The sequence below is a fragment of the Amblyomma americanum genome, chromosome 3 (genome assembly GCF_052857255.1).
Source record: "Amblyomma americanum isolate KBUSLIRL-KWMA chromosome 3, ASM5285725v1, whole genome shotgun sequence".
NCBI lineage: Eukaryota > Metazoa > Arthropoda > Arachnida > Ixodida > Ixodidae > Amblyomma > Amblyomma americanum.
The window spans coordinates 174,599,331-174,671,154 of record NC_135499.1 but is presented as its reverse complement, the minus strand read 5'-3'; the positions used below and the strand labels follow the sequence as shown (position 1 = coordinate 174,671,154).

Here is a 71,824-nt window from a genome sequence, read left to right as displayed (position 1 = left end):
GCGTCTCTCGTAGCCAACGTGTATCTTCGGGACGTTAAACATTTCACTTTTAGAAACGCAGCGAATTTAGCCCAAGACCAGAACACCAGAGAAAGACGGGAGACTTGTGCTGCACTGCGCTTTTGAAAGTCATTTCTAACAAATACGCCAAAATTGCCACGCTAGCCGCCGTACGAGACCATACCTTTATTTTGCCTGTTGTCCAACCCAGGCAATGCGTGCCTTGCTTTGGAACTACATTTCAACGGACTGTGCGCGATGTTAGACTCATCGCAGGTGTGATTCGATGTAATTATGCCGCTGCAGTGAATGTTTGCACTTCAACGATACGGAGCTGTTGCTTCTAGGGCTATTCGATCTCAGTATAGAGGCATTCGAAGTACCCGGACCTTTTTGGCACTGCGGCCACCGCTCGGTGCGCAGGGATTCCTCAATGTCAGAGTGTAGCGCTGAGATTGTTACAACTACTACTATTTCTCGTGTTCATAACAGTCATCTTACGAAGCCGTCCCTTGGTAAAGACATATTGGTCAAGCCAAACAAAAGTTTTAATTGCTAAACTTCAAAATTAATTAAAAGAAAAGAGAGAAGGACGAAGAAAAGATCCGCAAAAACCAGACATGTGAACCTGACTCAAAAATTCATGGCAGGGGGAATAGAGAGCCTTCAGGAGAATAGAGTTAATGACAGCAGCCAAAGCAAAAACTATATCGACTATAAGCAATTATGCAAAACCAAGGAACCATCTTTGCTCAGAATTCAGTCGTGCAGCCGTGTAATGAGGAAGAACACACACTAATGGCCAGTTACAGAAACCGTGGTGAAGGTGACTCTCCGTTACTTTCATTAAATCGGTCTCCACTGGTGCTTTAGTATTGACAAAGGCCAGCATTGCCTTAATCATAGCTGTTCTCAGTTGCTGACCAAAACCATGATATTCTTTACTCAATGCAGCCTGATTAAATGCCAACACACGATCCATGCGCAGCATATGTCAATAAGAGCGACAGGAACCACGCCCACATATTTTTGTTTTTGCAGTAGGCAAAAATAATCTTGCTCGAATGCATTTATGTACTACATGGATATATATATATATATATATATATATATATATATATATATATATATATATATATATATATATATATATATACCAGCCGTATGAGCTCAGAACAAGTTTTACATGAAAACTGTTCGCGTTGGTGTCAGTAATTTTGTCGTTGTCAATTACTATTTGCGTCAGCGAACTTCTGTGCATGAATTCATCACAACGGCAGGCAACAATCGTGAACAAAAAAGTAATGGAAGCATCAGTATACTACGAAGATCGAAGTTCAAAGTGTTTTTCCGACAATGATAGTATCCACAAAATAAATAATTGGACAAAATAAATAAAACATTATTATTATTATTACACACACGAGTTCACAACACTGTGAACTCTGCATTTGAACAAGAATTTAAAGGCCAAGCTGAATGACCCAAAGATGATAGTGTTAACCCACCCGTGGCCACTTCTATGGAGCAATGTAAGCATTGTATCATTGTCAGGCAACGACAGGACTCTTCTAAAGTCATGACGGTCGTGGCAGCGATAGTTATGGAATAGCATGATGTGTAACAAGTGACAAAAATGTCCGTTTCCGACAAAATTTCAACGGCATTTAAAATTGAAAGAAAGCGCACACACAGGTGACCTTTCTGGCATTAGCGAGGCATTCACGCCCCCTCTATTCTCACCTGTGACGGGTATCTCTTCGTCCAACTCCACAACAACCTTTCCCGATAAAAAGGAGCCGGGAAAGTAGAGCAGGCTTTCGTTGTCCAGTAGGACGAGGAACTTTTGAAGTTTGCGAGACATCGTCGTCGTTGTGGCGCGGCTTGATTTGGCTCGGCTGAACTCTGATGTTTGCGCACCTCACACAGACACCACTCGGGTAGCGCAGAGCACGGTCCTTAGTATCATCAACTAGTCTTGGTCCTAGCACACAACGCCTTAAAAAGCTAACTCGCACTCAGGCGGGCGCGAGATGAGGCTAGTCGCCGCGATCCCACGATGAGAACCGAAGCAAGCTGTACTTCCAGCAGTCTCTCAGACCTCCACTGCCCACGCCTTCTCCCGAGACGTCGGGCTTGCCCTAGGGAAGTTCCATATTGGACGAGGGCGTTGGCTCCTAGAACAACACTTCCCAGCAGACGGGGCTCGACAACGACCTTGAGATATATTTGCACAGGAGACAGCTTACGGGACAGACAAGACACCTCCTTTCCGAAGAAGCTCACCTGCCAGGCCACTCCGACGACCGCACAGCTGTTTGACACTCGAACGTTACGATCTGCACAATCCCGTTAGCCTGGGTTCACAACCTATGCTATCCGGGTGGCAGCAACACAAACCCACCGGAGACGTGCCCCTACGTCCACCTGCTGCAACCGTCGAGTCTCTCTGCGCACCGATCGGACGTCGAAAGGGAGAAGACAGCTACAGCGACTTTCCTGCCGAAGTCACGCTCACTGGACCTTCACCGCGGCGCGAATTCCGGGCCGTGACAGATCTCCGTGTCCAGACGCTACTCCCCGGGGTGGTTTCACTTGGAGCCGGCAGTGGCGGCAAGGATGTGGACGTCGTCGACCAGAGGGACAGACGCTCACGGCGAGCGTGCGTCGCTCAGCGGGACCAGGAACCGTGAAGCGCGGGGCATTTCTCCCTCCAGGCGCGTGCGCGCGCGCGTACACACACCGGCCCGGAATGAGGACAACTCCCGGCCAAGAGAGGAGCCAGCGCGTCGGCCACCGCCGCTGACGAGGAGGAAGGAGAGGAGGAGACCAGGTAGCAGCAGCGGCAGCAACGGCAACGTCAAGGGAAGGAGGCACGTGACAGGTACGCGCGCCGCGCGCACCTTCCGACGCAACGAGCGACCGCAGTTGCCGAACAGGTTTGGTGCTTAGGGGCCTCTCTTGGCGAGGGCGGGAACGCCGTGGCCCTTCGCAGGTCCCCCAGCGGAACTGGCCGCCAACAAGAACTGCCTCTCACCCCCTCTTCCCTCTCCTGCACCTTCACGCGCGCGCTGTTTGTTTGTGCCTTGCAACGGTCCGGCTAACTGTTCTCCTTCTTCGCCGCCGGAGGCGAGCGGTCTTCCCAACGGGCGTGCTTGCCTATAGCCATTCGGAACTGAAGGGGCCTCTCCTCTTCCTTGCGCTGTTGCTGTTGCTGCTGCTGTACGGCAGGGACCCAGTGGACGCAGTGGGCCCGTGACCTCGTAGCGCGGCGGCTCACGGGGTGAACGGCGGCCATAGGTCACTCGGCAGCGGAAGCGGGTTACTCGTGCCAACCAGACTGCTGGCACTCCTCTGCCGCTAGCTTGGAATAACCAGTCATTAAGTGCTTCGGGCCACGCGAGCGTGCTCATAAAGGGCGCCGTATAGGGGCTACGGTCTGCTTCTCCCCGATGGATGGAGCCTTCGGCTGGGATCACAAGGAAGAATGGAGAATTGGGACTGGCTTGTTCAATTCTCTCTCGCTGGACTAATCGATGCCACGACGATGTGCATTTCAACGGAGCGCTTCAATTAGACCGAGTTTGTTGAGGGCTCACCAAGGGTTACGTCTTCAATGCGCTTCTCAGTATAGAGTTACTCAGAGCTTATGCGTTGATCACTCGGAATCACCCACTGTTGTTGCAAATTATGCAGAGAGTATTGAGGCTTCCGAAAGGAGATTGTGGTGTATTCCGATTTCTCCTGTCCTGGTCGTTATCAGCACAGATTTCATCCTGTGAATGTAAGCATGGCTGGCTATAGACCGTCTCTACCGGCTGAACGCTTCGATCAGTCCTGAATCTCGTTCAACGACTTGAGGGGGAGAGCGACAACACGCGGTGTTGTCCTCCAAAAGAACGCGCTGCAGGTACTGTGGAAAGCGATTAATTAAAACCGAAAGCCTAGCATACAGTTTGCTCAGGTCTAAGAAACGGTGTCTTGAAGACACCGTTCAACTGGGAGATCGCTAGGTTGTTTTAAGCACTCTCGGACCATTCGGGCTGCTTCTAACCACGGTACAGACATAAACGTTTCAATCTGCCCCACCATTTCGCAATAAAAGTTGCGCCTATCTCATCAGGTCATTGCGTGATAGCAATAGTGATCAGTGATTTAAATGACCCTGCCACCACCCCTATCAATTGTGAAACAACGTATGCAAAATATCTGCAGCACGTCCACAGCAAGGCTTTTAGCAGAACTTGTCCCTAGGGAAAGGAGGCGAACGCACGAAATCGAAAGACCGATCATCTGCCGATCTTGTCCCACCCAGGCTGCAGCGCTCTAATGATGCGCACAAGGTGGCGAGTGTAATATCTGGCCGCGGCGGCTGCATTTTGACGGAGACAAAATGAGAAACTTCGGGGTACTCAAATATCGTAGTGCGCTAAGAAAGATAACATGGCTCATATTAACGGGAGCTCACCATTTCATCGTGCCTACTGCGTAGCTATGGAACCCTAAAGATTTATTCTAGTCCTAACCCTTCTGCACGCTATAAAGTCGAACCTCCTTATAAAGAAGTTGTAGGGGCTCGGCGATTACTTCGCTGTAGCCGTGGCTTCGTTACAGCCCGTGTTGACCCAAATTCCAAGGGGCATCGTCATTGCTTCGTTATATCTATTATTTCGTTATAAACCGCTTCGTTATATCGAGGTTCGTCTCTATATGTGCACAATTGTGTGCTCAGTGTGTGCAGCGATGGCGTAGAGGTAGAACATCCGCCTCGCGTGCAAGAGGACCGGGGTTCAAATCCTGGTGCCGCGCAATTCTCCACCGGGTTTAAAAAAAAAAATCCGCGAGTCGATGGAATTGCATAACCAGGCCTGGAGTGCGGCCTTATCTCGGTGACCAGAACCGACAACGCACTCTCTCACCAGAGCAGGATTTGGCCACCCTGGTGTAGTACTTGGCCACAACCTTCTATGAGCTTAAGTTAAGGACAACGCAGCGAGCCATGGAAAGAAAAATGATAGGTGTAACGTTAAGAGATCGGAAGCGGGCAGAGTGGGTGAGGGAACAAACACGGGTTAATGACATCCTAGTCGAAATCAAGAGAAAGAAATGGGCTTGGGCAGGGCATGTAATGCGAAGGCAAGATAACCGCTGGTCCTTAAGGGAACGGAGTGGGTTCCAAGAGAAAGTAAGCGTAGCAGGGGGCGGCAGAAGGTTAGATGGGCGGATGAGATTAAGAAGTTTGCCAGGCAAAGGGTGGATGCAGCTGGCAAAGGATAGGGTTAATTGGAGAGACATGGGAGAGGCCTTTGCCCTGCAGTGGGTGTAGTAAGGCTGATGATGATGATGATGATGATGATGATGATGATGTGTGCTCAGTGCATTCGGAGCTTTCTCTCAATGTGTTCTACGCCTGGCATTGATTTCTTCGCTTGAGGTGTATGTAGGACTTTTCACACCTGAACGGGGATGCCTTTTTGTGTAAGCTAGCAAATGAACGCGGTGACAATTATTTCTCAAAACGATGAGTTCGACACGGATTCACTAGAACAATTAGCACATTTTGCAACCTGTTTTACAAAGCCATTTTACCCCGAGTTTCAAGCATCTTGGGCGCCTTAGAAAACTAAATGGGATCCCCCAGTTGCTCCCACGCTTACTTGGCGAATGCCGGCCTTTCGGTGCTTGAGTTTTCAACAGTTGTGGTGGTTTATGCACAATTTTCCACACGCTTGCAGAAAACTAACAGCTGGTGCGCCCTGCAAAGCTAACTGGCTTTCTTGCGCCCTGTACAGACTATTCATGGATAAATAAAATCCAAGTAGAAATGGCGACTAGTGTTTGCGAGGGTGAAAAAACTTCGGCATGTCCAAGCTATGGGCTGAATCCGGGTGGAGACACCTGTCTCGAAAAAAAGCGAAGCTATTGTTCGGAAACACGGTCTCTGTGTCGGCTCTGTTACTTCGATTATGACCATGATGCCCACATCACGTTGCGGGCGCTGCACGCATTGGACCGAAGACTGTATAAAAACATGCATGGAACAAGTAAGCGAAATTGTTAAAAATGGAATTCAAATGATGTGATTTTTCTGTCAGATAGCATTATTCCATCGGTGCGAGCTTGAAGGCGAAGACGAACGCTTCTGAAACTTGTAAGGGGAAGCCACGTATTTCGGTTAAATTGAATGCATTTGGTTCCGTTTAAAAAGACCGCCAGACGGTTTTGTCAGGTTGGCGTAGCGCTGGTAGTCTTTTAGTGCGCTGGCGCTTCTAGTGGTCATTCCGCGCATTTAGCCGTTGTCTATTTGTCTCTCTGTTTGTCTGAAGTCGGTTTTGTGGCAGGCGGCAGCTCAATTAATCGTGAGAGGCTGCTCACGGAGAGCAACCTGGATTGCAACCCAACCCAAGTCCGATTTACGGCAGGATCTGCCGTAGTAGAGCAGTGGCGCACCGCTTAACCGCTGCACCACTGCGCCAGGAGTGGTAGGAAGACTCCCAGGGATCTATGAATCTAGGGAATGACCCATTCCGCATGTATGGACATTAACCTATTAACGCTACCCGAACAATTGCCATCCGTGAGCACTGGAACCAAAGTGAAAACCGAACTCCTAGCGCACCTAATCCGAATTTGGCCTATCTACGCAAATCGACCATTTTTTTCCACGGTTTTACACAATGTAGCGCACTTCCTCTATTACTAACTCATTAGCGCAGTAAGTACTTCTTCTATCTCAATAATTTAACAAGGCATCACTATTAAGCATATTCATCTGAGTAATTAATGTGGTAACAGAAATTAATTTGAACGCTTATAGTGGTCGTCCGATATTGCAGCGAGTCGCAGCGAAAAGCATGGCTAAAGAAACAAAAACCGACATGGCATAAGCCGTCAAAATTCGGGTGCTCCGAACGGGAGAATTCATTTTATTGCCCTCCTTACTGTCAATAGTCAATAGTGGACCGGTTCTTTTTAGCAGCCCATTTTCGCCAGGTAACCGCCCCTTGCCCGGCGTGCTTTATGGTCCAATAAGACGAACGAAAAGCAACTGAACATCTTCGGCAGTAGACCGTTTTCCTTTTTCACCCGCGCAGTAACGATTCCATTGCAAGGAAGAGGCACTAGTGCTAACCACCGGCTTTGCCCGTTTGGGCGGCCCCGCTAAACACAGCCGCACACGCGTTCATATGTCTCTCCGCTTCCCAACAGCAGCGAGTGAGCAGCAAGAATGGTGTTTAGGCACGTGTAAACAGGTCTTGGCTCGGCGAAGCTCAATAGGAGGCGATCTGGGCCGCTTCTCCCTGGCCGATGCTCGATGCGGCCCATAACGCGCACGTCGAGAAAGGCGGTCATCGGCGCCTCGGACGGGCCGAAGAGTGGCGCGGCGCTGAAGATTGAGGCCGTTCGATCGCCTCGGATGAACGCTTCTAGGTGGACGCGCTAGCCTACCGGCCAAGGGGGCACGCCTATACTGCCGCTGCAATAACTCCATCGATGCCTCGGATGGAGTACGTGCCGCTTGCGGACGAAATAATGCGCGAATGTTTCTTTTTTTCTGCTGAGAGGGCGTCGAATTTATAAATAGAAGCCTGAGAAAGAAAGAATAAAACTTCTTAATTTACTTTGACTCTTGTACAGTAAGTTATCGTAGTTATAATTAATATAATGTTTTAATTGTTATTTATTTATTTATTTATTTATTAATACCTCAAAGGCCCCATTGAAGGGGTATTACATGAGGGGGTGGAACTTCAGCAGTAAATTTCTTCAATTGACCATCTGAATGACGATGAGTTGATCTGATCAACGATGGCGTTTGGCAGGTCATTCCAGTCCCTTGCTCTATGAACGAAAAATGATGACAGATGCGCAGAAGTGCGGGCAGGGGGAGGGTAGACTGCCTACCCGTGGTTTGTGCGATTGGAGATGCGATGTGCGGGGCTGATAATGGAGTTGAGATGTGGATGATGATAGAAATTATGAAACAGCCACAGTCTGGAAATTTTCCTGCGGTTCGCTAAAGTTGTGAGTTGAGCATTGCGTTTTAGTTGAGTTACACTTACATGATAAGAATAGGCTGAGAAAATGAAACGAGCTGAGCGAATTCAGTCGGTCTGCGACTGGGGAGGGCCGTCGGTCTAGTCGCAGACGGCTTGCGATCGAGTTCCACCCGGTTGGAATTCAGTCGCAGCGTCGGTGTGTTCGCTCTGCGACTGACCATTGGGGAGCGCCGAGACGGCGTGCGACGTGGGGTCACGTGGGAGCTGTTGCCGCGGTGGAAGCAAAACTGTTGGTTCTAATCAAAACATGCGAAATATTGCCTTGCATCTAAAAATGCGCTGGTATTGAAATCATCAACACATTACGTGTGACATTTCTGTCGCGTTTAATAATGGGTTGCCTATGCAAACATCAAGAAACCTTGCCTGTCCCTCCGACTGAATTCGTTGTGTCGGTGTTGCATGTGAAAGCAGTGTCCGAAAATCGCACTGCGGCCTCACCGACTACACCGGATATTTTCGGTCCAGTCGCAGCACGTGAAACGGGCCTAAGCCGTCGAGCAAACCGTATACAGCTCATCGCACCCTTGATGTTAGATCTGCGCTTATTTATCCTTTTTTTTTTGGGAGGGAGGGGGGCGAGCAAGGTTCCTTTTTTTTAACGTTTAAGCGCTGCACGAAGTTTGTACTAATTGACAGCAAAAGAAACTCAAACCCGCTGTGTCATTCGCGGCAAGACCTCCTTTTACAGACGTGGCTGGCTTGGCTCACTTTGCAAAAGCCGGGCTCAGATACCATGGCATAAATTTTATAGTTCGAATGACGGAGTGTCTTTGTGGCTCAGGCGGTAACTGTCAAGACTCAAGAGGAAGGACCTTGCTCGGAAGAAAAAAATACTCTGGGCAGCAGTACTTAAATGCGTATGCTCTTAAATGGGGCTAACTGAAGTCATGTAATCAGGAGCTAGCAGACCCTGAATGTTGGAACAATCTGCTCAGGTCAAGAATAGAAGTACTAGTAAGTGGCTGTATGAGAGAACATGCACTGGCATGGGCCTGTCAAGTGGCTTCAGTGATGGGCCACTATCACTGCCAGGTGACAATATAAGGTAGCTATAAGAGAGATGCGCTTCTTGCGAACTACATCAACAAGAAGCACTTATGCCTAACCTCCGCATTTCGCTGTGTCTCCAATAAAGGCGAGTGTTGCAAATGACGACACGCGTGTTAACAAAGTGATGAATTATTGATTTTTTTTTTGCAACGATTAGCTTTAAAATAGAATCAATCACTCCCACACGGATACAGAAAAAAACATATAAATATTTTTTCTGTTTTTTTGTAGGCTACGGCAAAGTTTTCTAGTCTTTAAGCTGTGATATCGACTGTGCGGTGACACTCTTATTCTTTTTAATGAAGAGTTGCATCCTATGACTTCTACGAGAATTTTTTGCGAATTATTTCTTGTGTGCGCCCTCCAGGGTTCGCCTGCAGATAACAGCCCACGTCTAAGCTCTTTTGTATAACAGTAAGCGCTACCCGGTGTGTACATGGTCATGTCTAGCGCGCACTGTACACATGGCCGCGTACAAGTAGGATGAGTACATGTTATTCGTGTTATTCAGGTGAGCTCGGAAGCAGAAGAAGAGGAAGAATAGCATGACGTAGTATACGGAAAAAAGTAAAGAGCCCCGATAGAATACCAAGCGGAGTTTCTGGCGGTGGTGCTTGCTCTTCGAAAATTAGAACCAGCTTTCTCTTCAGTGGCTGTCATTACAGACTGTCTTTCTTTGTGTTGGTCCCTTGCTTCGGCTGTGGATTCGCCTCAAACACCTTTCATTCATTACTCCCTCCGCATTTGAGCCTTGTTCACATGATATGGGTGCCAGGTCTTAGCGGTGTGACAGCCAATGAAGTTGCGGACTGCCTGGCAAAGGCGTCGCTGAATGGCCCCGTGCTGCCTATCGTTCCGGCTACAGCGTACATCACAGCAGCGAGGTTTCGAAGACAGAATTTGTTAAGAATGACAACTGTATCTCTTTTAAGATCTGATGATCACCTGCACCTGAAGTATTCGTGCAGCAGGAAATCATGCCATTCACGGCAGCTTGAGGTATCTTTATCAAGGCACCGCTGCCGGAACCCACCCTTAAATTTTTATTTGCACAGGTCTGGGTTGGCGCTTAATCCCGTCTGCGTATTCTGTGGTGAGCACGAAACCATTGACCATTTTTTGTTGTTTTGTCGCCGGTACAACATGATGAGAAGACGGTTTTTAGAGAAACCACTACAACAGCTTGGCCTTTGTTTGAGCAGCCCAGTCATAATGTCGTTTGGAGCCACCATACTTGGGTACAGCCACAAGTCTGTTTTTGCCGCCGTCCAAAATTTTTTAATGGAATCAAATCGGCTACCTTGATAACTTTGTTTTTTAAATATTATTTCTATTCTTACTATTACCATTATCATTTAATGTGCGTTATGCATTTCCCGTTTCATTTCGCTATTCCTTTCTGTTTACTTCTTCCTTCCTCAGCATTCATTTTATTTTCGTCCAGGAAATATTTATCTAAAAAACTTTGTGCCCCCCCCCCCCCCCCCCAATTCTTGGCCAATCCACCTATGTGGGCATGTGCCATTGTATGAGGGTAACAACAACAACAACATGGGCGCTTACGGACAATCGACAGGAATGCATTGCCACAGTAGTTATATCCAGCCGTACACATTTTTATCTGCATTTTTGTTTCCGACACAAACGCGTTTTCGAGAGCCCATCACAGAAGATGGTTATCATGGAACGAGAGTTGGAACCAATGCAGCCGGCGCATCATTACCAGTATCGTATTGCACCTGCCCTTCGACGCTGCGGGAGGGCGCCGGACAGCGGTCAAGCAACAACGCATGCAAAGTACCCGCGGTGGCTCCGAAGAAGGAGGCAGCCAAGATCAGACCGCGCGTCTTTCGGACAACTCGGCTCGTTGTTCACCTTGGAACGTCGTCGGCAGCGCCAGACGGGGAAGAAAAACAGGCAGGCTGCGGGGATTTTCTCTCTCTTCTCTATTTTCCTTCCCTGGGTGCTAATCCTGGCGCCGTCGAAGAGGACTGACCAGTTCTCGAGCAGGAACAAACGTGCCTCGCAGCTTAGTGGACGAACGATTCACAGCGAGCGGCTGATATGTACGTGCCCTGAAACACGTGTCGATGCTTTCTTGTGTTGCTGCCTGCAGTGTCGAAAGAAAGAAAACAATCTCCCCCTGCGGGGTACCGGTTTTAGTTAAAACGAGTTAGAACGATTTAAAGTGACACTCTTTAACTGCGCCTCTAGATACGGAGTATCCAAAGGCGATATTAGCGAACGAAATGGAACGAGAAGCTTTTGTGCAGAGGATCTTCATGAGAAAATTCTGGGATGAGAGAGGGAGAGAGCCGCATTTTAATGACCTCTTTCTCTCTTTCTTCTTTCACTCCCCTCGCCCTTATATGCCTAACGGCGCAGTTGAGGTGTCCACACCGAGAAGTGAGACAGTTACTGCGCTGTTTCGTTTCCTCAAGAACCACTAACCCAGAGAGTTACTCGACCCTTTCTTCGCCTCAAAAACAATTGCCTTTTTCATTTTCCAACCCCAGCAAAATCGATAATGGCAAAGTTAATTAACTGGTTTTGATGAAAGGAAACGCGCATATTTCTTCAATCCTGTTTCCCTGCTGTAAGAAGGCGGGGTCGTCCGCCATTCTTTTCCTGACTATAAGGGCGCGCTCATGACCACGACTAATATCGGGTAATTAACAGGAAACGACTTCCGGATGTGAGACCCTCTTTCGTGTCACTTTCGTCTTTTATTATTTCCAATAAAAGGATAAACGCGTACTCGCCTGGCGAACTGCGTCCGGAAGAGCACAGCAAATGAAGACAATCAGCTGCCAAAAGTCCCGAGCTCATGAGCTGTATACGCTGTGGTCATATCCTTTATTACCGAGAAAAAAAGTGGTAAAGGTTTAAAGTACTTAAACTGAGTACACGTGCGAAAACGTGTCTTCGTACTTCAATTGGAGGAGATACTTAAGCCCTCTCTTAATGTTATGACGCGCGACAGCTTTAGTGGGTTAATGCCCATATATGCAGAATTGTTAACCCTCCGCGGTGGCTCAGTGGTTATGGTGCGCGGCTACTGACCCGAAAGACGCGGGTTCGATCCCGGCCGTAGCTACAGAATTTCGATGGAGGCGAAATTTTAGAGTCCCGTGTACTGTGCGATGTCAGTGCAGGGTAAAGAACCCCAAGTGGCCGAAATTGCTGGAGCCCTTCACTACGCTGTCCCTCATGGCCTAAGTCACTTTGGGACGTTAAATCCCCATAAACTAAGCAGAATTGGTGATTCTCTACTTAACATTCATAAATCGCGGCCAGTCTTCGTACCACTACCAGCGCAATGGCGCCACCTGCCAAGGCAGATTAATTGTCGACAGTGCAGGAACCTACCCCAGCTTCCTCCCATTGACTGCATGTAGGGCGGGACGAAGCGGCGCTGTGTCTCGTCGTTTCTCACCTTCTGTCCTTGTCCATTGTGCGCTGCTCAATCCTGGCTCCTCCGAACTTATCGGGACATCCTCCAATTGACTGCAGCTTGCGCGACGCTCCCCAGAGATTACCCGAGATTACCCATATATAATTACCCACATATATATGAGATTACCCGAGCTTACCCGAGTAAGCTCCGGTTATTTCGGAGTACAAGACAAGATGAGAAGATTCTAGGTCAAGGTTGGTACGTATTGAGCAGTGGCTTCGCACTAAAATGCTTATGAGGAAATGAAAGGGCGCACAACAGTCTCACTGCCCGGTGGACATCTCAACAGCGAGATGAGGTAAGGGAAGAAGGAGGGACTGGAAGAAGAGAAAGCGGTTCTCTTCGCAGTCGTCTTGTCAGCTGTCTAGCTTGGTGTGATGAGTTGCTATCCCTTGGCTTGAAGAGTGACATTTAAGCCGTCAAACCCCAGTGCCTTGCGCAGCGGGCGGAGGGAGACCTGCGACACACAAACACGAAAAAAAAACAGAGCCTGCTCTATCTTACACTGGTCTTAGCTGGTCTCTACGAGCCCATCCCTGAAGATCATTTCCTCCGTTTCACTCATTCGTAGCGCCAGCTCCAGATGATCTCCTTACCGAACCTCCACCACCAGCATACCTTCTTCCCCTCAAAATACTACTCTCCATGCCTGTCATGTCATGCAACCGCGCTTAACCGATTCTATACCACTCCCCATGCGAGCGCCAAAATCCCCCCCCCCCCCCCCTCACCCTGGCAATCACCTAAACATCAACCCAGTACCTCCTCATGAAAAGCTGCTCTGTCCAGCTCTAGTCTGGAGTGTCAGCATTGGCTGATTGCGCAGGCTCGCAGGATAGCAGCCGCTACCGGAGCCCTGGACTGTGGACCCCGCCTACGAGTACCCGTATGCCAGTCTCCGTATGTAAATAAACTTTTTCACTGCCACCGCCACCTGTCCCTGAAACACATAACGAGGCGTGAAATGTCAGACAGATAGAAAAGTGAGCGGCTTGCGTCAGTTGAATGCTGCACTTTGCGCTTTGTGAATGAAGGAGTTGAGCTGATTCCCATCAATGACTGCATCTTCCTATTCCACGTTGCACCATCACTTGTTATCAAATCGAGAAATAATCCTGCATTTTCTGCCAGGATAACTGCTTCCGTCATAATTTTCGTCAGCAGGCTTCCTTTCACATTTCCGTGAGTAGGAAATACTGCGGGAATCTGCATCCACTTCCCGACAAACGGCACGAAACAAATGACTGTCTCATGGTAGCACACAGTGTGTTTGTAAGTGTTTGGTGCAAAGCATCCCAGATCAACAAATCTTTTAATGAATGCAGCAGATGTAAAAGCAAGGCTTCCTGAAAGTTTCATTTCGTCTACAAGCAGTCCTCCGTGTCGTTTGAAATAATTCATGATGTTTGTTTTTCACCATAAGCACTTAAAATTTCGGCATTAAAGGCAATTTCTGTCCAATAAGACTTTAAATAATTGTTCTGCGTTGATTCTGTTGGGAGAACAAGAAAATTTTATTAGCGCATGTTCTTGTAGAGTTCACGGTATTCATGGGGAAGGCTGATACTTATTAGGAGTTCTAAGGCGTCTCAAGTTTGGAGATACATGATGTCTCATGAAAGCCGCCCTACCAGCGAAGCTGATATTGCCTTTCTTCGTGTCTTAAACCATGTTTTATCCCACAGAAAAAGAAATTGTAATTGCACACTGCAGCAGTACAAGTTGGGTGCTTATTACTGAACTATTGCTTACCTCTTGTGCTTACTATTTCTGATGAATATCCGCTGAGAACACTGCCTTGTGCAATGTCAACAGAGGTGGCCTGTGCTGCCCTTGCTGTAGTCTTTGCCAAACTCTTCTCAGCGCATTGCGCCCTTACTGGGAGCAGCAGTTTACTCATATGAAATATCTTACAGGCCTTAAGGGCATTTTGTAAGGGGGGGCGTCAAATTTAGTATAGCACGTTTCAAGGAGAACAAGCAGAATAGAATAAAAAAGTGCAATACACAGCAAAAATACTTGTAAACATGGAAAAAACTATATCTGTGTCTTTAAAAATTTATTCCGCGTGTTTTAACAATCTTACTGTAACTTCCTTTCTCTCTGTTCCGCGAAAGTAAAAACGGCCAGTAACACTGTCTACGCAGTCATTTGTGAACATGCTCACTCTTTCCTGCGAAAGGTCACGTGGATTCCTTCTCACACTTGTCGTGCCAAGCAGAACTCAACCGAAGTCTGCCGCATCAAGTCTTGCCCACCTATTCGGGAAAACTGTTCGTCCTGTCTGGCATCGCCATCCGCATTCATACCTAGCCATGACGACGTAGGGATATCGCGACGAGAAAACCACGGGTTTTTCGTGCGTGCATTTGGGCGCGCAACAACGCTATTCCTCTCGGGTCTTTTTTTTTTTCGCAATTTCTCTTCCTTTGAGAGGCAGGACGATAAACCGGCCAGGAGCGGGGGCACCCCGTCGTCGGTCAGCGCCGCTTCATCTCGAAGTAACCTTACTTCCTAATCACTGATCAAATGCACATAGTCACGCTAAATATGATGCGATTGCAAGTTTCTCTCTCGGAAGGTGGCTTCTCTATGTTGAAGATTCCGTTGGGGAAACACCGAGAGAGATCTTGCGATGTTTCTGGGTTTGTGCTAAGTGAAATAAATAAAATAAATACCCGCCACAGGGACCCGAACCCGCGATGGCGCGAACAGAACAGCTTTGCTGGCTAATGAGCCATAGCACTAGGCTTGACGAGCGTGCTTCCATAGAATTTTTCGTTCGCTTTGTGATGAAGGGGCTGGCGCGGATGCCAAGCCCCACTACCAAAAATTAATGCTCCATCCGCCCCTACTTGGGGAAGTGGCGCGCTTCAGCCTACAACAGGCCTCAGCACGGAGCCCCGATTATCCTGAGCGTCGGAGACTCAGCATCTAGTAACTATGACAAAAAAAAAACGGCATACCTCATTGAGAACGTGACAGGGTGTGTGCTTAATAAATTTTCCAGCCAGCCCAGGAATTGAGCGACCAGAAAGCTAAACGTGCACACCAGAGACTTAATTTACATCAAAGCTTTTAAATAAATTAAGAAAATTAAGGCAAAGTATAGGCCATGACTGCTACTTTACTGACACGATGCGAGTGTCAACGGCAAGGAGTACTTCTTCTTTCTGTTACTTTAACTGCTCGTTTCGGGTCAGATCAGGGCCGTGGTTCGCGTGCTCTGGTATAATAGTTTCATGAACGCGAAACGCAAAAGGAGCCCGTTTGCTGTGCGATGCAAGTACACTTTAAAGATCCCTATGGAGTCGAAATTGTTCCAGGGTATTCCGCTACGGTACCTCTTTCTCGCTTTCCTCTTTCACTCCCACCTTCCTTTCTCCCTTCCCTCAGGGTGCTGTCCCCATGCCCGCCGAGATGTGGGAGACAGTTACTGCGTCATTTCGTTTCCTCAAAACCACAAAGTGAAAGTGAAGTGATTACACGGATCGCTTGCGCCCGTATCCTGGGCCGGTCTTACGAGGTGGCGTTGTGGTAGACAGGCGTGCGCCAGCCGTGGATGGTTCCACTGTTGGAACACTGCGAGAGCTCGACCTTGGAGCCCCACTAACTTCCTGTAGTTCTTTACAGGAATGCTAGATCTAATATTTATATTTCTTCGCTCCCGTTCCTCTTCTGTAAGCAGTCGGCGTCACCTCCCATTAGCTTCTTGACTTGAAGGGCGCGCTCATGAGTCAGAACCGCGGCTAACTACGGGTAACAACTTCGGGCTGTGAAGCTATCTTTCATGTCGCTTTCATTTTTGAGTAGTTTTTCCTATATGGTGATAAACGCATCCTCGTCGGGGGAACTGCGTCAGGAAGGGCACAGCACACAAAAACACTCAGCTGCCGGAAGTCACGAGCTTCGTCAGCACTATACGTGACGCGATATCTTTAGTAGGTTATTGCCCATATAGGCAAAACTGGTGTTCTACTTAACATTCATAGATCGTGGCGCTTCCTCATAGCAGTACGAGCGCAATGGCGCAGCGGTTAAGAGGTGCCCCACAGCACTGGCAGGTGGCTGTCGCTATCACTGCCACCGGTAGGGATTCTGCGACCCATGACGCGCTCCTCTAGCAACCTCTCGCCACCTGCCAGGGCAGGTGGGAGGCACCACTGGTGGACAGGTGGCAGGTAGGCGCAGACTGCAAACACACACTCTCCCCTCGCCCCTTACCGTATCCCACCATCATCCTTCCTTCCTCCCCCCCCCCCCCCGGCCTGCACCCTATGCCCAGATTCCTTCGCCTCTTCCCTCCACATTTTCTCCCTCTGCCAGGCGGACCCTACCGCGTGGGGACTAGATGACCTCAAGACCTGGGAGGACTGGGAGATGCTGCTTTACTCGTAGGACCAGGCCGTGTAGACCATCGCCACCGGCCGGTCCGCCAGTGTTATTGATCTTAGGAACATGAACTCTCGGTTGCAGTGGTGTTGCGCGGGGTCCTGCGTGCCCCGAATTCTTTCATTAGAATAAAGTTTTTCTCTCTCTCTCGACAGAGCCTTATGGTGTTCCTTTGTTTGGCATTTCATCACGCCTATTTTTTTTCAGCGTGGCTATGATAGGATTGGCAAGAAAACTAGAAGAGATGCAAGATATCAGGCACACCATGTTTGCCGATGATATCACTATCTGGAACAACAAGGGCTCCCTGGGAGAGAAGTTATTAGAAACTCCAGGTAACGGCCACCTCCGTCGAGGAGTACGTCAGAGCGAGAAGCCTGGCGTCCTCTACCGAGAAGTCGGAGCTGCTGAGAGTGCAGAAGGGCAAATGCAATCAGATCGGGCCATCCAAAGAAAGCTTACTTACAAGGGACTGAGAGACTGAGAAGTATTCTGCCCAGAATCTTTGTAGTGTTTGTTCATTCTTCAAAGCTGCCGGCACACCGCTTTATCGCTTTGTTTGTGATGCAAGACGTGACCAGATTTATCTAGATTGTTGACACCCAGTTGGAGCCGACTCTACGCTGTTCCACAATGTGGTAGTCACTTTTGCACGCCGTATCTCGGAAGTTCACTATCAGCTTTAAATTGAGCACAGCCGAGAGCGGCGGGCATTCTGTTCGACGACCGTCGAGCACGCTTGTTGCTTTCGCCGCCGCCGAGTAATTCAGTCCATTCTGGGCGCAGGTCAGCCCAATAAACGGTTTTCTTTTCGACTGACGGTTTTGCTTCGACTGTCGTCACCACTACGTAACAATATGATTGCGCTCCTTGGGATGTGTATCCAGTTGAATCAGTGAAGCACACAGACCTCCGCCCGAGTCAAATAGACGACGATGCTGGTTGCCCGAATGGTGACCCGCTTCACCAAATGCAGACACGGAATGCGAGAGGAAGACACGTTGAAACATATGAGACACTTGATGGTAAGCACTCAGATACAGCTTGCGATACCGTTCTGTGAACCAGGATGAAGAACAACAAGCAGATATCATTTTTAGCAAAACATACAAGACGCCGCTAAAACTACCACAGAACACATCACATGAGGGGCTTCTGGCTCTGGCGATCCAGAACAGTTTCGGGAAATTGAAAGAGGCATATCTCGGCTTGCAAATACAGTCTGATCCAGACAATGACAGGGCGAGTGGTTTTGAAGAGACTCGACTACAATGAGCTGGCGCGGGAGATGGCAATAGTGGAAGCCATATGAGACGACCAGTCCAGACAGTTGAAGGTAGCACCAATCCCCCAAGACATGGATCCCAATCTTCATAAGGGTAGAAGAAAGGCACGAGCGGAATCAATACAGAGGACGTGTGCAAACAAGAACAACATGGCGCAACTGGATGCAGCCACCTACGGCTACAGCAGTGTGCAGAAAGTGGCTACGTCGATGGGCTCAGAACGGAGGAGTTCCCAGCGGGACACTGAGGAACTGCACGGTGACTGAGACCGAGGAGCTAGCTGTGGCTCTAGCGGTGGCGGAAGGCTACAGAACCGGGTGGTTGGTAGCTATCCTCACTGACACTCAAACGGCATGCCGTAACTTTATGAATTGCAGAATCGGTCGTACCGCACTCCGCCTACTCCTCGGAGCAGTAGGCGGGATTAGAAAAACAGAAAAGGAATGATTACAGATCCAGCATAGGATCGTATGGGTACCGGGACACGCAAGGATAGCAGGGAACCAGAAGGCGGGTAGGGTAGCTAGAGGTTATAATACGAGCCGAGCACCCAGTGAATACGGCCTCGAGGAACTCGCGCGGGTCCTCCGCGAGTGCTCGGCCATACTAGAATATTAGAAGGTTATCAGGAGGACCAATCTTCCACCGCATAAATCAATCATCACGGAAGAGGCTGTTGCATGGAGGGAGCTACAGACAGGCTCATATCCTATTCTGCTCACAGCCCAACAAGAACGGGACACGAGACGAAAGGCTAACACAAACAAACGCTGACTTGTTAATAACTTGTTAATTACTTGAAAGTTAATGGAGGCCTTCTGTATTCACCACAAGGGTACGATGTGTATCAGCTGCCCTTCCACTGCATTATCCGAGAGGGACTTGAGTTATTTGACCTCCCATTGTATGTATATGTACACACACACACACACACACACACACACACACACACACACACACACACACACACACACACACACACACACACACACACACACACACACACACACACACACACACACACACACACACACACACACACACACACACACACACACATATATATATATATATATATATATATATATATGGGGGTCCCATTTTGCTGACCTGAGATTTCCGGCCGCCATCTTGAAATCTCGGACGGAAAAGGAACATTATAATGCGAGTAGTAAGAAATAACACACTCAAGCGCTTCGCCAGATGTGGTCATGTGATTATGCACGTCACTCGGTGTTTGCTTAAGGAGGCGACGCCGCTCTCGAAAGCAGTTTCGCCATGGATGAGAGCGTGGCTGACACTGTGCCTGAAACGCCTGCGAGACGTTTCAAGCGCCTAACCAAGCGTATCCAAGTGTAATGAGCTTTCGCTCTAACTGCTTTAGAAGAGTTAAACCACTGTCATTTTTATTTTTATTCAAATAAAACTTATCCTCCTCCCTCTCTCTCTCTCTCTCTCCAGTTTAGGTCTGTACTGAGAGTGAGAGTTACGGCGCTTTTTTTTACTTATAGTGAATTTATTTTTTTCAGTTAGAAAAAATTTGTTTTTGTGGAAATTACAGGCGCAGCAACCGTCTCACTTCTCGGTGGACACCTCAACGACGCCGTCAAGGAAGAGAGGAGGGTGGCATATATAATTGTATATAATTGGTTTTTTTGGGGAAAGGAAATGGCGCAGTATCTGTCTCATATATCTTTGGACACCTGAACCGCGCCGTAAGGGAAGGAATAAAGGAGGGAGTGAAAGAAGAAAGGAAGAATAGGTGCCGTAGTGGAGGGCTCCGGAATAATTTCGACCACCTGGGGATCTTTAACGTGCGCTGACATCGCACAGCACACGGGCGCCTTAGCGTTTTTCCTCCATAAAAACGCAGCCGCCGTTTTTCCTCCATAAAAACGCAGATTCAAAGGCAGCCTTAGCTTTGAATCTCTCCAAAGCTTTTGATCGCATCGAACATCAGGCGATCATGACTGCCCTATCTCCATTGAATGTGGGTGCGCGCACGTACGCCTACATTCAAGCATTCCTCACTGACCTCACGGCTGAGATACATTTTGGACCTCTCTCTTCCCCCCCCCCCCTACACGCTTCAGAGTATCGGAACCCCTCAAGGGTCCGTCCTCTCCCCCTTCCTCTTTAGCATCAACCTCATCCCCCTCTCCCGAAAATTGGCAACTATTCCCCACCTTGAGCACACTCTTTACGCCGACGACATCACACTGTGGACCACCCACGGCAGTGACGGCGACATAGAGAACACCTTACAGGAAGCAGCCACCCTCACCCAAACTTATGCACAGAACATCGGACTGTCTTGTTCCCCAGAGAAGTCCGAACTGCTCCTCATCCGGCCTAAGAACCAACGCTCCCCCTGCTCTCCCATTGCCATCGAACTGAATGGGGACCCGGTACCGGAGGTTGACACCCTCCGCGTATTGGGCCTGCATATCCAGAACGATGGCAAAAACACGACCACCCTCAAGAAACTCAAGCAGGTTGCAGGCGCGATATCGCACCTCATCCGCAGAGTTTCGGGCCATCATAGAGGCATGAAGGAACGCGACCTCTGTCGCCTCATTCATGCCTTTGTCCTCAGCCGTGTGCTCTACACTACCCCATACCTAGAACTATCCAAACACGACATAAATACTTTGAATGCCTTGATCCGCAAGGCATTCAAAGTCGCACTTCATCTTCCACTCAACACCCCCACAGACAGATTACTAGGCCTGGGCCTCCACAACACGATCGGGGAACTCGTGGAGACCCATCGACAGGCCAAATACATAAGGCTTACACAAACCTCCACAGGCCGGTATATCCTGGAGTCCCTCGGAATCCGAATACCGGCCAACGACCCAACCCTCCTCACCATTCCTCGATCCCTTCACCGAGAGCTGGTCATCAAGCCACTGTAAAAAAATATGCACCCCTCCCACCATGAGCAGCGCCGCAAAGCCCGTGCGAAGGCACACCACCGAGTGTACGGCTCCGAGCCGGACGCCGTATGGGTGGACGCCGCCTGCACGGGTGACGAAGCAACCGCAGCCGTGGTGGACTGCTCTTCATCCGCCCTCCTCACACGACCTCTCCCCCCTGACACCACCCCAGAGGCTGCAGAGGAAGCCGCCATCGCAATTGCCGTCACCCGCACGGAAGCCCAGTACATTTTAATAGACTCTAAAACTGCAATTCTAAATTTTGCGCGAGGCCGAGTCCACGTCCCTGCTTTTGGCATACTGGACTCGCCCGATGCACCCCCACCCCGCCATGTAGAGCTTATATGGTGTGATGCGCCACCAGCGCCCTCAGCTCTAGCGGCGGCCTGACGCTCGCTCAGGCGGGAGAAGCAAGGTGAAGAAAAGGAAGTGAGACGCGGGGCGCGGCGCGAACGGCACGAGGAGACGAGCTCGAGCAACGGAGCAGGCGAGGTCACGGCTGAACGGCTTCCTGAACCCGGGTGACCAGGCTTGGGGAAGCCGTCCTCGCCCAGTTCTGCTCAACCAGGAGCCTGCTGTCTCGTGTCTCCTGCCTGTCGCTCGCTGCCTCGGAGTGCGGGCGCCGTGCCGGGAACAGGCAGGTACTGCCTGCCCGGAGATCCTGCCGGCCTTGCTGTGGGATCGTGCCTGCCGTCCCGTGGCTGGGACCCCCTGCCGTGAAAGGGTGCCTTCCTGGCCGTGCCCGGGTGCCCAGACCTGGGCGGCCGTCACCTTTCTGGTGCGTCGTCAGCGCCACCGGTGCTGGTGCTCCGCGCCCGGCTTCCGGCCGCAGGAAGAACAACCCTGCGGAGGTACCTGGCCCCGGCGCCTTTCCGGCGACGGGCCGCGGAACCTCACACCGGAGCCACTCCTCGACCCTCGGCCGCACAGCTCCATACTCATCAGTGACTGCTCTCCTATATTAAGTAAACCATTTTTGTTACATCTACGGACGTGCACGGTCTGGGACGACTTTTCTGGATCCTCCGGGGCCCCACCTCGGAGGACGCTCGAACCTGCTGGGGGCCTTTTCCCCTCACATATGGGTGCCTGCGCACTCCGGGAATCCCGGAAATGAGGCCGCCAACCTTTTAGCCCGAGGTTCTTTAAACCGGGTTCAGGTGGCCTCGGATCGGGGATTCGCGAGGGAGCGAATGCACTCGTTCAGCGAGATGACGCAGGCCTACAGAGCCTCGCGCGAACTCTACCCCACGCCCCACCCCTCCCCTCCCTAGATAACAAACAGCGGGAAATTCGCTCGCGCATCGAGCGCCTCGCGCAGAGGTTGTGCCGTGCGTGCACAGTGGGTGCCCGGTCACTGCGGCATCGCCGGCAACGAAGAAGCTGACGACCTCGCGACCGCAGATGAAGAGGATCACCGCCGCCGTGCACAAGCTCACCGCTCGAGGCCAGGGCATCTCCCAGCAAGCCGCGCTGCGTCTATACAAACCGCAGCTTTGGGGGCGGTGCTCTATGCGCTGCCGCTCGTCACGGTGCGCAAGCCGTGGTGGAAGAAGCTCGAGCTTCAGCACCGCAAGTCCCTGCGCGTGTGCCTAGGCCTGCCCAAAAACTCGCAGTGCGCCGCAACGTTGGCCGAGGCAGGAGCGTGGCCCCTTGAGCTCCAAGCAGCGCGCAGGGCACTGAATCACATCGACCGGCTTCACCGCGCACCGGACGGCGGCTCGCTGCTGCAGCGTATGCGCTCGCACCCGCGCTCACGAATGGGCGCGGAGCTGCTCGAGTATGAGCAATTGACCCAAGGCCCACCCCCCTACGGCTCCTGCGCGCCCTGGCCTGCTGCCTCGGAGGTACAGCGAGAGATCGTCGGCATCGCGGGAAAGCGGAGCACACCCCTCTGCGCTGTGCAGCAGCTGGCCAGAGCCGTCATACACGAGGAGCTCCAGGACCATCTCCTCGTGTACACCGACGGCTCAGTGGCCCGCGACCGCTGCTCCCTTGCTGCGGCGGCCACCATCCCCGCCCTGCGACTGCACAGCCAGCAACACGCAACCTTCCTGGGCTCCTCCACCACGGCGGAGTTGATGGGGATCCGGCTCGGGCTTGACCTGCTGCTCACCCTCGGCCCTACGCCGCCCAGGAGTGCTCTGCTGTGCGACTCCCGCGCCGCCCTCAGCCGCCTACAATCTAACGGCCGCGGTACCCCACTAGTGCGGGAAATTCGCTCGCGTATCGAGCGCCTCGCGCAGAGAGGTTGTGCCGTGTGTGCACAGTGGGTGCCCGGTCACTGCGGCATCGCCGGCAACGAAGAAGCTGACGACCTCGCGACCGCTGCACACCAACTACCTGCCAGCGATCTGCCCCTTGCGCTGGAGGACGTGCGTGCGGCCATTCACGACCATCTCCGAAAGCAGCACCCCGACCCACGCATCGCGGGAGGTGAGCGCATCGACAGTGTCACCGGCTGTCGCGCACTTACACGGTCGCAACGTGCAATGATCCTCCGCGCGCGTATTGGCTGCGTGTGGCCCGGGGAACGACGGGTGCGGCACGGAATCGCGATGAGTGATGTGTGTGACGGATGCGGTGCAGTGGAAACACTAGAACATCTGCTCCTTCGCTGCTCCGCGTTCGCCGATGCTCGTCGCGATATGCTCGCGGCCTATAGGGCGCAGGGCATACTACCCGACTCCATCAAGACGCTATTGTGGCCACAGGGCAGTGCGCGCACTCGTGAGCGCACTTTGGTGAGCCTCTGTGCATTCCTCGAACACACGGGCTTGACGTCCCGTCTGTTCTCCGTCAGGTAGTTACACGCAGTGACCGAACGCTCCGCGAGTTCTACCTTGAACGATTAATAACTGGACGCCCCACTCCAGTTGTAACCTACACAGTGCTGTGCGCGTGTGTGATTTAATTCCTCCAAACTGAACTAATCACGCGCACAACCTGGACATGTTACTTATTGTGTAAATAGTTTGTACATATTACTTCTCCCCCTGTCCTCTATTCCTATCCCCTCACCTCTTTCATTTCATTTCTCCATTCTGCCTGCTGTCCTTTATTTCCGCTGCCCCAGCTCAGTTGCTTCAGTATCGATGGCAGATGCCGGGGCTAGCAAAAATCTTTTCCTTCCTTTCTACTATTATTTTTTTAATAAAACCACTACCACCACCACCACCTCTTTCATTTCATTTCTCCATTCTGCCTGCTGTCCTTTATTTCCGCTGCCCCAGCTCAGGTGCTTCAGTACCGATGGCAGATGCCGGGGCTAGCAAAAATCTTTTCCTTCCTTTTTACTATTATTTTTAATAAAACCACTACTACTACTACTACTACTCTGGCGCAATCTACAAACACACACACTCCCCTCACCCCTCACACACTCCCCTGACCCTGCCTACACATTGTGCCCAGAACCATTCGCCTCTTCCCTCCACATCCTCTCCCTCTGCCCGGCGGATGTGGTGGTGAAAAACATTTATAAGCAATAAATTTTTTACAGAAAGGTGATTGGGGTAGGACCCTATTGGCCCTTTCCCCTCACAGTACTAGGTGGAGCCCCTATTCCGGGGCCCCATTGGCAAGCAACGCCGCCCGCGTCCGTTGAACCAAGGCCTTTTGGCTCTTCAGGTCTTGACAGCCGAGCAGGGCCGCCTCCCAGTCCTCTCTGGTGGGGTTGGGGTTGGGGGGGATAGATGGGTTAGATTGACACGCCCAAACCATGTGGAAGGTGTCAGACACCTCCCCACAGAACTGGCACGTGCCATCAAAGGATGTATTGAAGTGTTTAAGCACCGCCGGGCACAGTACAGTGTTAGTGAGAATTTTTCCGGCGGACCCTCCCCCGCGCGGCCTAGAGGACCTCAAGACCTGGGAGACCCTGTTGCGCTCGGAGGACCCGTCCGTGCAGACAATCGCCACCGGCCGGGCTGCCAGTTTTATGGACCTTAGGGACAAAAATACTTGAGTGCAGTGGGGTCGTGCGGAGACCCAGGGGCGTGCCCCGACTTCCTCTCCAACAATAAAGTTTTTCTCTATTTTTGGATTGAAATAAGGCAGGGGCAGGCGCGTACGCCTAGCCCCACTACCAAAAATTAAATGCTCCAAGCTTCCCCGTTTTGGGGAAGTGGCATGCTTCAGCAAACCGCAGTGCAATGGTAGGCCTCAGCACGGGGCTCCAACCTTATTGATCATTGGAAACCCAGCACCAAGTAAGTATGCTGCGGACCCCATCTCCAGGGGTAGTCATGCTAGTGAGCGCCCCTCATGACACCGGTGGCTGCTATGGCTTCCTAAAATGATGCGCGTCTACTGAGTACAGAAAACTCCCATAAGCCCACTGCCTTAAGCATGAGTAAGACACTGCAAAATTTTGTAATTCGTACCTGCCAAACAGACAATTCGTTGTTCACATTAAGGAGTAAATTAAGGAATTCATATTAAGTGGAACAGGGGCATCAGGAGGACCAATCTTCCGCCGCATAAATTAATCATCACGGAAGGTGCTGTTGCATGGAGGCAGCTACAGAAAGGCTCATATCCTATCTTGCTCACGGCGCAATAAGAACGGGACACGAGACGAAAGGCTAACACAAACAAGCGCTGACTTGCTAATAACTTGTTAATTACTTGTAAGTTAATGAAGGCCTTCTATATTGCCACACTACTGACTCCTATAGTGGCGCCGTATGGCGGCTAAACTGTATTACCGGGCAGTTGGCAAGCCTTGAACCATCTCAGGGCTTGATGTCTCCTCGCCTTCATCTCTCGAGCTGCCTGCTACCTTGCGCTTTCTTCTTCTTCTGTTGTTGCCAGGAAAAAATGAACAGGAAAGTGCACAGGCCTGCCCACTGGCTCAAGCTGAGCCACAATCGCCACTACGTGCAGAAAGTAGGAGAGTTTAAAGATAGGATAGAAAAGACGCGCGCTATAATGTCCCAGGCCGATCCTTGAGGCAGTGCAATGCCGGGCCAACCGGTGGCGGAAGTGAAGCAACCTTCAAGCACTCCGCCACATTTCCAAAAATATGTTGGGTTCAAATGGGACCCGTATCAGATATTCCATAACCGAAAACGGCCCACGGGGGCCAGTGCCTTGCACGTACAAGTAAACGAGCCCTGCGTACGTCAACCATTTCTCGGTGACATATTTGGTGGAGCCGCTGGGTAACGGTACATGTACGCTGACCTCGAGGACACTCTTGACGTCAGTTCTCAACGCGTGGCTATAACACCAGTCCACAAGGCGAAACGCCGCCTGCGAGGCCTACAACCAGAGTTCAGCCAACTCACAAGATCAGCAAGCGACATGACGTCCGCTACGGCTAGCCAGACAAGTCAGCTCTCCAGGAATGCCCCGCCGTTCGTCTTTCACACACCTCGGTTGCACCCATCATTCCACGGTGAGAGGTTGAGGACGACGAAGACTGGTTGGCCAGCTTTAACCGTGTGGCGGGCTTCAACGAGTGGGACAGCGAGCGCAAATTGCGGAACGTGTACTTCGCACTACAGGACTCGGCCAAGGCGTGGTATGAGAACCACGAAGCTTCCTTCACTAATTGGGAGATCTTTCGCCGAGAGCTCTTAGCCACGTTCAATACCAGCTAACGAAAGGAGAAGGCTGAAATCGCCTTGCAATCGAGGTCGCAGCAGCCGAACGAGAGCGTCGCCATGTTCATCGAGGACATGACGCGACTCTTCAATCGCGCCGACCCTGCTATGCCCGAGGACAAGAAGGTACGCCACCTAATGCGCGGCGTCAACGAGCAATTGTTTGTCGGACTGGTACGTGACCCGCCAAGAACGGTGGCCAACTTTGCCAAGGAGGCAACAAGCATGGAGCGTTCTCTGCAAGAACGACGCGCGCACTACGGCCGTCAGGCTAGTGTAGCAGCCGCTAGCCACTGTACGCCCACGTCGCCCCCCACTGAGCAGCTTGGAGAGCTTGTGAGGAGCCTGTTGCGCGAAGAACTCGAGAAACTTAGCTTCGAAGCTCCACAGGCCAGCGTCGCTGCCGTACCGGACGTGGTCTGAGATGAAGTCCGGCGAGCTGTTCAGTCGCCACCAGCTCCGCAGCCAGCGTCCTATGTGATAGCATACAGTCAAGCACTACAAAGTTGTCCTGGGCCAGTGAGACAAGCCTTTTTCCCGTCACTCCTGTGCCTTCACTGCGGTACCCGACTGCAGCTGTACCCGTCGTACCGCAGCAGCCCCTGTCCACCATGAGAAAAGTGCGCGTTTGGCGTACTCCAAACAATAGGCCGCTCTGCTACCACTGCGGGGAGCCCGGCCACATCCTCCGCCACTGCCCCTACCGCAGAATGGGCTTAAGGGGGTTTTCACCTGACGCACCTCGACCACGCTACGGAGAACGGCCGCGGGACATCGAGCAGTATCTGTCCGATAACGTGCAGCCAACGACCTCGCGGCGACGCCAGTCCCGGTCGCCATCCCCAAGGCGGTTTTCTTCGAAATGCACCCCGACCCACGCATCGCGGGAGGTGAGCGCATCGACAGTGTCACCGGCTGTCGCGCACTTACACGGTCGCAACGTGCAATGATCCTCCGCGCGCGCATTGGCTGCGTGTGGCCCGGGGAACGACGGGTGCGCCACGGAATCGCGACGAGTGATGTGTGTGACGGCTGCGGTGCAGTGGAAACACTAGAACATCTGCTCCTTCGCTGCTCCGCGTTCGCCGAGGCTCGTCACGATATGCTCGCGGTCTATAGGGCGCAGGGCATACTACCAGACTCCATCAAGACGCTATTGTGGCCGCAGGGCAGTGCGCGCACTCGTGAGCGAACTTTGGTGAGCCTCTGTGCATTCCTCGAACACACGGGCTTGACGTCCCGTCTGTTCTCCGTCAGGTAGTTACACGCAGTGACCGAACGCTCCGCGAGTTCTACCTTGAACGATTAATAACTGGACGCCCCACTCCAGTTGTAACCTACACAGTGCTGTGCGCGTGTGTGCTTTAATTCCTCTAAAATGAACTAATCAAGCGCACAACCTGGACACATTTCTTACTGTGTAAATAGTTTGTACATATTACTTCTCCCCCTGTCCTCTCTTCCTGTCCCCTCACCTCTTTCATTTCATTTCTCCATTCTGCCTGCTGTCCTTTATTTCCGCTGCCCCAGCTCAGGTGCTTCAGTATCGATGGCAGATGCCGGGGCTAGCAAAATCTTTTCCTTCCTTTTCACTATTATTTTTAATAAAACCACTACCACCACCACCACCGCCAAGCCACCCGTCTTTTTCTAGCCAGTTCAGAGGCGCGTCCCCACATCGGGAAAACTGAAGACGGCGTCCCCCGGGGGTAGGGCCGCCGCTATTGGATCACGTCAAGAGCCTCCACCCGACGATTCGCGGCTACGATCCGACCGACGACGACCTCACCCGGAGACCTCAACGACGTGCTGTGACCGACTGGTGTCTGCCGAAATCCCAGTAATCGCTGATAATCGCGATGTGACCGCACTTGTGGATACCGGCGCTGATTTTTCTGTAATGAGCAGTCGGTTAGCTACGGCCCTCAGAGAGGTGCAGACCCCTTGGTCTGGACCACAGATCCGCACCGCTGGCGGCCATGTGGTTACGCCAATTGGCGTCTGCACGTCACGAATCCAGATCCGCGGTGCTACTTTCCCTGGTTGCTTTGCTGTGCTGCCCGAGTGCTCCAAAGACCTGATACTTGGTTTGGGTTTCCTTCGGGAGTACGGTGCTGTCGTCAACCTTCAGGAAATGGTCGTGTCATTTGCCACTCAACCCCCTGTTGACGGCGATCCCGAGCCACGCGGGACTAAGTTACGCGTCTTTGACGACCACGTTTTAATCCCGTCAAGAGCTAGCATGTTACCGTAGATTGCGACATCACTGGAACTCGTGGCATTGCTGAAACCAACATGTCGCTGCTCCTTGGTCGTCAAGTCTGTGTTTCTCGCGGAATTGTTGAGCTGACCAATGGCCGAACCGAGCTCTTGGTAACCAATTTTGTCTGTGAACCTCAGTGCTTGCCTGGCAGAACAGTTATTGCGTATTTCGAAGAACTCAGCGAATTCGCGGGACAGCACGCTTTGTTCGAAGCCTCGGCATCAGTGGGGGCACCGACCACTCCCATAAAAACTGACGTGAACCCGAACCTCCCGTCTAATCAGAAACGCTGCCTGGAAAACGTTATCCAGTCTTTCTGTGACTGCTTCGCATCGACCTCTAAGGTGAGGCAAGACACCGCTCACAAAGCACCGAATTATAGTCGACGCCAACCAGCGGCCGTTATGTCAGCCGCCTTACCGGATCTCTTCAAAGGAGCGTGATGACATTCGCCGCCAAGTTCAAGAAATGCTCCAGGATGACGTGATACAGCCGTCGACGAGCCCGTGGGCGTCGCCCGTTGTTCTAGTAGCAAAGAAAGATGGAACCCTACGGATCTGCGTTCATTACCGACGTTTAAACAAAGTCACAAAAAAGAATGTTTATCCTCTACCGCGCAATGATGACTCCCCGGATCGGCTGCGCCACGCCAAGTACTTTTCATCGCTAGATTTACGCAGCGGCAGTGACATCGCACAACACTCGGGCGTTTTGGAGCGATTCACTACGCTAGGTAAAGCCGATTTCGCCGTGCGTTACCGGTTGATCTTCAAGTAAGCCACAGGTCAAGAGTGGCTATAGGCCTTACGCTATGTGGCCCATCATGGTGTCGCACAATTTGACTTTTGACCCTTCGATTCGTTAATACTAAGGGCAGTAGGCTAGTCACGTGACAATCACGTGATTTCGCACGATAGAAACTGCCGTTGTGACGCCACTCTGGGGGAATATAGAGGCCACAGCGTTCATTGGGTGACCAACGTGAGATGGCTTCCTGGCCTTACAGGACTGGGATCTAGGGGCTCTCGCACATGTGGTGAGGGCTCCCTGTCACCGTTGGTACCTGCTGCTAAACTGTCTTCGTCGCTGCAGATGACGCGGGTGTTGCGACACGCGTCCTTTCTTTCAACCTTTCCTGTCGTAACATTTAACACTCTTACTGTCTGCACGTACCAGCGACTGTGGCTCAGCTTGAGCCAGCGGGCAGGCCCGTGCACTTTCCTTCTCGTTCTTATTGCAGTCGCAACAACAACCAACCTGTCGCGATCCAGACTTCTATCCTGTCCGTCATAGACTGACACGATAGAAGTCTGGATCTCGAGTGGTTGGTTGTTGTTGTTGTTGTTGTTATTCAGCGCCACGTGGCGACAATTACAGACGGGCTGCTTTATTTCACCCTACCGTTTCATGCTTTCACCCCACCTTTCCTCCTCATTGTAACACCTGTGGCGTGCCAAGATCCACACTTTTCCACTACCTTTGGGAATGTCCTTCCCCACATGCAGTACCCCTCATCCCCAATCCGACTCATTCTTCCTAGGAGGCTGCTTTACAGACCGATCAGCCCGCCGGCCAGAAAAGGCTGGTGGATCGGGCCTTATGTGAGGCAAGAGCCCGTGGACTCCTGGACCAGTAGGAGACCACCCTGGAAGATTTTTTTCTTTCCTTTTTTTCTAATAAAAGTTGCTTCCATCCATCGATCTATCCTCTCGCGATCAACCATTTAATTGCCACCTGCCATGGTGGCAGGGTGGCCGCACTGCCTATCCAGTGTGCGGAACGCACTGAACGTTGCAGGCGCTAAGCCGCATCTAGTTTCCCGATGCACCACAGCTTTCGCTCTCCAACCAGGTTCAGCAGTAGTTAAACCGCAGGTAATGGTAATTTTTTCGCATTCTGTTCACCTGCCACAGTGGCTCAGTGTGCTAGGGCACTTGGCTACCGATGCAGCGTACCCGGGTTTGAAATTGGTTTTTGAGGAAAGGAAATGGCACAGCAGTTGTCTCAGATCTCGAAGCACCCCCGTTCTACAGGCTGTCTAAATCATTGCGCTCTCAACTACGGCACTTCCTTCTCTCTTTCTTTTCACTTCCCTCATAGTCCGCGGTCTACAGAGAAGTGAAGGTTGCCGTTTCCTTCCATCAAAAACGAATTTTTCTCGACGGCAGTCTATACATTCGTGTTTGGACACTCAACGGTCAACCTTATTGTTTCGCCGCACTTCGATGGAGGCGAAACGCTAAGACGCCCGTCTGCTGTGCGATGTCAGTGCACGTTAAAGACCCCACCTAGTCCCTTTTTTATCCCTTTACGGCTCTTTTTAGGTGTCCGCCGATGGTCGCGTTTTGATGGAGGCGAAATTCTAGAGGCCTGTGTATGGTTTCGCCTTTACGGCTCTTTTTAGGTGTCCGCCAATGGTCGCGTTTTAATGGAGGCGAAATTCTAGAGGCCTGTGTAATGTTCCGCGAACTGTTCTGTTTTTGGATTGAAATAAGGCAGGGGCTGGCGCGTACGCCTAGCCCCACTACCAAAAATTAAATGCTCCCAGCTTCCCCGCTTTGGGGAAGTGGCATGCTTCAGCGAACCGTAGTGCAATGGTAGGCCTCAGCACGGGGCTCCAACCTTTGTGATCATTGGAAACCCAGCACCAAGTAAGTATGCTACAGACCCCATCTCCATTGGAAGCCATGCTAGCGAGCTCCCCTCATGACACCGGTGGCTGCTATGGCTTCCTAAAATGATGCGTGTCTACTGAGTACTGAAAGCTCTCATAAGTCCACTGCCCTAAGCATGAGCAAGACATTGCAAAATTTGTAATTCGTACGTGCCAAACAGACAATTTGTTGTTCATATTAAGTTGGTAAATTGGTCTGAATAAGGGCAGAACCGCAGGACATTGCGCAACACACGTGCTCTTCTCACGAGCCGATTGACAGTTCACGCGCTCACGCACTCACATCCTGTGAGCTCGAAAGAATAATAATAATAAAATAAATTGGTTTTGGGGGAAAGGAAATGACGCAGTATCTGTCTCGCATATCGGTGGACACCTGAACCGCGCCGTAAGGGAAGGGATAAAGGAGGGTGTGAAAAAGAAAGAGGTGCCGGCGGCGGCGACGGCTGCGGCAGCAGCGACCACCTGCGCTCCGCGTGACGTCACTCGGTTTCGCGCATGCGCAGCTGTGGCAAATCTGTAGTGTGACTCACGCGAAGCCCGACGAGCCTAGTGAAGCTTTTCGCTTCAAAAGTGACGCGTTCCCAGCAGTGCCGTTACTTGTAACGCGTTACTGCCAACACTGGCGACAAGTGACACGAAACGCGTTGCCCGAGGGTAGGGTCGTCAGTAACGCCGCGCGCCTAGTGTGGCGAACTGGAGAGGACATCTAGAGAGAGGAAAAGGGAGTACGAGAGAGAAACCTATAAACAGCGCTCTAGAACGTACAGATATGAACTCGCTTTCGCACCCTTTACCTCAACATATCGTAGCATATAAATACCATAACTGACGCTGAATCCGCGTTACACAGTCGTAACAGTCTTGTCAATTTTTTATTTGTTCCCAATAGGCATAAGTTAAGAAACTACAAATAAGACCCTGCCACAGTCATTATGCTTGCATTCAAAAAGTTCTACAAAAGCCCGGCACCCGTAATCAGTTCAATTCTACTCTTTATAAATCAAGAACATTTTACGTAGCTTGTAAAGTTTTTTTACATTTGGAATGTTGCTCATCGATGAAAACCGAGCCTCAGCGCCTTTTTGTTTTTCGCATACTCTTTTTCTCAGAGCAACCACTATATTCCCCCTCAGCAGTTTGATGACGACGGCGTTCAACACAGTGCTAGGACTGTAATTCACAGTATTTGTTTTCCTTCAATTCTAGTCTATTCTCAGTATCCCCGTGCCCGAGTTTGTCATCCCACAGATAGTGAAGGCTTGGGCTGCGCTCTTGAAATGGTCTACAATACGCTGAACGGTTTGCAAATAAAGAGCATCAGGTGTTTATTTAGGCTCATCGAGCACCGCCAGCACGAATAACCTTCCATTGAATATGCTTGATGCCTGACAACAATTTCCCGGTCATCGTTGCTGCCACTAGAAATTTATATTTTTGTAGCGAAAGCTACACTAGGCTAGTAGAAGCGAGTTTGGCCGTGCCTGTCCAACACCCTCTAGGCTAGCTAAGGCCTCTCCATATCCTCCTTTCTGTTGTGGCTACGTCATCACACTACGACGGACCAGCTCTCGGCGCTTTCGAGGAGCACCCGTCGTGCCCTCACTTTCTCCAACCGGTCTCCGTGATCTTGGTGCAACAACGCGTGCGCGGAGCAGTACCAGCCGAAGTATCGAATTTAAGAAAACATCTTTATGCTTTTATTACTGCTTTGCTGCAAAAATTAAAAATGTTATTTTGTAAAAATGTATACTTTTTGTTGAACCGCTTATTTTGGAAGGTAATATTGTTTTTTTTGTACGTAATTTTGTTATACTTTCTCGTTTTCGTACAGATTGCTCGACTGGAAAATGCGTTCGCACTGCGGTAAACATCAGTGGTTCCTTCATTTCGTGAATATAGTTGCACGTGTTCGCATTTCTGCGTTTCTTTTTTTGTTCGTGCAGCGTGTGTCACGAAACTCAACGCTGTTTCAGAGCTAGCACCGGTACGGTAACGACGTCGGTAACGACGAGGAAGTACGTCGGTGCCGGGAGGTGTGTGTCCAATGTGCAGGCTGTGATAATGCCTGGACATTGCTGCGTACCGCGGTGCCGCGAGAACTATGATGGTGGTGAGCGTGTGCGAATCTTCACCTTCCCTTCGGACCAAGCAAGAAGGGCTCAATGGATTAGAGCTATCCACCGTGCGGACGTCACTCCAGGAAAACGGTCGGTGGTAAGGAAACATCCCTTTAACTGTCGTTGTTACTCCTTCCTCAGTTGCATTGAAAACGCTGCGGGCAGCATGTTGCGAGATAATTTCGTAGTGCTGCCTCTTTTGGACCGGGTAAATCTGTAAAGTCGTAGCGAAATAGTTGTGCTGACATTCAGTTCACACGACATTTATAGAAATTTCTCTCGTACTGTCATGCACCTGTCTGATTTTTAAACTTCAGGTTCTAGAGCTTTTACTGTCTGTTTTTTTCTTATCCCAGGTCTGCGAGCGCCACTTTAAACCGTCCGACATGGCAAATAGAACAAGCTACACGGATACAAAGACCGGAAAAGTAATTGAACTGGCGCTGAAGCTCGTACGGTTATGACCTGATGCTGTTCCAAGAATACTTCCAGACTGCCCGGCATATCCTTCTGCCTGATATGCAAGGACGTCTCGAGAGGCCCCAGATGAAAAGAGGACGCGCCGACAGGCAGCTGCGTTACAAGATGCCATCAACTTGTCTATTGAAGCGCACCAGGCGGAAGAGGACAGAAACAAAATTTACAACTTCCAGCCGCTGTTGAAATGCATACCATGTATCAAGGTCTCCAAATTATGGACGGTGGTTTCCCAGCATGACTTTATACTCTTCCTCAATCTGACTGTCGATGGTGCTCCAGCAATCAAAAAGTCAGTTAAAGTCACCGAGGACCTCTCTCTAAAGCTGTTTTTTCATAATGTCGAGGTCACCAAACTTGATGGCGTGGAGATCATTCCAAAAACTCTGAATGATATTCGGTGCTTAACAGGTCTGTTGGATGTCGTTGAAAGCTCTGATAAGGCTCCTGCCTTCCGCGAACCTGAAGACAAGACAGGTGGCATATTGAAGCTCATGCTATCTCTTCTTGAAGACGCAACAAATCAAGAAATGCATGACGAATATCGGCAAGATGCTTTGACATTTTTAAAGGAACAAGTCTTTCTCCTTTTAAGCAAGTCACCCCGGTACTCTTCAGAGCTTTTGGTATTTTTCAGCCTTCTATTTACCATCTCTCCTCATGCTTATAGGTATTTGCGTAACTACGGAGGTCTCACATTGCCGCATGAGTCCACGATCAGGCGTGTATGCAATGCATATGTTATAAATCCAGCAGCTGAGCACCAGGATGCTTCTTTCCTGCTTTATGCGAAGAAGATCGCGAGTGCAATGAAGGATCATGAAAAGTCGGTGGTTCTCATGATGGATGAGATCCATCTACAGGCGTATTTTGAGTATCAGGGTGGTACGATTGTTGGCACTGCCAGCAACACTTCAAATGCAGCAAAGACAGCTCATGTCTTTATGATTCAAAGCCTCCTGTCATCACAAAAAAGTGTTGTTCACATTTTGCCAGTTGAACAAATTAATGCTCAACAGCTGAACACTGTGCTCCGCAGCATCATAAATGAGCTTGAAAAGGTTGAGCTTCGCATCATTGCAGTCATCACAGATAACTCTATCAATCGTAAAACAATATCTCTCTTTGGATTGTCATCAAAAGTCAGCAGCTCCTATCCTCACCCATCAGATCCCACTCGTCCTCTTTTTTTCGTTATTGACCCTGTTCACCTGTTGAAATGTATTCGGAACAATTGGATCAACCAAAAGAACCATGGAACATGCATGTTTTTTCCTTCACTTATGAATTTGAACTCCACCCCCAAAATTATCACTGCTTCGTTCAAGACCCTCCGTGATCTTCACCTAAAAGAAGACCACCTTATCAAGGCTGCTCCTACACTGTCAGTAAAGGCCTTCAATCTATCTAATATGGAAAGGCAAAATGTGAAGCACGCGCAGAAAGTGTTCAACCGATCAACCATAGCTGCTCTAGAAACATGCGGTCAAAGCTATGCACTGCAGCATGCAGCTGGAACAGCGGAATTTTTAAAGGTTGTCGAAACCTGGTGGAGGATTGTTAATGTGAATACGCCCAGCAAAGGACGCCGGCTTCGTGATGACTTGCAGACTCTCATTGCAGAAAAGCTGTGTCCACAAGTTGAATTCGTTCAAACCATCATGCAGTGGCTTGACCTCTGGGAGAGTTTGAAGTTTGACAATGTAATTCTCACTCGGGAGGCCCACAGTGTCTTGCGTCTCACTTCGGAAGCCTTGGTCAATGTAATAAACTATTGCCTTGAAGACCTTGGATTTGACTACGTACTTCTGGGGAAGTTCCAGACAGACTGCTTCGAAGAAAGATTTGGCAAGTATAAGAAGCTTTCCGGGTCGCAGTACCATGTGTCCATCAGACAAGTGTTCGAATCCGAACGCAAGCTTCGCCTACAAAGAGCCCTGGCGCTTCCAGACATGGATTCAGGGGCACCTGCTGTCAGCATTGATGAGGCGATTCTACAGAGGTTCAACACTGAAGTAAATGACAAGGATTTCGAAATGAAGGCACAAAATCTGCCAGCTATAACTTACGTGGCCAGATACTGCGCCCATGCGGCACTTAAAAAACTTGCCTGCACTGCTTTCTGAGCAAATTTGGTAGAAGATGAAGACATCATAATTGAGAATGCTGAAATTATAGCAAGCATGAATCGCGGAGGGCTCAAGTTCCCCCAACCTCCAGTTGTTAATGCTGTTATGACTGCTGAAATCGTCCTGGACAAGCTGCGAAGTGGAAAGTATGCTGTGCATTTCCATTCTCTAGCGAACCAAAGGCAAGCCCTTTTCACACTGGCCTGCCGACCTGATAGAAGACGGTGACAGTTTCGACGAATGTGAAAGCGGTCATAGTCCTCACTTGGTCATACATCACATTCGTAGCACTGCAACAAACATTCTGCTGAAAAACTATTGTAAAAATAGGAACGACAATCTTGTGCAAGCAAAAGTTGCTCAAAAACGGAAGCTTAACACTTTGAAATCTTGACTGTTCTAACTCCTTGTGTTGCACACCTCTGAAAATTTTCTGAATGCTTGTACTCTCTAATAAACATATCCGTGAAAGACATGAGAGTGCAAAATGGCAACAAGGACGAGTAAGGGAACAGGACGAGCCCTGCACTTTCAACAGGATTTATTCAAGGAAGAGAGTTTATATAGCCTCTGCTTTTATCCATGCTTTTAATTGTAGTTGATGTTTGTCAGCTTGATACTATATATGCGGGTTATTAGACGATGATGAATTCCTAAAGTTTTGGCTTGCTCGTATAATATAGCTACAAATTATGTACCTTTATGTACGAATCTGTTATAAATCTACTTCCTTTTTCGTTAACTAGCATTGATCAAAATCCGCGTCGCAACGACACGCGTTTTGCTAATAACATTAACTTTTTACTCCCTAAACTTAACACTAATTATGGAAAGCAAACAGTTCGTTTCACTGCCACCACATTATGGAACTCATTACCAGTTAGCATTAAGCAATCACCTAATATTTGTGCCTTTAAATCCGCTCTCCGTCAGTTTTTACAATCCCCCTAATAGTATTTTACTTCGTATATAGTACTAGTTTTGTCATTTATATTATTCAATGAGTTGTCTTTTGTATTTGTCTGTATGATATTAGGTGTGTAATCATTTTTCATTCAAATAAGGGTTTGCATTATTTCTCGTATTTCACTCACTGCTCATTTATGATGCCAAAAACTTTAATTTTTTTTGCATCTGCTGTCTGTAATTCATTTTTACAATTGTTCTTACAGGAGGTCCCGTCCACAGTTTCTGACTTTGGGACCTCCTTTTGTATTCCAATGTTTTTCTCTAACCTTGTACCATAAACATGTAATAAACCAACCTTGAACAACGAAAACTGGAAGTTGAGTAACGTATACTTTAGGTTAGCGGGAGAAAAGGAAGTGGTACGGTTTTACGTAGTTAAACCGAGTAGACATACGAAACCATCTGCTGAGCCTGGTTGGCTCTAGTTTTGATTTGCTGGGTCGTCGGCACGTCTGGCGACGATATTAGACTCAGGTTAAGCTCTGATCGAGGTTAAGCTGATCTGATCTGTTCGTGTCGTTGATGGAAGTTGATGAAGACGACGATGTGCAGTGCACAGCGCGAGAGTGTTCTAATTTCTTCTTCCCGCTCTCAGTCAGTACGACATTGAAACATTACAGGCATTGTATACTATTATGCACATTAAGCCATAGCCCCGTCTTCGATCTCCAAGTTAACAGGACCCCTGTCCTTCCGTCTTCAAATCTATCAGGCTACATCCTATTACCACTCCTTTTCCTGTCAAAAATTTCCTGTGTCCAGCAATTAACCGCCTGTGTCTTGGCCACTCCCCCGTAGTGGGTATGTGCCAGCAACGTCTGAGGCCTTCCTTCCTTCCTTCGAGTGTGCTGCAGTTTAACACGTGGCGTGATCGGCTGAGGCAGTAGCTTAGTGCTATCGTGCAGTGGCCAGCGAAGCTTATCTGTTCGCTCAAGGTCAGGAACGCCATAAAATTCTTGGTTGGGTTTTACCCCGTGAAAAAGCGTTTTTGCCCTAAAGTTGGTCGTGAAGAAAGAAAAAGCCCTGCCTCACTACCGTCGGACACTTAAACCGCGTCGTGACGGGAAAAAGTGGAGGCAATGCAAAAAGAGAAAAGAGCCAGAGGTGCCGTTCTGGTGGCCTCCGGATCCCTTTAGACCACCTGAGATTCTCTAACGTGCAAGGATAGCCCGCAGCACTCGTCTAGACAAAGGTCGCGACACACACGACGGACAAGAAAAATTAGCAACGGGGCAGAAACTACATTGAGTAGCACATCTCCCCTAGTCGGCACATGAAACAAGAACAGTAATGCAAATAGCAAGAGCTAGCGCCGTGTCAGTAGCAATGCTACTATCCAGCCGTTCTGATTAAACCGCTGATTCGTCTCAAAACCTTTTAGCCAGCCGCGAAATGGTTTCTGCCAGCTATCCAACAAACTTGCGACACGCGCTCCTAGGACTTTGCTGCCTTTCAAGACTCCGTGCTCAAGTGCTTGAAAGGAGGAATGGCTGTGATGATAGAAATATGACCGGTGAGTCAGATAATACGGTCATTTTTTTGTGCCCACGTTCCCAATTTGTATCCGCTAACTTCTTGCTGCATTTCACGTAGAAGCTGTCGCCAAAAAAAATAACTTTGATACGCTTCCTCGAGCTGTATATCAAAATTAAAACTGAGCTTTTAAAATCACAAGAGTTCGTTCGGCCATTATTTTTTGCGTGGCTTCGAGTACCGAACAGTACTGCTTAAGTTTTTATGAACTACGAAATGCTGTCTCTTAGGAATTTCAAAATGTCTGCCCGTGAAGACAACATTTCTATTTGTTTTCGCAGGGCCAAACTATATATTGGTATATTTAGCAGACGGTAAGACATAGGATGTTTCGCCTAAGACTGTTAGTCATCTTTCGATATAGGCTTCTGCGCTGAAAGAGCATTTCCTTTGGTTTAGTATTGCCACCGACAACGGCCATTAGAAAAGAGCTAATACGTGTTAATTGGGAAGCTGTTCAGTAGTTAACGTTGTTACCATTAGATTTAGGCGCATCATTTATTCAAATATTTGCAGCTCGTCATTGAAAATAACTATACAGTTTCAATATTTTCGAAAGGTCGTTCTCATTCGAGCTGAAAGATCATTTGGCCCTTTTACCGAGAGAAACTGAAATCGTGGAGCGTAGGAGAGCATGCAGCTATGCTTGCAGGCGCTCTTAATCCGGTGGCGCTGGCATCGCTTAGTACATTTACAGCGGAAGCTGTTATTGAGAGGCTTTCCGCGAATCACGCTGCGGATCCGCGTTGCACCTGTAGGCACTAGCTAGTACTCTGTACAGCAGGGGCGCTGTGCGCAGCACAAGTTAGCGGCACCACCACGGGGCGGCGCTGTGGGCGCTAGCGTTGCAGTCGGCGAAGTGCAGATGGAGTGAGCGCGAGAGTGAGGACGGGCGCATGCGATTTACGCAGCGACCGGGTAAACATCATGTGCGAATCAAGTCAAATGAGAAGATGGTTCGCACAGGCGAAGGGGTACTCTTGCATCGCGAAGACTGCGTGTAGAGGGAGGGGTCGTGTGAACAGCATATGCGCCAGCAATCTGTGTACCAATGAGAGTGCAAATAGGTCTCGACGTCACATCGTCGCCATAACGTATGCATCGAACGGGTTTTCTAAGGCAGCTGTAGAGGCGTTGGCGTACGCTGCATGATACAATGGCAGCAGTGTGCATATGATAGGGCAGTGACGACGGCATGGTTATAAGGAGCGGTGTGAGACATCGTAGATACCGGTAGGGCTGTGCATTAGCGCTCTGTGAGCCAGGATTCCGTTGCGTTTAATAATTTACACAGCGACAGAGAAAATGCTGAGTAATCTGAATTTTGGCACTGCGCGGGCCGCCGCATCCAGTAGGAGTCATGAAGCGTCAGCGGGAAGCGATCACGTCACACGCGAACCGTCGAATGACGCGCACTTGTAAGCGTGTTGGTTTGACTATAGTTTCTGTTTTCTGGGTGAGAAGGGGCGAAATTTCTTGCCCTGCAGCTCTTACGAGAATCGCCTTTTCAAAAACCTAATAAGCGGCAAGGATACTACTAAACAGCGAGCAACAAACTTCTTAATATATGAAGCGCTAATTTTGAGAGCTGGTAAGTTAACATTAAATTTTAGTCAAGGATCCTGCCATTTAACACGTATTAGTGGTTTTCTAAAAGCAAACGCTCTTTCAAAGGGACCCTGCAACACCTTTTAAGCAAAGTAAAACGACTCCCTCAATCTCATTAGACTTTGATGGCATGAAAATGTGAGCCAAATAATACACTTTTATACTCAGCAGATAATCCGTAATCATGCCAGAAAGTTGCCAAGCCTTTAACGGTAGAGGCATCCAGTCGGGTTTAGGTCGGGAATAAAACAAGCCAATAAGGTCAATGTTTTTATTTTTGCTTGTTTTTCATCATAGGAACTGTACGGGTCTGTTCCAGCTGATTTGCTGCCGGTGCTTCAAGTATGTGAGCACGCAATCCTGAACATTTTGTCACTCGTTTTCAGTAGTGCATTTAATCTGTGCTGTACACACTCACAATCCGCGCACTACCATTAACGCATAGCCCACATTATCTTGCGCCTCTATCTACCGTTCTCTCCGTGGCATAGATAGTTCACTTAACTGCATACAGTCTGCTGATTTCTTTTCAGTGTTCCAGTTTTGCTTGTTTTTCCTCAGAAAATGAAATAACTAGCATTGTAATCACGATAATAATAATAATTGGTTTTTGGTGGAAAGGAAATGGTGCAGTATCTGTCTCATATATCGTTGGACACCTGAACCGCGCCGTAAGGGAAGGCATAAAGGAGGGAGTGAAAGAAACGAATAGGTCCGTAGTGGAGGGCTCCGGAATAATTTCGACCACCTGGGGATCTTTAACGTGCACTGACATCGCACAGCACACGGGCGCCTTAGCGTTTTTCCTCCATAAAAACGCAGCCGCCGCGGTCGGGTTCGAACCCGGGAACTCCGGATCAGTAGTCGAGCGCCCTAACCACTGAGCCACCGCGACGGGGCTGTAATCACGATCCCAAACTGGTTTTCAGGAGTGCCTCCGAGCAATTCTACCCGCCGATGTACGAGTGGCGATTTTCATGATGCGCTACGTCCGGGACTTCATCCTACGCGGGAAAAACGGTTGAATGCGGCGTTAAGCTCCAAAGTACTGTTTAGGGTTTGGTGTAACCACTCGGCTCTGTGGCCGCTTCGGGGACGCTTTCATTAAACAGACACACCAGTAATCGAAACCACGATATATTTTTTAATGGTGTTAATTAATTTTATTGGTTAGTTTATGGTCATGCAGCCATCAAAGCCAGCCGAACTCCGGTATTCAGGAGTGAAGTACGACATCTACACAGCGTTGCTCAAAAGTCTTCAGGCCATACGGTTTCCCTTTAAGCCATATAGTGGAGACTCCTTGCGGCACCCCTAGAGATGAAACACCATGACGAGGGCTCCCCTCATTCTTAAAAGATGGAAAGCTTCCTAGCTACCATCAGTGAAAAGGTAAGCATGCGGCCTGAAGACTTTTCGCCGTGGCTCTACGTCTCCGAGGCTGTAGAGGAGGTTCTGCTAGCCGTATGCGGCGTCACCATGGTATTGCCTATGTGACTTGCAGAGAAAAAAAAAAAAGAGGCGTAAAATTGACGACTCACTACCTCAAAAACTGTTGAAACATGTTTAAAAACATCATTTTCGCACTTCTGAGCGCGCTCATCTTCTAAAAAATTTCCTTGAAAGCTCTCATTAAGCGTCAGCTTCTGGGTGATATAAGGGTTTGTATCAGAAAGTTTCAGGACTGGGTCTGTAGCGAGTGAAGAAATGGTGGCACAGAGATGCGCTCACGGGGTAGTGACGCGCTACCCTGATAAGGCAGTGTGCCAAAATACTTCACTGTGGTGAAGTCAAAAGTTTGTGTGGTGTGTTTTCGTAAACACGTGCGTGAGTCATTTTGTAACTGCACCACGAACACAGAGTTATAACAACGAGAGGACTTGAACTCTGGCGTTAAACTAGGCAAATCGGTCACAGAGACGTTAAACATACTTCGGTAAGCGTACAGCGATGAGGCAATTAATAATTCGAACGTAATGATTCAAGTCGCACAGACACTTTAGATGTGGAAGAGCGTCCCTTGAAGACGATTATCGATATGGAAGACCTTGTACAAGTAACACGCCTGCAAACGTGAAACAGGTTAAGGAACTTGCCCGGGTTCGAACCCGACCGCGGCGGCTGCGTTTTTATGGAGGAAAAACGCTAAGGCGCCCGTGTGCTGTGCGATGTCAGTGCACTTTAAAGATCCCCAGGTGGTCGAAATTATTCCGGAGCCCTCCACTACGGCACCTCTTCCTTTCTCCTTTCACTCCCTCCTTCATCCCTTCCCTTACGGCGCGGTTCAGGTGTCCAACGATATATGAGACAGATACTGCGCCATTTCCTTTCCACAAAAACCAATTATTATTATTATTAAGGAACTTGAGCATGAGGATGGCCGAAAAATGATCAAGGGGCTCCTCCACCACGGCGGAGTTGATGGGGATCCGGCTCGGGCTGGACCTGCTGCTCACCCTCGGCCCTCCGCCGCCCAGGAGTGCTCTGCTGTGCGACTCCCGCGCCGCCCTCAGCCGCCTGCAATCTAACGGCCGCGGTACCCCACTAGTGCAGGAAATTCGCTCGCGCATCGAGCGCCTCGCGCAGAGAGGTTGTGCCGTGCGTGCACAGTGGGTGCCCGGTCACTGCGGCATCGCCGGCAACGAAGAAGCTGACGACCTCGCGACCGCTGCACACCAACTACCTGCCAGCGATCTGCCCCTTGCGCTGGAGGACGTGCGTGCGGCCATTCACGACCATCTCCGAAAGCAGCACCCCGACCCACGCATCGCGGGAGGTGAGCGCATCGACAGTGTCACCGGCTGTCGCGCACTTACACGGTCGCAACGTGCAATGATCCTCCGCGCGCGCATTGGCTGCGTGTGGCCCGGGGAACGACGGGTGCGTCACGGAATCGCGACGAGTGATGTGTGTGACGGATGCGGTGCAGTGGAAACACTAGAACATCTGCTCCTTCGCTGCTCCGCGTTCGACGATGCTCGTCGCGATATGCTCGCGGCCGCAGGGCATACTACCAGACTCCATCAAGACGCTATTGTGGCCGCAGGGCAGTGCGCGCACTCGTGAGCGAACTTTGGTGAGCCTATGTGCATTCCTCGAACACACGGGCTTGACGTCCCGTCTGTTCTCCGTCAGGTAGTTACACGCAGTGACCGAACGCTCCGCGAGTTCTACCTTGAACGATTAATAACTGGACGCCCCACTCCAGTTGTAACCTACACAGTGTTGTGCGCGTGTGTGATTTAATTCCTCTTAAATGAACTAATCACGCGCACAACCTGGACACATTACTTATTGTGTAAATAGTTTGTACATATTACTTCTCCCCCTGTCCTCTATTCCTGTCCCCTCACCTCTTTCATTTCATTTCTCCATTCTGCCTGCTGTCCTTTATTTCCGCTGCCCCAGCTCAGGTGCTTCAGTATCGATGGCAGATGCCGGGGCTAGCAAAAATCTTTTCCTTCCTTTTTACTATTATTTTTAATAAAACCACTACCACCATTACCAGATCGCGGACACTGCTGGTGTTTCGTACCGGTCAGTGGAGGCCATCCTAACGTCGGAATTGAACGTGCGGCGTGTCACTGCCAGACATGTTTCCCAACTACTGACCCCTCGGCAGGATGAACTACGTCACTGAGCGCTCATCGTTGATGACTGTTTCGTTTACTGCAGCGTGTTATCGCGTTCGTACACACCCAACTCGCTTCATTTAGCGAATGCCAAACTGTTTTCCCCACAGGTACACGCAGTGGCGAACGGCGGCGGCTATGCGTTTCGGCTTGGCTTGCACGAGAGATGGCGCCAGGGGCGCGCGCAGCTAGAGCAGTGCGCTGCCCCGGCTCCACGGCTGGTTACGAGAGAGAACGGGGACGCCGCGAAACGCCGGAACGAGGGTCAGAGAGCTGCGTTCTAAAATGACAAACTGTCTTGGACTCTGATACCCGCCGCGGTGGCTCAGTGGTTAGGGCGCTCGACTACTGATCCGGAGTTCTCGGGTTCGAACCCTACCGCGGCGGCTGCGTTTTTATGGAGGAAAAACGCTCAGGCGCCCGTGTGCTGTGCGATGTCAGTGCACGTTAAAGATCCACAGGTGGTGGAAATTATTCGGGAGCCCTTCACTACGGCACTTCTCTCTTCCTTTCTTCTTTCACTCCCTACCTTATCCCTTCCCATACGGCGCGGTTCAGGTGTCCAACGATATATGAGACAGATAGATACTGCGCCATTTCCTTTCCCCCAAAACCAATTATTATTATTATTATTATTATTATTATTATTATTATTATTATTATTATTATTATTATTATTATTATTGGCCTCTGATAAACTTAACAAAGAAAACAGCAACTTTATTAGAGAGTGCTACTAGAACTCTAATCAAAGACGAAGTACCATGAGCAAACTCGTCATCGAAAGCTATGCGGGTATAGATATGGCGAACTGAAGGAAGGCTTGAATGCTCGCTTTTCGCAGCGTGGCACACAACCTCGGAAAGAAGGAAAGATATGGGGGAATTATGCTTCGTAAAGAAGTATGCCTGACTTAGTATCTCGGATTTGAGGGTACGAATGCAGGTAACACGCGGTGAGGGTAATTTCTTCACGCACTGAAGAAAATTTGCCGCAGGTAGCGGACTGTACCCAACATGACGTCTTTGTCTTTGGGCAGCGCTGTCTTGATGCATTCCTGCGAAGAAAAAAAGAAAGCGGTGATATGGAGGTGTTCTATGCTATCAACCCTCCAAAATCAATAATTCAGTATCGCCCTACGCACAAGGAACCATCTTAGATAAGGTGTGAGGTCGTCACAAACCAAACCATGTATCTTTTCATCTGCGCTACAAAGTTTCTACGAAGTAGGCATAATAAAATAAACTGAGTAGTCGAAGTGAGCAAAGTTGGCAAAGCTGTCACAGTTGCCTGTATTGCGGAACTGCGGTTATACGCTAAAGTAATATTGTCTTAAAGAAGCATGTTGCTCTTCACACCAAGAATAGAGTCGGATTTGTTATAAGAGCTAGGTACTAAACCTGAGAACTGTTTTATAGCGCGCACACTACACAGGAAGTAAGTAAGACAAGACCCATGAAAAGCGCTAATTCAGCCGAGCGTAGCGCTTGTGTATGTCTTCTCTTCTTTACTTCCAGTGTTGTGCATTCGTGCAAGCAAAAGTTCCTTCATGCATAACCAGCTCGCCACAAACCGCCACGCTCCTCAGCAACAGTACCGAAGCTATAAAAGCTCGCACAGGCGCAGACAAACAGGAGTCCTCTACGCTATTCATATTTCCAGCTGCATTCATGCCCGTTATATAGAAGACACGCGGAAACGGTCCAGCTGAGGTGCCTGACGGCTGAGTAGCAAACTTTTGAGGCTACTCAGGTGGCGAAAGCCAAATACAAGAACGCATTTGCGACTGTTGAAGCGCTTCGCGCTGCGAAAAGAAATGGTGGCGGTTTAGGTCTGGTTAAACCTGGAGTGACGCAATAGCTACAGCTGGCCTAGTGGAACTTGCTCAGTTGAATTGCTAAGTCAGTCTTTCGCCGCCCAGTTTCGCTGGGCGTTCCTTCTTCATTTTCGTCCCACTTGACAAGGCGCATGCGCACAGTTGTGGAAGCTCGGTTTCGCCGGCGCGCCGCGCCGCCGGCAGCAGCAGCTGCTCCGCACCATGTGGCTGGTCACGTGACCAACCAGGCGACAAACCACGTGATCAGCCACGGCGCCCATAGAGCTGGCGCCGCGCCGCCGTGGACGGAGCTGCTCCGCACCACGTGACCAACCACGTTACAGCGTGGCGCGCCGCCACGCTGTAAGGCTCGAAATGCTACCGTAATGCAGCTATCGCTAGAAATGCTTGCAGGCGCATACGAGTCATCGGCGGAGATGTGCTTGCGCGCTATTCACTCAAGACTCTCGTCAAAACCAGCTGTACTGTGCCTCGACTGCCGCGGCAGCGCCGCTTTGCTGTAGAAAATACAGAGCTGCGATCACAATTCCAAAATCGTCCCAGACTCCTTACGACTTCCTTGCGGGAGTGTCATGTAGCCGTTATTCCGTTTCGTGTGCAAACATACCCTTCGACGAGGCTCAAGTAAGTTCCGCCTCTTGCCGATTTTAATTCCATAAATGTAGCGAATGGACTATGTGTATGTAAGAATACAACATAGAATCTTAAAATTTGCGCTTGAAAATTGTGAACAGACGTCAGCGAGCAATGATTCGTTCGTGACATAAAACAAGAGGGATGGAGGAAGAGGAAATGCCGGGAGATTACCCATAAAAGCGTTTCGGTTGGCTACAATGCAGATAAAAAAGAAGAGTAAATATAAAAGAGCTTCTGGGGCAACAACAACAACAAGAGCGAGAGGAAAGAGAATGCTTAAGTAAAAACCAAAGGACTGAGTTAAGTAGTTAAGTACGTGCTTGCTGATCTCAGTAAAAATATACGAATGAAAGAAAACTGTGGGTAGCGTGTTTAGCTCGCGTGCACTTCAAGACCTCTATGATGCTACCCCGTTTATGAACGCTTTCGCTGTATCAAAGCCAATTTAGCTCCAATACAATAAATAGGACAACTACAGACATATTGCTTTTGATACTCGTATCCCAAACTTATCGTCTCCAGAAAGCACGGTTCGGTCAAGAAGAAATTGCAATGTCATTTTCTCAATTGATTATTGTTTGTCAATGGACCTTTCATTATTTTTGATAAGAGAGACAGTGCGTCGTAGTTGGCTTTTCCAGGAGTAAAAGGTGTAACGATGATTACCGAGTTTGTGCACTCGTCTCTATACGGGGGTAAGAGTTTTCTTCATAGAAAAGCATAGCCTTTTCTTTTTTTTTTGCTCAACGTTACTCCCACTCTATCAGTCAAAAGCACATCTTTCCGATAAATTCATATATCAAAAGCAATGTTGCCGCGCTTTGTCCCAAGCACAGCCGAGTACAAGGGAACACGTTTTACTGGCCTCTTCTTTTGTGTTAGCCTACCGCAATTTCTGCTGTGATGTCCTCGATGTCAGTGGTCAATTCGTGGCCGATCATGTCCTGCAAAGTATACTTGAATGAGTGAAAACAGAAGTCGTGTAAATGAGGCGTTTCTGTGTCACATGCTTCAAGGTATTACAGCGTAAGCTTCTGGCGCAGTGTATAGCAATGGCAAGTTTATTGGCAACGCCTTCGCTAATTCAATGACAGCCAGATGACCCGTTTCCGGCAAATGAAGCCCTCTCCTAATACATTTCCTCCCGCTCTCCCATTCGCTAAAAGAAGGAATGGTAATTGATTATCAGGAAAGCAAATGACGAAGTAACTGCCTCACTTCTTGGTGGGCACCTCAACCGCGCCGTCAGGGAAGGGATGACAGAAAGAGCGCCACACCACTAGCGACGTACTGCGGGAAATGGTCGAGCAGAAGTTCTCTATTTCTTCGAGAGGTGGCTCTGTATAGAGTAGCAGTCGCCGCTCCCGCTTACCAGTGCCACATCGTGAAGTGTTAACGAACAAAGGCCAGGTACTTACTTGCGCTTAGTATCGTTTGAAGTACGCATTTAGCCGACTCGGGTCATCTGTATTAACGCGAGCGATTAAAGCCTTTAATTACTCGCCAGGGAAAAGACCAACGCCTGTGAAAATGTTAAGTCAGTTACTACGATAGCGCGTCATTAAATGGCTTAACATACCATTTTTCATAGTTAGGTTTGTCGGAGAGAAACGTCGGAAGTGTTTTATGGAAATGAGCATGCTGGTTGTTGGAATAACTACGTTGCACGACGGCATGAGCACGGCACCCGCCTTGAGACACATTTGGCACGTGATGAGACAGAACTGTCGCTGCCACCTTTCCGCAGTCATAGGGAGAGCGAATGACATGGTAGGTCCTTTATATTTCTTTTCACTACTCTCACAAAGAAAGCCACGAAAATTTTCCTGGTTGCCACAGCGTGTAAGGAAACGGACCCCCCAATTTAGCAGTTTGTGAAAAACTCACGGCAAAAACGCCCTACTAGGAGCAGTGAAGTCATGCATGCATAATTGTTCTTTTATGCCGGAATCCGCATGCACCGTACTCACCGGACGCATCCTTACGACCAAGATTGCGTAACTCCTGTAACACTCCAGAAGCTTTTTTTCAAACAGCGTCGTGTCCTGTGTAAGGGTTAAAAGGAAGAAGATTACGCAAGTACAAGATCAGCCGTTTCTGTGTGCCTCGATTGTAGTCGATGATTTATGGCCTAATTCTAACACCTAATTCTATAATTGCTCAAAGATTTCCTGGTGGAATCGATGCAATCAGTGGACATATCGCATAATTCAGAATGCTACCACCGACGATCACTGAACAAACAAAGCCATAATTCTAGCTAATGTACTATCATTATTACCACTATACATTAGATCATGTGAATACTTCGTGCCACGATAAGGGTAAAACTCTATACATATGCTCTGCCCTGCTGTCATACAGTTCTAGAGTTTACGGCTTTGGAACTGCCCATTGTAGTTTCTGCCGCAAATTCGACCATATTTTTTTGCATTGGGAAACAAAACTGAATACAATACAATTAGGAATTCCTTTTGGCTGGAACAGTGCGCTTTTCGGCTATTTTTCGCTTCGGACCAGCTTAGCTTTGAACCTATGCCTCCTTTCATGGCGCCGCTCGTCGCTTGCGGCCGTCGCGCGAAATTTTGCTTGCATGGACCTCATATTTCACTGTATCACAAGAGAAATAGTCCTGGTAGTTGTCAAAAACAAGGGCAAGCAGTCCACTGTACAGCGAGGGTGCATGGCTTCAGTTGCACGCTATCTGGCCATGTGACTCCAGAAAGCCACCTCATTTCGTGGCTGCACATCTCAGAGTATGCCGCCTTTCAAGGTCTGCTCGCAAGAAAGTTAGAATTAAGAAAGACAGCTACCGGTGACGGATTGGATTTGGAACAGGAGCAGTCGCTGATCCAGACGCTGGGACAGCAGCAGACGGTGGTGTATACAAATACACTACGCTGTATCTGCATACCTCAACTACAAGTAGGCGAAAAAAATTTGGCAATACATTACTAGACTTAATTTGGTAAGTCCGAAATAATAGGATGAGCAATAGTTTTCAAACAAATTGTGAACTTACACCGCTGTGGTGCTCAGTCGCCGCATAGCACAGGTGCGTGACCAGACAAAAGTGCTGCAAAACCTGAAGGAATTGCGATACGAGAAGAGAGCGGAAAGGAGAGAAAACACAGTTAGATGGCAGTATCAAGGTTAGTGCTGATTCTGTGCGGTTTCAGGTGGAGTGAGAGGAGAAAAACAGGGGCATTGCGATGCGAGTGGTGGCAAGGACGGTAACGAGATCATGGTTGAAGTACTTCATGTGGCTTACATGGTTAGTAGACTTTATGTCGATGGCTAAGACAATATTAAAAGGGCTATATATATATATATATAGAAACTGTCTGAGGAAGGCACTATAATTCAGAAGGTACAACATTTGTCCGTAATGTCCCGAGACTGAGTCCATTAATAAAATAGTTTTTAACATTTAAGCCATTTGTGCAGCACTCTTTCGAAATAGGCATCTTTTCAGTCTATACACAGCTTCCAACGCTTATTGATGTCTTGGAAACAGTTGGAAAACGCTTCTTTTGGCAGGGTTGTCAGCTCTTTTGTCGTGGCGTCTTGAATGGCCTCCACGCTCTTCATCAAGCGAATTTTAGGGCCCTCTTCACACGAGGAAACAGGAAAAAATCGCATGGGGAAAGGTCAGGCGAGTATGGCAGATGGAGAAGTAAAGTAATGCTGTGCTTGGCGAGAAATTTTGTTACGCTGAGAGCAGTGTGCGGCCTTGCGTTATCGTGGAGAAGGCTCCGTAGTCCAGATGGCCTTAAGTCGGGGCGATGGCGTCGCAGTGCATCACGCATGTGTTGGAGCACGCGGATATAAAACTCCTGATTCACCGTCAGCCCTTGTGGGACGAACTCGTGGTGTATGACACCTGTGGCACCGAAAAAATATATCACCATCATCTTTGTTTTGGTCTTCTGTCGCCGCATCTTTCTCGACGCCGGAGAGCTTGTGGACTGCCATTCGGCGCTCCGCCTCTTTGTTTGAGGATTGTATTGAAAAACCATGTTTTGTCTTCAGCAGTGATGCTGTCAACGAATGCAGCATCCTTCTCTGCCTCGGAGAACAAATCAGCGCTCACTGATGCCCGCGTATCCTTCTGGTCTTGTGTGAGGAAGTGCGGCACAAGTTTTGAATTCAACTTTCGTTTCCTGAAGTTCTCACGCAAAATTTGGTAGCATGTTGTCTTACTAATGTCGAGAGCATCTGATAGCATGCGGACTCTAAATGTGCGGTCTTGCTGTACGATTTCCCTGAACCGTTGTTTTCATTCCGTGAGGTTGAAGGGCGCCCCTGCCTTGTGTCGTCTTCCACCGACGTTCTCCCCGAAACTAACCTCTTTTGCCACTCGAAAACTCGCGCCCATGATAATGTCTCATTGGTGTAAGCGTCACGAAGGAGCTCATACGTCTGTGTGGCTGTCTTGCCAAGCTTCACACAGAATTGCGCAGAGCAGAGCGCAGATACTGACGCACTAAGTCGCGCCTAGACCTAAGAGATGCTAGGCGCATACAGAAGATTCAGCGCAGAATTCAAGCGCTGCAAACACAACGCTGGAGGACATTTTGCCAAACACTTGATCCATGGAAGCCTTTGTCACGCGTTTGGAGTGTAATTCGGGGTCTTCGCACGTCCCCTCAACAGCGCTACCCTTTCAAATCCGTAGCGCTCCATCAAAGGCGCAGCGTGGTTGAGGTAGCCGAAGATTTCTGAGCAAGAGTAACAGGCCCTCCGAATCCAGGCGCAACGCTGCACTGCAACAATGTTCCACCCTCACGGGATTCTCGGATGGATGTACTATTCTCCATGTAAGAACTTGATGCTGCGCTGGCTTGTTGTAGAAGGTCATCATCACCACGGCCCGATGGTGTGACGCACTCCGCACTTGCCAACCTTGGCCAAGAAGCTCGACGGGCTCTTTTGGACACATATAACAAGTCGTGGACTGCTGGCATAGTTCCTCATGATTGGAAGACCAGTCGTCTGGTTCCACTTCTTAAACAGGGGAAATCACCGCTCGACCTTTCATCATACCATCCAATTGCACTCGCCAGCTGCGTCGGCAAAGTCATGGAAAGAATGCTGCTCACACGCATGGAATGGTACTTGGAGAGATATTAGATTATCCAACCTTCATGTCTGGGTTCCGACGGGGCCGCCCTTCTATCGACAACGTGGTTGACCTTATAACGTCGGTGCAACACAGCAATAATTTGAAAAGATTGACCGTGGCATAGTTTTTGGATATCAAGGGCGCGTACGACAACGTAACGCATCAGGCCATTTTGGACGCAATGGAAGCTGCTGAGATCGGAGGCCGCACGTTCAGCTGGATACGCAGCTATTTATCAGATAGGTCGTTTTTTGTCCTCACTGCGGATGGACAAACGTCCTTACACCGAAATTCGCGCGTAGTCCCTCAGGGTGGAGTGCTGAGCCCAGTTCTCTTCAACCTTGCTCTCATCGGCCTGGTCGACGTATTGCCACAATCTGCTCAGATCTCTGTATACGCAGATTATATCTGTATTTGGGCATCAGGGGTGACCCGTCCTCAAGTTCGTGCAATACTTCAAAAGGCGGCATCGATATTTACATCTTATCTTCGCTTGCAGGGCCTGAACATTTCGACCGAAAAGTGTTCACTTGTGGCGTTCACACGCAAAATAATGTCACGTTACACCATTCGCATCAATGGCGAAGCCATTCCCTATGAGAGAAGCCACAGATTCCTTGGTGTTGTCATCGACAGGAACCTCTCGTCGAGTCCACATATCTACGACATGAGAAAGAGACAAATTGCGATTGTCCATGTCATCTCCTTCCTCGGGGGAAAGTCCTGGGGCGCATCCGTGCGCTCGATGCTACTATATCGTTCCCTATTTCTGGGCTACATGCGGTACAGTCTTCCGATATTCAGTTCCATTAGAAAGACAAATATTAAGACTCTTCAAAGTGTGCAAGCGCAAGCTGTCCGTATCTGCCTTGGACTGCCTAAATGTGCATCAACAGCAGCAACTGTTCTTGTTGCCCGGGAACATCCTGTTACTACATACATTGCTGCTGACATAATGAGAACACATATTCGGCACCTCACACGGGTTCCCTGTCATCACCTCGCAACACTCCCAATAATTAGGCCGCGTACTGCATTCGTCAGTCATTGAAGCCCATCGCGCATATCTTCTATCGGTGTTCACCCCTGCGTCAAGACCGTGCTCACCCTTATGGAGCCTTCATGAACCTCGGGTACACCTCTATATTCCTGGCATTACGAAGAAAGCTGGTGTATCACTGCCCGCTCTCAAACAACTGACATTGAATCACCTGCGTTCTTACCACAGTCACCGCATACATGTTTACACAGATGGATCAGTTCACTCGACCAGTTCTGCGGGGTCGGTGGTGATACCGGCCAGATTCATCTTCATGAAAGTGAAGCCCTATCCAACGTCTTCAACTGGTGCGGAACTCGCAGCCTTACGGGCTGCGGTAGAATTCATCAGTCAAGAACCTCCACATGACTGGACGGTTTTCACCGACTCTAAGGCAGCCCATCAAGCCCTTCAAGCTGCGCTACGCCGCGGGTCGCAGGAACAACTTGTTGCTGAGATCCACCTGCTGTACCACGGTACCGTATCCAAAGGTCATGACATCATTTTTCAATGGCTGCCAGGACACTGTGGTATTAACGGTAATCACCAGGCCGATGCGGCTGCGCGTTCAGCTCACAACGACGGACTTCCAGTGAGGATCCCAATATGAAGACCTGACGCTGCGTGTGGGCTTCGCCCTTTGGCGCTGGAGCTCACACTTTCAGCGTGGAACACGGGATAGTTTTGCAACCTCCGCCTCAAGGCACTGGACCCTGGACTGCGCCTTCGTCTTCCACGTAACTTAACACGCCGCGAAGCAACATTTTTATGCTGTTTATGGATCGGTGTTGCTTTTACCAACCACTATGCTTTCCGGGTGGGGATGGCCGACAGCCCTGTCTGTGAAAGCTGTGGTTGTGAGGAGACCATCGCTCATCTTCTCTGTGGGTGCCCTGCATTTGCGAGTGCAAGACATACACTGTGTTGTGCCCTGGACCGCCTCAATCCTCGCCCATTACCAGAGCAAAGATCCTCGGTCTGTGGCCACAGCAGTCGTCTGCCCTCAAGGCATACAAGGCACTCTTTGCCTACTTGAGAACGACTGGATTGAGTGCCAAATTGTGACAGCGGTGTGTGTGTGTGTGTGTGTGTGTGTGTGTGTGTGTGTGTGTGTGTGTGTGTGTGTGTGTGTGTGTGTGTGTGTGTGTGTGTGTGTGTGTGTGTGTGTGTGTGTGTGTGTGTGTGTTATGCCTTTTTCTCCTTCTCTCTTCCTCCTTTTAGTTCCCTAATTCCTCCTCCCCAGTGCAGGGTAGCCAACCGGAACCCCTTTCTGGTTAGCATCCCTGCCTTTCCCTCCTCCTCTTTATCTATCTATCTATCTTTACAAAGAATTTTATGTTTACGCGCTGTTCGAGGTGGACGTCGGTCTCTCCGCATTCACTCTTAGTAGAATGCGCAGACGGCTTGTGACAACGTATTTTCTACATGTATTGCCATCTAGCGGCCGCCGCAACAAATAACATAAATAGCTCAGGTTAACCCGAAAAGATGGAGCTACACAAACGCACCAACATTTGCCTTGGAGAATCATTTCTAGAGAAGAAAATAAATCAGTCTCGAAACTTTACGGACAAGCCTTGTATTTATACTGACACACGATTAAAAACACAAGAGTTACTGATGTTTCGGATGGTCCCCAGTCGAAACGTCAGTAAACCCTTGTTATGTTTTTAGAGTGAGTCAGTCTAGTTTATAAGCATATATATATATATATATATATATATATATATATATATATATATATATATATATATATATATATATATATATATATATATATGGCATTCTTGAAAAGGTTATGCTTCCATATTCACGCAAGAATCTGGGATATGGGTATTTGTTTCAACAGAATTAAGACCCGATGCACGCCTCTATCTTGTGAAAAATTGGATGAAGAGGACGGTGGACCTTATGGAGTGGCCAAGCCGGCCTACTGAAATTATTTCAATTGAATATATTTGTATAACCATCGCGCATTTTCCGAGGAACAAAAAAGCCAGCTGCGCCGAGCAGAAAGTCGAGAAGCTGCTGGAGAAGTTTGGAAACATGGACTACACGTACTGACGCATTAGGTTTTTCTGAAAAGGCATTCTCGAAATTGTTGCCTCATTTTGTAATTAAAAGACATATAATCGTTGATATCTTCACGCAGCGCAGAAAGTAGAACTTCAATAAATTTTCTGCGGGAACGAACTGTCGCCTTCTATGATGATAAACATTGGTCGCTGTGGTGTGAAAAATCTGACATGATTGTCCCGCAGACCTCATGAGCAAATTTTAGCAATATAAAAAAGGGAAATAAAAAGTGAAATATATCTTGTTTGTTCACTGCTTTATGAGCCAGACAAGTTGACGGTCAATGACTATGTCAACGTTTCGAAACATGTATGGGTTCCTTGTTCACTGAGATGGGCAAGGTTCGGCCATGCTTTAAGTATGTGGTTTGTGACGTGATGGGCGTAGGTAGATTGGCGGCAGATTTCTCTCTGTCCTTTTCATAGTGTTAGTGGTTATCCGATTTATCACTGATTTCAATAGCAGCCTTGATGAGACGTTTTTCTCTTTTGCTATAATGGCGGTTTTCTGGTTTGGTTTTATGGGGGTTTAACGTCCCAAAGCAACCCAGGATATGAGGGACTCCGTAGTGAAGGGCTCCGGAAATTTCGACCGCGTGGGGTTCTTTAACGTGCACTGACATTGCACAGTACAGGGGCCTCTATAATTTCGCCTCCATCTAAATTCGACCGCCGCGGCCAGGATCCCCAGTCGATGTGATGATGATGTGTTACGTTGAATTGTAACCTTGACATAGTCAGTGACCTTCAACTTGTTCAGTATCATGCCTGACCGCAAAAACTTTCGTAAAACCCTAAACTATACTCTATGGGTAAAGGTTCCGCGTTTGCGTTTCTCGATGTATAGGTAAGTCCAGAAGAGCACATGCATGCACAGTTCTAAGAACGTTGTTTCGTTCTAATCGTAGTGTTTGAAGGTAATGAGTGATGTTCTTGACACAATAGCAACATACCTTGTAGAAAGGAGCGCTGTCTATGTTGTACTTCAGCAGCAGGGTCCGCCCGCATCGGGCCAAAAATTGGGCACCAAGCGAGGCGCTGCGGGCGTTCTTCACAATGCCTGTGAGAAAGTTGCGGGAACTGTTGAGAAAGCAACACGTTGCAACGCCTGATAAGAAGATTTTCTGTCGGGCGTAGAAAATGACAAGTTCACAAACGGAAAGGCTTCCTAACACGAAACATACACTGCGCTAAGAGACATCCACGAGCCATTAATTGCCCGTCTTTGCTCACACTGAAGACGGCTCAGATAACTCAACAATTAGGTAAATTCGTAAAGGTGTTGCTTTATATTAAAATGCGCATTTTGTAACATGGAAGAACGCGATCTGCTCAACCATAAAACTTATTTACCATCAGATCGGAAGATCATCTAGCCGGCAAAGAGTCAGTTAGGCACAACGAAATGAAGCACAGTTTAGTACATTTGAAGTATTGCTGCAAAAGTGGATTTGGTTTATATAAGGAAGAATCCCTTCTCATAATAGGCTGGAAAAACTAAAAAGAAAAATATTTGTAGAAAAACTTTGTCCCGCATCGGTTCTTCCTCCTCTTTTTTTGCTTGTCTCGCTTCTTTCGGGACAAATGCTACTAATTATAGAAATAAGGAAAAACCCCAGGTACGACAACACGTCGGAGACAAGTGCAAACCTAAACGACCAAAACAAAAGTGTGATAATCAAGGTGAAATTGGTGACAATATTTTATTAGTCGGAACATTCTCTAATTAGAGGCTGACTTAGATTTTAGCCGCCACGTAATCCATACCTGTATTTGCTGTACCACTTCAGCCAAATTGACAGGCTTCTTAACAGCTATTGTTGACAGGCCTTGTTGACAGGCTTGGCGCCTCAAGACGTTGTACAGCGACGGCTTTGAGAAATCTTTTGAACATCGGCTCTTTGCGTAAGGTTCGTCGTATACATTGTTTTATAGGTGCTCCCAACTGCACTCCTTGAATCGCTTCAGGCCAGGTGTTTATGGCGAGTTTTGCCCGCTTTCCAACTTCAGCATTAGGGCCGCGTTCAGCCCCATTCACGTCATGGATCGCGGCCGCACGCTTAGTGCTGCCGTTGCCGAGGGGTCGTGCGCTGCTCAGCTGCTCGGGATGAATCTCGCATCGCATCGGAGATCCTGAGGACGCTAGCCGGATCTCAAACCATCGAGCTAAATAACCCGTTTGGAGCACTACATACATCGGTAGAGCTAATAGAAAAAGCAATAAACAGTAGCAATAAAGCAATGCCCACTACAGCCTGTTGTGTTTTCCGACTGGGGATCCATATTACAAGAGTACAGTTGGGAGCTTCCTCCTATTATCTTTATTCCTTCTATCACCGGCCGACACTACGACTGCTATGTCCGACGCGCTTTCGCGAAAGTGTTGGTCAGCATGCTTCGATGTCTCGCGTCTCGATCGCTACGAGGCGCTTCGGTTTAGCGCGCAGACGGCCAACGCAAGTGCCTGTGTAGGCCGTACAGTCATCGTCATAAGAACACCTCCAGAGTTCTAGCCTTGTCCCAGGGAAAAGATCTGACAGTGATAGTCTTGTTGTGCGCCGCCCTCCCGGGTGCCCACAACTCTCTCTCTCACGTGAAAGCCAACCCAGTGCCTAACCATGTGGCTCAAGGTCATCTAAATCACGTGATGATGATTGCCCACCCACACAACATTCGCATTTATCAGTTTTTAGTTACGAATGACTACGTCGGAAACGCTACTTACGCCTCAGAAAATCTCCTTCGCAGCTGCCGCTGTAGTACTCCTTACTTCAATATTCAATACTATGTGATCCATTGTTCCTGTGCAGTCAGAACTAGTCTCCTCTTTATTAAACAATACTCCTATCAAGCCGCGCTTGTTTTTCATTGTTAGTGAAATAATATAAAAGAAAGTACCCCCGTAGTGCGCCAACTGTATATGCTGATGTTTGATTAATTGCCTTGTGCTTAATTACACTGAAATGTAAGCGATACCGACTGCGACCAAGATAAATTCTCGCGAGAAGTGCTCTCACAGCAAGGACGCTTGAGTCAACTGTGCACACGAGAGTGGAGGGAGGAGAAAGAGGAGTACACGAGTTGGATTTTTACTTGACCCTTTGCGTGCATTTGAGCGAGCCCTTGAAATCCGCCTGCGCTTCTTCTTTGGAGGATTCACTTGAATAAGACCAGCGGAGTCAACTTCCTTTTTCTGATTAAATGAGCTTGACACTATTCTTCAAACCTACAGTTTCGCTTTCCTACGTCATTATTCTTGTCTGCGGTATGCTAAGCGTGATTCAGCGATTTATGGAATAGTTACACCGTACCTACAAGGCGCAGCGTGATTAGAAAGGGTGCCCGAAACCCCATCGATCACCCATTTTTGCGAGCACTCCTGTGCAGTAAGTTCACCATACTGCTTGTCGCGTGGTCTGTCTCACGCGGTGAGGAACCAGTTGACGCTTCTACGGTAACTCTGACTGAAAATCTGCGTTAGAAACGCAATCATAATTAGATGACGAGTCTAGGTCACACCTTTATTACTGACCACATATCCTAGCTCGTGATTATGGCTCAGGCCAAATGTCAAGCCTCGATAAGTCATCGCAGTGTTCTTCGAACATGCATTACTTTCTTTAATATCGGCTCAGGGGTAAGATGCCATCTTATTGCCTTGATAGCAGATTGTGGTACCAATAATTTCGCACGGAACAGGCCTACTGCAATGGCTGCACAACTCCAACAGCCTTCTTTCGCCGAAATGAAGTACATCATAATTTTTGCATGCGTTATACGATACCTGACTTTTTACCGCAGTATCCATTAGGGGCCACTGTGCTAAAATGACAGAGCGTGGTCGCCATGAGGACGAGTGCGGAGCGCAAGCACCGAGCCATGCCAGCCAGCGGCATTCGTTGTCGTTCAGGCCTGCCCCTCGCTTTCGCGTCCACGCCTCTGCCAACTGCAGGTATACCCTCCGTTTGTGCAAATGTCTTCTTCAAACACTGCTGGGCTCGATTCGAAGCCTGGTTAAATACTCTCCTGCCTCAGTCACCTCGCTCAGACGCGAATCGCCGACGGAATGACCATGCTTGCGCTTTTATCCTTCTTGTTAATATTTTTTGATCGATTGATGCTTTTTTGTGGGGCCGTTCGCCAGGTATACGCCGAAGCAGAATAAGCAGAATCCCATTCGAGGGCTACACGGCTTGCTCCCATGAAGTTTTCCCTCTTACACCCTTCAACCTTAAGTTCTCCTACCCTGTACGCAGCCTGTCCGCAGTTGGAAATGCGCGTGATCGAAGAGGTCATACGCCAGCCTGCTCTGCTTCGATCATCCCATCGCCCGTGAAGTCCTGAGCGATGACATCTCACTCCGCCCAGCGCAACCAAAGAGCGCAGGTTGCGCTGGCTGTTGTAAAGACTTTTAAGTACGTCTCGTAAGAAATCAATACAACACGAGAGTATTACGTTCAAGAAACTTCGTCACTATTTTAGGAACTAAAAAAAAACATCAAAACAACAAGATAGTCGCATATCATTCTATCTAAAACCATCACAATCATTTGCTATGTTGTCTTTTATATATCCGGCGATGAGATTTGTTGAAATTGTGTGCCCTCTTGTTAAAGTCAGGTTTTGTAGAAATTTCCTTTTCAATGCAATAACTTTTGCTTGCCGTTTCACACCTTGGTGTATATATTTGTTCGTGACTGCTGACCGCTACGTGCAGCTGCCAGTGTGGGGGCCTGCGGCCCTGTCAAGCTGCCTTAATGACAGCTTTTTCTCCAGGCCTCCGGCATCATGTGCGTTTGATGCAAATAAAGTTATTATTACAAGCAATCGCAGGTAGCGCTATATCAACGCGCAAGTTTGGCTCTCATTCGTGTGAATGATGAAGAAGCAAGGCCGTCTACCGCATTGTAAAACTTTATTTAGACAGTCCTCACTGCAACCATAACGCTGTATTTCGAACAATGACGGCTCTCCTTCGTGGCAAGGCGGGATGTAAGAATTTCATGTCCGCGCTGCTTGGCAGTTTCACCGACGGGTCACAGGTGATCTTAGCAACGCTCTTGGCGACTGTTTTGAGCAGGTCATAGCTGCATATAGCCGACGCGTCAAAGCGAGCGAGGCCACGAAGGACGATCGAGCGCATGTGGTCAAGGACGCCGACCAGCTGCCAACAAAAGGGCGCCAGAGGTCAGGGTTGAACTGCCGTTATGCTCGGAGGGATGGGGAGTGCTGTCATGGTGCGTCATAGTTCCGCAAGGGCTTGTTCACGGCAGTTTTTTTTTTCTTTTAAACATAATGCCTAAGAACGGATACAAAATTGAAGTTCAGTACTTCAACAAACACTCTTTTCACATGTGTGAAACAGCACAGGATGCTCTCTGTAAGTTCATTTTATTGTTACAGTGGTATCCATAATGCGAATTAGAATCACGTGATCTGAACAAAGTGCGTATTGTCAAGTTAGTGCGTCATGAATTATAGGCCCGCATCAAACCCGCAAGGTATTAAGAGGCGGTCCATAATTATTGCCACCATGATTAATGAAAATTTGTAGAGGATGTTGCATGTGATTACAGCCACCGCTTTGGCCCTAATGTAAATTTATGAACTCTTTAACGCAAACCACTTCACCGTCGCATTACTAGTCTTTGTCTTCATCGCAAGTTTTTCCAGTCAGCACTTCTACGGCAACCCTACATATACGCAGCTGATTCACGCATTTCTTGCCGCACCGGACACCTCCTTCAAGTTTCACGGCCACACGCCCGCACCCTCACCTTTTCAACATCATTCTTTCCTAGGACAGCAACCGACTGGAACGGCCTTCCCCACCACATCGCAGCCATCACCTGTCATTCGGCGTTCCGCGAAAGGTTCACCGCGCATCTTATACAAAAAAATAATTCCTTTTTTTTCCCAACTGATTACGTAATACCCAATGGGGTCTTTAAGGTAATAAAACGAAATGAAATGAAGGGAAATATTGAAACTTCTCGCATAAGCCGCCATGTTAGCTCGGTGGTTATGGTGCTCGGCTGCTGACCCGAAAGGAGCGGGTTCGATCCCGGCCACGGCGGTCGCATTTCGATGTAGGCGAAATGCATGAGGCCCGTATACTGTGCAATGTCAGTGCACGTTAACGAACCCAAGATGGCCGAAATTCCCGGAGCCCTCCACTACGGCGTCTCCCATAGCCTGAGTCGCTTTGAGACGTTAAACCCCCATACACTATAAACCATAAAAACTGTTAAGTTGAGCTGGCCACTTCACGGATTCACTGTCTATCTTCAAGAACATCAAAGAAAACGACATTCGTATTAATCTGGAAGATTAAGAACGATCAGAGTGAAAGGAAAGATACAATTAAAGAAGAAAAAGAATTGGGCTGCAGCCAGCGCAAAGTAGCTGACATACTTCACAACGGCACCGCCACATACTGTGCGTACCTTCGGTTAATCTTCACCCAATCAAGCAAGTATAAGGCTCAGAATGTAGTGTACACAAAATTTACCGCTAAATGCCCACTTTGTGAGAAGCTCGATCAAGCCAAAGTTTTAGACGGGAGAAGTTTTCTTCGATTTGCTCTGAGCAACGCAACAAGTGATAGAAGGCGTCACGGGCAGGCGTCAACCTCTCCTGACACGCTCGTGTAAGAGAAAAAAAATTAACAAATTGATTCCGTTCCCTATCACTCTATTGCATGGCGCAACCCGAGAGGACGGCGACGGGGAAAGTACCGTACACTTGAAATCAGCTGCGCAGCTGCCATTAGCAGCTGTCTCTACCGTGAAACTGGTGCGATGTCAGAAGGCGCAAGATTAACGTTCTTTTGCGCCTCACGTGTCAGGTTCGCACATTTGAATGAAACCCCACTCGAGAAAATGGCTCATCCGGAGCCGCTCTGGGTCTCCGTGGTGTGTGCCGGTCTGCTACTTGTGCCCGTTGAGTACGTCTGCGGAGAGACCGGCGATCTCTGCGTCGGCTCCAAGGGTACGGCCAAGTTCCTCGTGACATCTCTTTTTTATTTCTTTATTGAAATAACGCTGGCATTGAGTGTCGTTGCAGGTGTGAGTAAGGTCCTTGGTACAAGCCTCGGCATACGCTGTAGTGTTATAAAAGGGACGCTCTTTTAATGTTAAGGCACCCAGCTGCGATTGAGATAGCCGTCTTTTGTAATTACGATGGCAAAGAGAGAGCCTTTCCGCTACTGTGCTAGAAAATACTATGCTAGATCTAGAAATGCATACAGAAATTTCTGCGACTTCAAAACCGACTGAACTGTTGGCAGAACGTAGAAGGGTCAGATCGTTGCTACTGTAAATAATTCAATGAATGTAGCTGTATGCATAAGTGGGCGGGTTTATATGCTCGTGTGGTTAAGCCGGAGCTGTAGCACTATTTTTCGCTTCTGATTATGCTATAAATATTTCAGCGCAAATTCCTTTAACACACATTTAAGTATGCGCTCTTTTCCGGGATTATGCAATTGGATAACGTTACCACTATAGCCAGCAAGTAGATGCAACCTATAGATTACGCCGCCGTTTACCTCAGCGAAACTAACCTTTGTTGCTGTTTATTCCAACTGAGAGATCAAGCATTTGTTCGAAGCGCTATACGGCATAGCACAGGGTAGACCATTCGAGCGCAGATTCTATATACGTCTCCAATATTCCTTACCACGGTGAGATGAGCCCCTGCATGGGGCAAGCACAGCGGAAGTGGCAGCGGTAGCTCTCTGCACCCGTTCGCAACGGTGGCGGGTGTTCGACATCCGCATAACTGAACGGAAATATACACACGAAAGATGTCAAAACACCCTCTCTTTACACTGTTGCGAACAGGTGCAGAGAGCTCGCGCGGCTGCTGCCACTAAGTTTCCGCGAATTGCGAGCGATACATAGTGGTGCGCAAGAAGGCGCTCTAGTTCTACAGTCGGATAAAACTCAAGAACCAAGCTCAAAATGCCCCCTGAGAACGCCCTGGGAGGAGGCAGCTCTTAGCAGCTGGAAGGTAGTTGACCACGACGTCGTGACAATAGAGATTTTTAGCATAGCGCGTACCACCACTGCCATCGCTACTGCTAACCGCGTACCTCACGCAGTCGGTGCGCATGTCCAGATCGCCTTACGGGCGCCATAGACACCAGGTGCCCTCCGGGACATGAACGTTTGAGTGCAGTGGGGCCGTGCGGGGGCCCAAGGACCTGCGCGTCCTAAACTCCCCTGTATGTAATAAAGTTTCCACCACCACCACCTAGCAGCTGCAAGCAAACCTGCCATGTCGGGACTATCTGCGCATGTGCGATGGTGGCGCGCGGCACGTGGAAAGCGGTAGCGATAGCGGTACGCGCTATACGTATAGCGGGAACCACTATACCTAGCATCATAGAGTAATGGCGATTTTCACGAAATCGATGCCCCGCGGCAGCGACACCGCGAACTAGTCTAAGAAAGATCTGCAGTAAGCGGTAGGATTTCTTTTCTCGGTTGCGAGTGCTTGACGTTGTTGGCATATTTCTAGTACAAAAATATTGACGCTGTTCGCGGTATAGATGCAGCACAGTCCAGCTGCGCCGCGTTATTGTCTACAGACAGCTCGCCCGACAGACTCGTGCTGCGTGCTGCTGGTGCTGCGTAGCAAGCACTTTCGGATGTCGTCCCTGCAGCGTCGCGGCAAACAGAAAGCTCGGAAGCACTGCTGCGCGTCTTTCTGTACGTTAACGAGATGCAAAAGCCGGGACGTATCATTCTATTGCATAACCACTGCTAGCGGACCGAAGAGACGGCAGCTTAGCGTGCATAGAGTGTGGATCGGCAATTGCTGTCATAGCGTCAACGGTCATGTGTTGGCGGCATTTTCAGGGAGGAGACTTCTTTCATGCAGGTAAGGACTGGGTGCCATTATAGATTTGTTTAGCGCCAATTGAACGAATAGAGTGATAATCGCGGCGGCTCTTTGTAACTGATGCCACTATGCAAGCGTATTCTCGTTAAATTGCACCTCGCCGTTGCAAGTTGCAGTTAAAGCGCGTGCATTTTATTTTACCCTCTCTGCGTTTTAAGCACTGAGACGCACGCGCAGCACGCGCCGTCGCGCCTACGATGGCGCACCCCGAATCAATGGTATCGAGTTTGTATCGGAGCGTTTGAGCGGTACGGCGCAGAGAAAATGCAGCGAAATTTCACAGGAGGTACTGCGTTACTCTGGCAATGCTCGCGCTGAAGTAAAGCTTCATAGAAATGAAAGCAAGGAACGAGCACATTGCCCTAAACACAGCACTTGCGTGTTATAATTTGTTCCGCAGCATATACCGCTGCAGCGTTCTAACCAAGCTTCCTCCCGTTTGACATACAAGGACGTTGCTCGCTCGACTGAAGTGATGACCACACACAAATGTGACTAGGACTTACCTTGCAGAATTGAAATTCAACCGCACGACGGCCAAAAGCGATGCCATCGTGAACCATTTTGTGTTGCATTTTATGACACATAGGCAGCTAAGGCCATCGTGCGTCCGTGAACCATTTTAGCTCAGCTTTACGCAACGAAAAGCCCTGCTTACCTTAACGCAACAGTAAACCCGAGATGTGCTTGCATTTTTTTTTACTTTTCCTTCATGTAAGACCACAGCGCTGGTGATCTTGACATAGCTGAAAAGCGTTCTGGAGGGGGAGGGGGGGGGGGGTGGGGGGGGGGCGGTCGTGTGCTGCTGCGCTCGCACGGCGTACCTTTGGCGGGACAGGTCGACGAACTGCAGTTTGTATTCCGTTCTGTGTTTTACATCGACTAGTACAAAGCGTTTAGCTAATACTAGGCGCTTACATTCAGCGAAAAAACAAGACTGAATTGCGCAACCAAAGAAACCTGTTAATCAGCCCATGCAGGCTGATCAGAGATGGAGTCCTTTTTACGGTTGTCTTCTTGGATCGACTGCGGCTGCGCCTACAATTCGTGAAAATCGCCAATACTTAACAGAGACATTTGCCAAAATGCTCATGGTCTCTACTACGTAGACGCCATTGGTTGGCAGGCTTTCTTTGATGGACACCTGCCGTTTTGTTCTTGAGTTGTATCCGACCGTAACTCTAAATTCATTCATTGACGTCGTTTGCTTGGCGTGCTTGTTCACAGAAGATTCACTAAGCTCGAGCGAGCGGTTCATTTCGCAGTCTTCGCGCGCACACGGTGCAGGCGTGGTGAAGACAATGAGAAGTGCCTCGATAGGGGCCCGGCTGGTGTCCCGATGCATTCGACGCCTGGCCCTCAAGTACAATCTGGCTCCGAAAGCTCTGCATAAGGTGAGTGCCACAGAGCGCCGTCTGTCCATCAGTCTGTGTCTTTTTAGGGCTCCGCAGTGCTGCCCCCTAGGTTATGGCATTCGGCTTCTGAGCACAAATGATCACGGGAGCGAATCCCGAACACGGCGACGGCATTTTGCCTTAATCGAAGTGCAAGAGACACCCGTGCGCTGTGCGACGTCAGTGAATGTTAAAGGACACTAGATGGTCGAAATTAATGGGGGGGGGGGGGGGGGGGGCTTGTACTATACACGGCGACTCTTTCTCCCACCCTCTTTTCAATCCCGCCTCCCTTTCCTAACGGCGTGGTTGAGGCGTCAACAATGAATGAAACAATTGCTGCGCCTCTCCTCTCCTCCTAACCGCTAACCACCCCATTTCGTACAGGGCAAAATTATTGGCCTTTAAAGGCCGTGTTTTCGACATCCGCTGCCGCCGGTCAGTTATCTGCTTGCTCGTCCTCGTGTCGTGGGTCGATTGCTTGGGAAAGCACACCGGCCCGATCCGCGCCACCCTCCTTGTATACGCTTAAGTCTTATCGTTAACATTATCCTTAAGAACCGTATGGAATTTCTGTGTTTTTGTGATTCTTGCTTGCGCATGACAAAATGGAGCTTAGTAAGCAAGGCTGGTAACGTCGTCTGAATGCTTCTTATTCATTTCACTACCACAGCGCTCCTCGGAAACCTCATCTGAATTTTTTTTTCTTGTAACGGATATGTTTTGTTTGTTTTTCTCTCTCTTTCCCTTTAAAGTCTATAGCGAACGCATGCGTAATGGCGCATATCTGCTACTCACAAGTAGATCAAGGGAAGGTAAGCAATCAATTTCAGAACGTTACTTTAAGCACGACCACGTTTCAACGCTAGCTCTGGGCGTCGCGGTTAAAAGTCACTCTCACCAAGCAGACCGCATATATGGCAATCAGCTCACGAAGGCCAACGCATCTTGTGTATACGAATGTGAGCTGTCCATAATTTGACCTCTTAACGGGGGACTGAAGACAAGTTTAACTTGGCATGTATTGATAGGTTACTTCCTTTTAACGACGTTAGAGCTGCTATTACTGAAAACAGGGTTCTTGAAAGTTTGAAATTGGAGAAGAAAAAAAAACAGCAGTGCAGTTATCGCCGGCGTCCATCGCTTCTGCAAATAATCTGCAACGACGTCAAGAGAACTTTTTTCACAGATCTCTGAGGCTCGGTTTCTCCGCCATTCTTATCCAAATGGTGATTACGGACTCACTACCGGTCTGGACATGAGTTTGAATTAAGCGGAGGGTGAAAAAAAAAGGTTCAATTTTTGAAGTCTACTGTTCGCAGCAATGAGAGTTTTGCTGCAGAAAAACCATTAGTGTAGCCACAAAAAACCAAGTAATTGATTTCTACTAAGAAAAAAATTGTATGCAGCTGTCTGTCCACTGAGTCCCTTAAAAACTAGTTTACATTCCGTGCATCATACTGTCACGTAGTGGTGACGGCAGTCGAAGCAGCGATGAAGACGGACGAAAGGATCTTCTAAAAGAACTGTTTATTGGGCTGACTTGCACCCAAAATGGACTGAATCACTCGGCGGCGGCGAAGCGACAAGCGTGCTCGGCGGTCGTCGAACAGAATGCCCGCCGCTGTCGGCCGTGCTCAATTTAAAGCTGATAGCGAACATTCGAGATAAAGGGCGCAAAGTTACTAGAACATTCCGGAACAACGTAGAATCAGCTTTGCCTGGCTGCGATCAATCGAGATAAATCTAGTCGCGTCTTGCGTCGCAAACGAAGCGATAAGGTGGTGTCGCGGCAGATTTGAAAAACGAATAAACACTGCAAATATTCGCGGCATTACTCCCCTCTCAAAGAAGCATCGACCCGATGCATTAAGACAAATAATGCGACTAGTAAGGGAAAAAAAACGGATCTTGCGAAAATAGAGCATGGAAATGCAGCGGCCTTTAGCGCGCATAATACGGCTTCAGACGGACTACATGGACAACTTCTGGTCGTACGCGGCGTCGCTGGGATGCAGTCATTGCGTCAGGGATGACTTCATAATCCAGTTCACCCAGCCGACGAAGAACCTTGTACGGGCCGAAATAGCGGCGCAAAAGCTTTTCACTCAATCCACGGCGGCGAATGGGCGTCCACACCCAGACTTGGTCTCCTGGCTTGTATTCCGCGTTGCGTCTTCGTAGGTTGTAGCGTCTGGCGTCGGACCGCTGCTGATCTTTGATCCGTAATCGGGCAAGCCTTCGAGCTTCTTCTGCGCGTTGAAGGTAGGCGGCAACGTCGACGTTCTCTTCTTCTGTAACGTTGGGCAGCATGGCGTCTAGCGTGGTCGTGGCATCCCTGCCATGGACGAGCCTAAAAGGCGTCATCTGGGTGGTCTCCTGCACTGCGGTGTTGTAGGCGAAGACGACGTAAGGCAGGATGACATCCCAGGTTTTATGTTCGGCATCGACATACATAGCGAGCATATCGGCGATGGTTTTGTTCAGGCGCTCGGTCAGTCCGTTGGTCTGCGGATGGTATGCAGTTGTCCTCCGGTGGCTGGTTTGGCTGTAGCGCAGGATGGCTTGCGTGAGTTCCGCCGTAAATGCTGTTCCTCTGTCCGTGATGAGCACATCGGGGGCGCCGTGTCGAAGAAGAATGCACTCCACGAAAAATTTGGCCACTTCTGCTGCTGTTCCGTTCGGTAGGGCTTTCGCCTCGGCGTAGCGGGTCAGGTAGTCGGTCGCTATGATGATCCACTTATTTCCAGATGTTGACGTTGGAAAAGGGCCAAGCAAGTCCATGCCAATCTGCTGAAAGGGTCTTGAGGGAGGTTCAATGGGGTTCAGAAATCCTGCTGGTCGTGTGGGAGGAGTCTTTCGTCGCTGACAATCTCGGCATGTTTTCACATAGTGTGCGACATCGGCAGACAGTCGGGGCCAGTAATACTTGTCTTGAATGCGGCGGAGGGTGCGAGTAAACCCGAGATGTCCAGCTGTCGGCTCGTCGTGTGAAGCCTGTAGAACTTCTTCGCGGAGACAAGTAGGTACAACAAGGAGGTAGGCTGTTTTGTTCGCTGTAAAGTTCTTCTTCACAAGGACCTCATTCTGCACACAGAAAGAAGACAGTCCTCGCTTGAATGAAGCGGGGGGTGAAGAAACCTTGCCTTCCAGGTACTCGATGAGGCCTTTTAGGTTGGGGTCCAAGCGTTGCTGCTGAGCAAAAGAGCTTGCGCTGATGGGTCCCAGGAAGGCGTCCTCATCGTCGTCCAGCGGCGGTGCATCTACAGGGGCTCGTGAGAGGCAATCGCCGTCAGTGTGCTTGCGTCCGGACTTGTAAACGACGGTGACGTCAAACTCCTGGAGACGCAGACTCCATCGAGCAAGTCGGCCAGAGGGATCCTTCAAATTGGCAAGCCAGCAGAGCGCGTGGTGGTCGCTGACCACCTTGAACGGCCGTCCGTAGAGGTAGGGGCGGAATTTCGACGTAGCCCAGATGATGGCAAGGCACTCCTTCTCAGTGGTCGAATAGTTAGCCTCGGCCTTAGAAAGGGAACGGCTAGCGTATGCGATGACCTTCTCCAGCCCGTCACTTTTTTGAACGAGAACGGCGCCTAGTCCCACGCTGCTTGCGTCGGTATGAACTTCAGTATCGGCGTTTTCATCAAAATGCGCAAGGATCGGTGGGGACTGTAAACGACGCTGAAGTTCTTTGAAGGCTTCTGCTTGCGGCGCTTCCCATTTAAACGGCACGTCTGCCTTCGTCAGTTGGGTCAGGGGCTCGGCGATGCGCGAAAAGTTTTTCACAAATCGTCGGTAATATGCGCATAGTCCGAGAAATCTGCGCACTGCTTTCTTATCAGCCGGCGGTTGAAACTGTTTAATAGCGGCTGTTTTCTGCGGGTCTGGGCGTACTCCTTCCTTGCTAACGATGTGGCCTAGAAACAGCAGCTCTTCGTAGGCAAAGTGGCATTTCTCTGCTTTCAAGGTTAGGCCAGACGACTTGATTGCGTCTAGTACTGTTCGAAGTCCTTTGAGGTGCTCTTCAAAGTTTGAGGCGAAGATAATGACGTCATCTAAATATACCAGACAAATTTTCCACTTCAGGCCTGCCAGCACTGTATCCATTACTCGCTGAAACGTCGCTGGTGCGGAACAGAGACCAAATGGCATCACCTTGAACTCAAACAGCCCATCCGGAGTTATGAATGCTGTCTTCTCGCGATCTCTTTCGTCGACCTCAATTTGCCAGTAGCCGCTCTTGAGGTCCATTGATGAGAAATATTTGGCGTTGCAGAGGCGGTCCAGTGTGTCGTCGATGCGGGGGAGGGGGTAGACGTCCTTCTTTGTTATGTTCAAGCGGCGGTAATCCACGCAGAATCGAAGTGCGCCGTCTTTCTTTCTCACTAGAACAACCGGTGCCGCCCATGGGCTGTTTGAAGGCTGGATGACGTCATCGCGAAGCATTTCTTCGACTTGGTCCCGGATGGCTTGTCGTTCTCGCGGAGACACACGGTAGGGGCTTTGACGGAGAGGTCGGACGTGTTGATCCGTTATAATGCGATGCTTGGCAATTGGCGTCTGTCGCACCTTCGGCGATGTCGAAAAGCACTCACTGTATTTTTGAAGCAGATTGCGGATCTGGTCTTGTCTGTTCCGGTGCAGGGCTGGGTTGATGTCGAAAGTGGGCGAGTTCTCTTGGTCAGGCGGATCTTCTGCGGAGGGGTCGGAGAGGGCGAAGGAATCTCGTACGTCAGATATTTCGTCGTAGAAAGCAATCGTCGTTCCTCTGTTAATATGCCGGTATTCTTCGCTGAAGTTAGTCAGCAGTACTTCGGCCTGGCCATTGCGGAAATGTGCGATGCCTCTTGCGATGCTGATTCCTCGGTCTAGTAGCAACTGCATGTTCCCCTCGATGATGGCTTCAGTGTTTATGGCTTTCGTGGCGCCTACGGTCACGATAACGCTTGAACGGGGTGGGACGCTCACTTCTTCCTCCAGGACACTTAGGGCAACGTGATTTTCCCGAGTTTTCATCGAAGCGATGGCTTCGTCCGTCGAAAGCGTGATCAGCTTGGATCGCAGGTCGATGATCGCCTGATGCTCATTAAGGAAATCCATACCCAAGATAACTTCGCGGGAGCATTGCGGTAGCACAACAAAGGTCGCAGGATAGGTATGTCCTTTGACAATCACTCGCGCTGTGCATTGTCCTGATGGCGTAATGAGGTGGCCCCCAGCGGTGCGAATTTGTGGGCCGTCCCAAGCCGTTGTGACTTTTCTGAGCTGTGCAGCGAATCTTCCATTCATCACCGAGTAATCGGCTCCTGTGTCGACTAGAGCGGTAACTTTCCGGCCGTCGATAGTCACTTCTAGGTCGGAGGTCCTGGCTCTTGCATTGCATGTCGCTCTCGGCGTCGGGTCACGGCTTCGTCGCGTATGCGAGTCACGGGTTGGGCGTGTGGTCGAAGCTCCTCTGGGTGGCGGCGTCGATTTCAAGGTAGCTTGCGTCGTGGTCGAGGTTCTCATTGTGTGCGGCGTCGGTGCAGCGAGTGTCGGTTCTTCATGCGGCGTCGCGGGTGCAGCGTCTTCATGGGGCGTGGTCGGTGGAGGATCTTCGGCGTTTAGCTCGTGAGCAACCTCACCTCCAGAGGTTGCTGCCTTTAGTTTCCCCTACGGGGGCTGGGCGACCTACCTCGTACCGCGGCTGCGTAGCTGCGGCGTGGCGACGCAAAGCGCGAGGTTGACGGCGATGGTGAGCGCGAAAAGCGGTTCGGCGTGTACTCTTCTCGACGCAGGTACTCGTCGATTTCGTGCGGACGTTGTCCGAAGCGTGGTCGTGGGGCGTTAACGGCAAATCCTCGAAGACCGATACGTCGGTACGGGCAGTGACGAAGAATATGGCCGGCCTCACCGCAATGGAAGCACAACGGCCGGTTGTCGGAAGTCCTCCAGGCGTCGCATTTCCTGGGGCTTGAGGGTCGGTCATAGGCTGGGCGGGCGGGGGCTGGGAGGCGGCGTTGTGGACCAAGTGGCTCATCTCGGGGAGGACGTGGGGGTTGTCTTTGGGGCTGAGCAGTCCTTACTGCAGCGGCGTAGGTCATGGCCTGGGGTTCTGTGGCCGTCGGGGTGCCAAGTGCCTGTTGCACTTCTTCCCGTACCACGTCCATCAGAGTCGATGCTTGTGGCTGTGGGGAGGATGGCAGTAATCGGCGTAGCTCCTCTCGGACGATTTCGCGGATAACGTCCCGCAAGCTGTCGCTGGTGGTGGCCGGCGTGTCCGAACGGATTGCATAGGCAGAGGAAGGGCGGTTGTACTGCCGAGCTCGGACGTCGAGGGTCTTCTCAATCGTGCAGGCTTCCTGCATGAATTCCTCGACCGTTTTTGGCGGCTGACGGACGAGGCTGCCAAAGAGTTGTTCTTTTACGCCGCGCATTAAGAACTGAACTTTCTTTTCCTCGGTCATCCCGGGATCGGCGCGGCGAAATAGGCGCTTCATCTCCTCGACGTAACTGCGGACGGGCTCATTCGGAAGCTGGATCCTGGACTCGAGGAGTCGTTCGGCTCTTTCTTTCCTCACGACACTGGTAAATACCTTCAATAGTTCTCCCTTGAATAGCTCCCATGTCG

The 71,824-nt window shown here is 49.5% G+C and overlaps 1 protein-coding gene, 1 long non-coding RNA gene, 2 other non-coding genes and 2 pseudogenes across 4 annotated transcripts in view; 1 reads left to right on the top strand and 5 right to left on the bottom strand.

The window, feature by feature from the left end:
* Nucleotides 1-2,754, bottom strand: part of Vdup1 (arrestin family protein Vdup1) — a 41,615-nt gene extending 38,861 nt beyond the window's left edge. Inside the window, exon 1 of the mRNA XM_077658850.1 lies at nt 1,744-2,754. Coding sequence (XP_077514976.1) covers nt 1,744-1,864 — 121 coding nt within the window. The 5' untranslated portion in view covers nt 1,865-2,754. The remainder of the gene's footprint in view (nt 1-1,743) is intronic.
* Nucleotides 2,755-15,365: 12,611 nt separating this feature from the next.
* LOC144126478 (U1 spliceosomal RNA) lies at nt 15,366-15,515 on the bottom strand (annotated as a pseudogene).
* A 9,728-nt stretch (nt 15,516-25,243) lies between these two features.
* LOC144126469 (U1 spliceosomal RNA) lies at nt 25,244-25,406 on the bottom strand. The gene has a single exon (XR_013313511.1). It is a non-coding gene; the product is annotated as a U1 spliceosomal RNA (small nuclear RNA).
* A 6,149-nt stretch (nt 25,407-31,555) lies between these two features.
* Nucleotides 31,556-31,718, bottom strand: LOC144126461 (U1 spliceosomal RNA). Its single transcript, XR_013313508.1, has one exon. It is a non-coding gene; the product is annotated as a U1 spliceosomal RNA (small nuclear RNA).
* A 1,978-nt stretch (nt 31,719-33,696) lies between these two features.
* LOC144124274 (uncharacterized) lies at nt 33,697-36,853 on the top strand (annotated as a pseudogene).
* Nucleotides 36,854-45,087: 8,234 nt separating this feature from the next.
* LOC144123484 (uncharacterized) lies at nt 45,088-49,761 on the bottom strand. Its single transcript, XR_013313104.1, has 4 exons — nt 49,697-49,761; nt 48,645-48,719; nt 47,562-47,618; nt 45,088-45,258 (listed from the first exon to the last, which is right to left on the bottom strand). It is a non-coding gene; the product is annotated as an uncharacterized LOC144123484 (long non-coding RNA).
* Between the last annotated feature and the right edge of the window lie 22,063 nt (nt 49,762-71,824).